Source organism: Primulina tabacum, chromosome 14 (assembly GCF_025594145.1).
Source record: "Primulina tabacum isolate GXHZ01 chromosome 14, ASM2559414v2, whole genome shotgun sequence".
Taxonomy (NCBI): domain Eukaryota; kingdom Viridiplantae; phylum Streptophyta; class Magnoliopsida; order Lamiales; family Gesneriaceae; genus Primulina; species Primulina tabacum.
This window is the reverse complement of record NC_134563.1, coordinates 30772658-30844746: the sequence shown is the minus strand read 5'-3', so window position 1 is coordinate 30844746 and position 72089 is coordinate 30772658. Positions and strand designations below refer to the sequence as shown.

The 72089-nt window shown below is 36.1% G+C and overlaps 4 protein-coding genes and 1 pseudogene across 6 annotated transcripts; 3 read left to right on the top strand and 2 right to left on the bottom strand.

Annotated features, from left to right (window-relative positions):
- Positions 1-24370: 24370 nt before the first annotated feature.
- On the top strand, positions 24371-27772 carry LOC142525112 (syntaxin-32-like). Its single transcript, XM_075629282.1, has 5 exons — positions 24371-24809; positions 25688-25938; positions 26042-26217; positions 26449-26649; positions 27376-27772. Exons 1-5 carry the CDS (start codon positions 24578-24580, stop codon positions 27533-27535), a joined length of 1020 nt encoding a protein of 339 aa, XP_075485397.1. The 5' UTR covers positions 24371-24577; the 3' UTR covers positions 27536-27772.
- Positions 27773-33038: 5266 nt separating this feature from the next.
- On the top strand, positions 33039-38406 carry LOC142525307 (uncharacterized). 3 transcript variants are annotated; one of them, XM_075629564.1, is made up of 7 exons: positions 33039-33416; positions 34316-34587; positions 35087-35746; positions 36037-36236; positions 36325-36569; positions 36808-37672; positions 38269-38406. In XM_075629564.1, the coding sequence occupies exons 1-3, from the start codon at positions 33396-33398 to the stop codon at positions 35634-35636; spliced, it is 843 nt and encodes a 280-aa protein (XP_075485679.1). In that variant the 5' UTR covers positions 33039-33395; the 3' UTR covers positions 35637-35746; positions 36037-36236; positions 36325-36569; positions 36808-37672; positions 38269-38406. The 3 variants fall into 3 exon arrangements, with proteins under 3 accessions (XP_075485679.1, XP_075485678.1, XP_075485677.1); XM_075629563.1 differs by having other exon boundaries at positions 33040-33416; positions 34316-34601; positions 36808-37569; XM_075629562.1 differs by having other exon boundaries at positions 33040-33416; positions 34316-34601.
- On the bottom strand, positions 38268-40209 carry LOC142525309 (leucine-rich repeat extensin-like protein 7; annotated as a pseudogene).
- A 20286-nt stretch (positions 40210-60495) lies between these two features.
- LOC142524987 (group 2 truncated hemoglobin 3-2) lies at positions 60496-64372 on the top strand. Its single transcript, XM_075629151.1, has 4 exons — positions 60496-60727; positions 62855-62985; positions 63469-63613; positions 64167-64372. Exons 1-4 carry the CDS (start codon positions 60591-60593, stop codon positions 64228-64230), a joined length of 477 nt encoding a protein of 158 aa, XP_075485266.1. The 5' UTR covers positions 60496-60590; the 3' UTR covers positions 64231-64372.
- Positions 64373-66505: 2133 nt separating this feature from the next.
- On the bottom strand, positions 66506-69338 carry LOC142525152 (uncharacterized). The gene is made up of 6 exons (XM_075629326.1): positions 69135-69338; positions 68259-68386; positions 67960-68063; positions 67755-67842; positions 67538-67599; positions 66506-67042 (listed from the first exon to the last, which is right to left on the bottom strand). Exons 1-6 carry the CDS (start codon positions 69245-69247, stop codon positions 66890-66892), a joined length of 648 nt encoding a protein of 215 aa, XP_075485441.1. The 5' UTR covers positions 69248-69338; the 3' UTR covers positions 66506-66889.
- Positions 69339-72089: the final 2751 nt, after the last annotated feature.

The window sequence follows — 72089 nt, the reverse complement described above, 5'->3', positions numbered from 1 at the left end:
CTTGTATTGGTATACATATAAAACATAATGTCATAATTGGATAAAACCGTAAAATATTATTAAAATAAAGATCGTTTTACATTAGAGTCAATAAAGCCTAAGTCACAAGTTGGTTCGCTGAGCACCTACTCTAGCACGGCTCACTCAAGAACATCATCTCCTTCTGGGTATTTGTAATCAGCCAGTATTTCAACAGCCCCATAATCACGCTACAGGCCAACTCTGGCTATTTTTCAATATATTGTATCACACAAAAAGACAGTTGATTGAAGTAAATTGCCAACGATTTTGACTTGTGCAGGGGAATCAATGCTCTTAAGAGAAATATCATGTGCTCTTCGTTTAAAGGCAAAGCAAATCCTGTTATCACACTCCCGAAAATCTCCAACGATTCGGCTATCCCGTTATGCTTCTCGGTCTCAAATACTGATCAGGTAAAACTCATTGCTTACACATTTCCTGATAAATGGACGGTGTGCCATAAACTTAACATAAATTCTATACAGAATCGCTTTCAAACAATCCCGTTCGCTTGGATCCTCAGAATCAAACAAGTCGATGATTCGCAAAATAAAGGACAATCTATATATTTCTTCGCAACCTTAGCTTCCAAAGAAGCAGAAGCCAGAAACTTGAGCAGGAAATCATAGACTAATTGCAAGTGTGACTGAGAGGGATCAAATTTTGGTTCTGTTGGGAAAAACCCATAAACCGCAGAATTCATCATGATAAATCATCAAGAATTTGACTGAAAACTTAAGCGAAAGCGTACCTGAAGCCATAATCCTGAATTGTTTAGAACGTGTCTTGATCTTCCAGATCTACGCGCTCTTTCCTTGAGAGAATCCTTTAGTTTCTCTTCAGAACTAATTTCTTAATGGGGGAGAGAATAGTGAAAGTGATAACGCGAGATCTGGGGACCACGACCCATATTTATAGATAATGTTTATCTATATCTTCTGATATTTCTGTTTTAGCCCATCATAAAAACAGAAATTACACTTATGTCTCTACTCATTAAAGGCCCACAGCCCATTAGATACATTAAAGCCCAATAATCCGAAACATTAATTGATCACTTTATTTTGGGCTTAACTTAATAGACAACCCACAATACATAATTATTCACATATAAGCCCATATAAATAAATTGATCCAACAATCTCCCACTTGGGCTATATGTGCAACTTTATAATTATGTTTGTGAAGATAACCTTATGAGCTCAAAATTATTGTCATTCCGAAATGTATCTTTAACCAATCCGGTCCATCAATCACATCAACATAGGATCAAAGCAGTCTTCGCTACACTCAAGGTAACTAGACCCATTAATGGTCACATATGCCAACACAACTGAATGACATGGATCATGAAGTGGATGTGTAGCATGAAAATTTCATGCAATGTGACCATAACATGCCTATTTCCAACTGGTCCTCGCTTTAACCTTATTGAGATCAAATTTTAAATAATAATCAGAGTGCGACTTAACTTGAAATTTATTTCTGCAGAAAATAAATTTACATAATTGTAACTGAAAATGTCTACAACTGAAAAGCATTTAAAACATCAAACTCCCATTAAAACTGAATTCCCCAATTGACATTACACTCATACTAGCAGTGTGCTCATGAAACTATTTGGGTGGTAGTCCCTTAGTAAGAGGATCTGCAACCATGGATTTTGTACTGATATGCTCAATAGACAACTTTCCACTCTGAATTCTTTCTTTAACAACCAGAAACTTGATGTCAATGTGTTTTGACTTCATCGAGCTCCTGTTGTTATTGGAATACATAACTGCTGATTTATTGTCACAATGTAATCTTAGTGGCCTTTCAATGCCATCAAAAATGCGCAGTCCTGTGACAAAATTTTGCAGCCATATTCCATGATTGGATGCCTCATAACATGCTACAAACTCAGCTGCCATGGTGGAAGAGGCTATAAATGACTGTTTAGCACTCTTCCAGGAAATGGCACCTCCAGCAAGGAGATAGATGTAGCCCGACGTAGATTTCATACTATCTTGGTATCCAGCAAAATTGGAGTCAGTATACACAATGAGCTCATGCTGATCCAACCTCCGATATATGAGCATGTAATCTTTTGTTCTCTGTAGGTACCGTAAAACCCGTTTCACTGCTTTCCAATGTTCCACTCCTGGATTACTTAAATATCGTCCCAACATTCCTGTCATGTACGCAATATCTGGACGTGTACAAACCTGAGCATACATTAGACTCCCCACTACAGATGCATAGGGAACCTTCTGCATTTCTTTTTCCTCAAAATCATTCTTTGGGCATTGTTTGAGACTAAATTTGTCTCCCTTAGCCACAGAGGTATCTGTTGGTTTACAATCTTGCATCCCGTATCGCTTGAGAACTTTCTCGATATAGTCTTTCTGAGATAATCCAAGAATACCCCGAGAACGATCCCGATGTATCTGAATTCCCAGTACAAAAGATGAATCACCAAGATCTTTCATCTCAAAATTCTTAGCTAGAAATCTCTTGGTTTCATGCAACAACTCTATATCGTTGCTAGCGAGCAGAATGTCATCAACATATAAAACCAAAAAAATATGCTTACTCCCACTGAACTTATGGTACACACAATCATCGACCAAATTCATCTCAAAACCAAACGAGATGATCACTTGATGAAATTTGAAATACCATTGTCGAGATGCTTTCTTGAGCTCATAGATGGATTTCTTTAATTTGCAAACCATATTATTTGTGTCTTTGGACACAAAATTCTCTGGCTGCACCATATAAATCGTTTCATCAATGTCACCATTTAGAAACGCAGTCTTTACATCCATATGATGAAGCTCAAGATCGAAATGCACCACCAAAGCCATTATAATCCTTAAATAGTCTTTCGAAGAAACTGGAGAGAAAGTCTCTTTATAATCAATGCCTTCTTTCTGTGTAAAGCCTTTAGCGACAAGACGAGCCTTATATCTTTCCACATTGCCTTTCGAATCTCTCTTGGTTTTAAATATCCATTTGCAACCAATGGACTTCGTACCTTTAGGCAATGGGACAAGATCCCATACGTCATTGTCCTTCATGGACTTGATCTCTTCATTCATGGCATCATTCCACTTTTGAGAGTTAGAAATTTCCATAGCTTGACGGAAGCTAATAGGATCATCCTCCATCAATCCAATGTCTGCCTCATGTTCTTGAAGAAATACAATGTAATCATCTGGCACTGCATTTCTCCGCTCTCTAGTGGATCTCTTTAATGGCATAGGTTCTGGAGGTGCTTGAGTTTGTTCATCTCGAATGAGAGGATCTCTAATATTGTCTTCCTGTATTGTGTCTTGGTCAAAGTGAAGAATATGATCATGATCAATGTCCAAGACACCTGTGGGAATATTTACATATTCCTCTTCAAAGACAATATCTCTTACTTTATCTCCCCCCGCAAACTCAACATCCTCAAAGAACCTGGCATTTCCTGACTCAAAAATCGACTTACTCGTGGGATCATAAAACTTGTACCCCCTGGATCTTTCAGAGTATCCAATAAAATAACAACTAACCGTCCTTGAGTCCAGTTTCTTTTCATTAGGCTTGTAAGGCCTTGCCTCAGCTGGACATCTCCAAACGTGCAGATGCTTAAGACTGGGCTTTTTACCCGTCCAAAGTTCGTAAGGGGTTTTGGTCACTGTCTTAGTTGGAACCCTGTTAAGGATATATGTTGCGGTCTTTAGTGCTTCTCCCCAGGGTAATTCTGGTAAGGTAGAATGATTGATCATACTTCTCACCATGTCCTTAAGCGTTCTGTTTCGTCTTTCAGCAACACCATTCATAGTGGTCGAACCCGGCATAGTGTACTGTGGGACGATACCGCATTCATCAAGGAATCTAGCAAAAGGTCCTGGACGTTGTTCACCTGAACCGTCATATCTACCATAATATTCACCACCACGGTCAGATCTAACGCTTTTAATCTTTAAGCCAAGTTGATTTTCAACTTCAGCTTTATAGTTTTTGAACACATCCAATGTGGGGTCCTTAGCTCCTAATCGTTATTACAACACAATCTGATTAGGGTTAATTAATTACAGCGGAAAAACGAGTTTAAATTTTCTTTACAATGAGCCCAAAATATTTCTTCTATAGTTTGAATACTAAAAATAGTATTTTATCTCATATCATAAAACTCGCCCACACATAATCAAAACCAATCATATACAAACATCTCAAATCCTCGGGACATGCCCCGGTATATATATACATATATATATACTGGGAACAAAACATAAAACCTCATCCCAAACTATGACTCCCTCCAGAAATATCCTCTCCGGCCTCCTGATATCCTGGAGTACCTGCCATTGTCCACACACAAGGACAAAAACAGCCCCCCTTGGGGGTGAGCAAAGCTCCGTATGGAACAACCATCATATATACCACAGATATCTAAACAATGATATATGGTATGCAATGCATGTATGTCGTGGAGGTATCAGGTCAAATGCCCATCCACTGAGCACATGTCAGAATCAAACGAATCGCTATCAAATCAATGCTCGAGCTGGCACACCGGCCTCAATAAGGGATACTCGTGTGATAGCGTCGACGAAGCACCATCAAATCCCAAATCTCATATCAATCGTCGGGGCCACAAATGTCTATGTTTTAAGGGTCATGTAATACCAAACATAGCATTGTGTTCACAAACCCCAGATCCAATCAAATCATATCAGGGTATCCAAGGATCATAGCTCAATGTGCATGTCATGTATCGATGTATGCATCAAACTATGTGTGTTAACAAAACATTTATTTTATACATCGATATTCCAATCACAATGTCATGTATGCCACATAAACTCCACAATTAAGGCATATAGACATGTATTCTCATTCCAATCAATCAAACCAATCCAACATATATCATATAATACAGATACCTGTCGTATGTTACCCGGTCGCAACATACCTTATTTCTTCGTTTCCAGTTGATGTAGCCTGAAGATATCGGTATAATACTTTATCTACATCAATAACATACTCATTCCAATCAATAACATAATCCAAAATCATTAATATGAGTTTCAAATATCATTTGAAACTTCAAAAATTCATATCAAATCCAAATCATATCATAATTCAATTCCGACTTAGAATATAAGTTTATTGTCGGTTATTCTACTACATACAAGAATTTCAACTTCAAATACATGCTATTCCAGCACTTTGATATTTAGAGTTGCTGGAACCAGAATAAATTTATCTCAGTCAGAAGCCCTCGACGCGACGATTCCGAATATATAATTTGTTCCAAGTTTGGACAACGTTTTGAGGTGATTTCGTACGAAAGAAATCAATTCCTCTTGTTTCCCTTCGAAGCTTCAGAGGAAATGAAAGGATACATCTGGAAAAATTCATCCTTATCACTCCTTAAATCGTGCTTCAGAGGTGTCGGCGCATATGCGCGCCAAAACTCGCGCATATGCACGCATGGTTCTATCCGCGAGTGCAGTTCTGCGCGGGTGCGCGCCTTGCTCTGTCCGAAACGCTATTTTAGGTTTCGAATTAGCAAAAATGGTAAACAGGAAAGTTGTAGATCTATGTCTTGGCTTTCATTTTCCACTGACCTCACTCAATTTGGATATCGGATGAGAGAGTTATGCTCATTCTCCCAAACTATGTCATTGTAGGAACTACAACGCACACGATACACTTCGGGATGATTTTGCCCATATTTCCAAATGGACTTGGACAAAACTCAAAACATGAAAGTTTTAGTATTATGTATTATATTTCCAATGAAATTGGCCACATGTCATTTGGACCAATACTCTGTTAATTATGCTAAAAACCGTAACATGTGTCACTTTTCTGTTGCGGTTCATCACATGTTTCAAATACAAATCAATTTCTAATACAATCTTTCATCCTCACCACCTATTTTCTCACTTTCATTGTCATGATATACATCATATACATAATCACATGACAATTTCATGAATTATCGATAATCAACATAGGATTTACGATAATACGATACGCGGTCCTTACATTTTTCCCCCACTTAAAAGATTTCGTCCTCGAAATCTCAAGTGTCCATAAATACATAACATTTGCAAACATATAGTACATCACCAATTATAGTACATATCAAAACTAAAATCAGTAAACGAATCAGTATATATTGAATACAATGGAACAGATGACATAGAATCAAATAAATGCGGATATGAATCTCGCATCTTGCTCTCCAATTCCCACGTCGACTCTTCCACACCATGCCGTAGTCCATTGCACTCGAACTAAAGGAATCGATTTATTTCGCAATATCTTTTCCTTCCGATCCATAATGCGAACAGGTTGTTCAAGATAGAAAAGAGAAGGATCCAGTTCAACCTCATCAGGTGCAAGCACATGCGATGGATCTGGTTCATATTTCCTCAACATAGAAACATGAAACACATCGTGAATAGCAGATAGAGCTGGTGGCAATGCCAATCGATACGCAAGATCACCAACTCGATCAAGAATATCGTATGGACCAACATATCGAGGAGATAATTTCCCTCGCATGCCAAATCGAACAGTGCCTCTAAAGGGAGATATTTTCAAAAACACTCTCACCTTTTTGGAATTCCAAGGGTCGTCTTCGTTTGTTCGCATAACTCGTTTGACGATCCTGAGCAGCTTTCATCCGCTGCCGAATCAACTGAACCTTATCGTTCATTTCCTGTATCATTTCAGGTCCAGTCAATTGTCTCTCATCCAATTTCATCCCAGAATAACGATGATCAACATCATCTCCCATATAGAGCTTCAAATGGTGCCATACCGATACTCGTCTGAAAGCTATTATTATAAAAAAATTCAACCAATGGTAAGGCATCTTGCCATCCCATTCTGAAATCCATCACAATCGCCCGTAACATATCCTCTAACGTTTGAATCGTACGCTCAGTCTGGCCATCAGTTTGAGGATGATAAGCAGTACTCATAGCCAAACGCGTACCCATCGCTTCCTGAAAACTACCCCAGAATTTAGAAGCAAACCTAGGATTACGATCAGATACAATTGAGACTGGCACACCATGCAGTCTCACAACATTCTCAATGTATAAATGGGCCATTTTCTTGTAAGGATAAGTCCGTTCATACGGAATAAAATGTGCAGATTTTGAAAGCCAATTAATAATGACCCAAATAGCATCACAGCCCTTGGGCGAACGAGGTAAATGAGTCACAAAATCTATATCAATATGTTCCCAATTCCATTTCGGGATTTCAAGACTATGGAGTAATCCTCCAGGTTTCATTCTCTCGGCTTTCACTTGCTGGCAGACAAGACATTTAGAAATAAACTCAGCAATGTCCTTCTTCATACGTTTCCACCAGAATTGAGGTCTCAATGTCAAATACATCTTTCGGCCTCCAAGGTGAATACTGTATTTGCTACAATGTGTTTCTCGAAGAAGGGCAGATTTCAAATCAAAATCATTAGGAACTACCAGCCGACCATTAAGTCGTAAAGAACCATCAGAAGAAATCTGAAATCCAGACTGATGTCCAGCATATACAAGTTCTTTCGACTTTTGGATCTGAGCATCGCTTCGTTGGGCCTTTCGTATTTTCGATATCAAGTTCGGCTCAATTTGCAATGCTGAGACAGTGACAGAATTCCAATTCGAGTGAAAAGTCCAACCAAAAGTACATATATCCTCGTGTACTTTGGCGACATTGACAGAAGCTAACACAAAATCATGAACTTTACGACTAAGGACATCCGCAGTACATTCACCGATCCAGTGTGATATTGAATCTCACAATCAAAATCCTTCAGGAGATCCATCCACCTGCGTTGCCTCATATTCAAATCAGATTGAGAAAAGAGATATTTCAGACTTTTATGGTCTGAATAGATAACAAACTTTTCTCCGTACAAGTAATGGCACCAAATCTTCAAAGCAAACACAATGGCAGCCAATTCGAGATCATGAACAGGATAACGTGTTTCATGAGATTTCAATTGACGAGACTCATAAGCAACCACTTTGTCATGTTGCATCAGAACACAACCCAAACCTTTACCAGACGCATCTGTACACACCACAAATCCTCCGGTACCTGAGGAAATAGTAAGCACAGGTGCTGTGGTCAATCTCGTCTTCAATTCAAGAAAACTAGCTTCACATTCATCTGACCAAATGAATCGCTGATTCTTCTGTGTCAGTTGAGTAATAGGTTTAGCTATTTTCGAAAATCCTTCAATAAAACAACGATAATATCCAGCCAAACCCATGAAGTTACGGATCTCAGGAACATTCGTAGGTCTCGGCCAATTCAATACAGCTTCGACCTTCGCATGATCAACATATATGCCATGTCTCGAAATGACGTGGCCCAAAAATACCACCTTGTCCATCCAAAATTCACATTTGGACAATTTTGCATATAAATAGCTATTGCGAAGAGTTTGAAACACTAGTCTCAGATGTTCAGTATGCTCCTTTTTCGATTTTGAATATACAAGAATATCATCAATAAATACAATAACAAATCGGTCAAGATAATCTCGAAAGAGACGATTTATTAGATCCATAAAGATAGCAGGAGCATTCGTGAGACCAAAAGGCATAACCAAAAATTCATAATGGTCATACCTCGTACGAAAAGCAGTTTTGGGCACATCTTCGTCTCGAACTCGTACTTGATGATACCCAGAACGAAGATCAATCTTCGAGTAAACAGAAGTACCCTGAAGCTGATCAAATAAATCATCAATACGAGGAAGTGGGTAATTGTTTTTCACAGTAGCCCGATTCAGTTGCCTATAATCGATACACATTCGCATAGTACCATCTTTCTTTCGAACAAATAAAATTGGAGCTCCCCAAGATGATACACTCTGTCGAATATATCCCTTATCGAGAAGATCCTGTAATTGTTCTTTCAATTCTTTCAATTCCAATGGTGCCATGTGATAAGGAGCTTTAGAAATAGGGGCAGTCCCCGGCATAAGATCAATACTAAATTCAACTTCTCGATGAAGAGGAAAATCAGGAATCTCATCGGGAAATACATCCGGGAATTCTTTCGCAACAGGAATCTCAGATAAAAAAGCTCCTTCTTAGAGACGTCAATAGCGTAGATAAGATAACCATCATCTCCGCTAGTTAAAAGTCGAGACATTTCCAAGGAAGATACCAATGGCATTTTGGCTTGGGAACCATTGCCATAAAAATTCCACTTGGGTCCATCAATCGGTCGAAATCGAACCACTCCATGACAACAATCAACAGTAGCTCGATTTGTCGTCAAGATATCCATGCCAACAATACAATCAAAGTCGTGCATTGGAAGGACAATCAAATTCAGGAATATTATCCTCGTATATCAATACACAATTATGCACAACTTTCTCAGACAGAATAATCTTCCCTGCTGGCGTGGCTATCGACAATGTATCATACAACGGGGTACACATAATATCATGCGATGCAACAAATGCATGAGATATGAATGAGTGGGATGCTCCTGTATCAAATAAAACACGTGTAGGATAATCAGGAAAGCATGCAAATACCTGCAATCACACCACCAGGAGCTTCTTTCGCCTGATCCTCAGTCATAGCATACACTCGAATTTGAGGAGGGACTTGAGCAGTCTGACCATCTGGTCCTCGATATCGTGGAACACTCGACTGCTGGAAAGAGGGAGCAGGAACAGCAGGTCTCATCATACTGAGGCCACCTCTAAATCCTGGGTGGGGTTGAGAAGAAGTCGTACCCCTGTTCGGACATACTCGAGATGAAATGACCTTCCTGTCCACATTGATAACAAGTACCAAACATACCTCGACACTGCTCGATAGTATGTTTTCCTCCACAATGGCTACAGTAAGGAGCAATCACAGGACTCCCTCTTTGGGATCCACTAGAACTCGACGAAGACGAAGAAGCAAAACCAGTCTTCTTGAACTTGTTACTTCTCGGACGCAATGTAGGCTCCTGAGCTGACATTGGGGGTGGAGGAGTATACTGTGGACCTCCTCGCCTGAGTCCAGCCTCGGCTGCCTTGGCTCGTTCAACTGCCTCTACGTAACTGGTAGGCAATCCAGAAACAACATAAGTATATATAGCAGGATGCAATCCATTCACAAACCTGTTATATTTTGCCTTCGCATTCCCAGCTACGTGAGGTGCATACTTCAACAGAGTAGAAAATTTCAAAGCATATTCTGCAACAGTCATCGTTCCCTGCTGCAGATTATTAAATTCATTCTCCTGAGCAGTATAATAGGATGGAGGGGAATACTGCTCCAAAAAACTGGGCCTTGAAGACATCCCATGTGACTTCAATCCCGGCCTCTTTCAATCCAATCTCAGCGGCTTCCCACCAAGATTTAGCTCAGTCTTTCAACTGATAGAGAGCAAGTTTCAGTCTCCGAGCCTTGGAATATTCAACAATATTAAACAAATGCTCAATATCCTTCAACCAGGCCTCTGCTCTTTCAACACTCTCAGTGCCAAAGAACCTCGATGGGTTCAAATCCTGGAATCGAGCCATCACTACATCCATGGACAATCCTTCGAATTGTCCAACTATCCTCTCAGTATTGCTACTCGCAGTTTCATTTGTGGGATCCATCTACAATCAAAAGATGAATATCACAAATCCATCTCAATTTCACATCATCATCATCTCATATCATCAATCTCATCAATAACTCACTCAAACTAAATCAAATACGAGCAAGTAATACAAATAGATCAAACACAAGCGCACAATTCATTTGTGCCTATTCACGTGTACACAAGACTCAATCGAGCATTCCCAGCTATGCTCTGATACCATTCTGTGTGGGGCCCTTAGCTCCTAATCGTTATTACAACACAATCTGATTAGGGTTAATTAATTACAGCGGAAAACGAGTTTAAATTTTCTTTACAATGAGCCCAAAATATTTCTTCTATAGTTTGATTACTAAAAATAGTATTTTATCTCATATCATAAAAGTCGCCCACATATAATCAAAACCAATCATATACAAACATCTCAAATCCTCGGGACATGCCCCGGTATATAGATACATATATATATACTGGGAACCAAACATAAAACCTCATCCCAAACTGTGACTCCCTCCAGAAATACCCTCTCCGGCCTCCTGATATCCTGGAGTACCTGCCATTATCCACACACAAAGACAACAACAGCCCCCGTTGGGGGTGAGCAAAGCTCCGTATGGAACAACCATCATATATACCACAGATATCTAAACAATTATATATGGTATGCAATGCATGTATGTCGTGGAGGTATCAGGTCAAATGCCCATCCACTGAGCACATGTCAGAATCAAACGAATCGCTATCAAATCAATGCTCGAGCTGGCACACCGGCCTCAATAAGGGATACTCGTATGATAACGTAGACGAAGCGCCATCAAATCCCAAATCTCATATCAATCGTCGGGGCCACAAATGTCTATGTTTTAAGGGTCATGTAATACCAAACATAGCATTGTGTTCACAAACCCCAGAATCCAATCAAATCATATCAGGGTATCCAAGGATCATAGCTCAATGTGCATGTCATGTATCGATGTATGCATCAAACTATGTGTGTTAACAAAACATTTATTTTATACATCGATATTCCAATCACAATGTCATGTATGCCACATAAACTCCACAATTAAGGCATATAGACATGTATTCTCATTCCAATCAATCAAACCAATCCAACATATATCATATAATACAGATACCTGTCGTATGTTACCCGGTCGCAACATACCTTAATTCTTCGTTTCCAGTTGATGTAGCCTGAAGATATCGGTATAATACTTTATCTACATCAATAACATACTCATTCCAATCAATAACATAATCCAAAATCATTAATATGAGTTTCAAATATCATTTGAAATTTCAAAAATTCATATCAAATCCAAATCATATCATAATTCAATTCCGACTTAGAATATGAGTTTATTGTCGGTTATTCTACTACATACAAGAATTTCAACTTCAAATACATGTTATTCCGGCACTTTGATATTTAGGGCTGCTGGAACCAGAATAAATTTACCTCAGTCAGAAGCCCTCGACGCGATGATTCCGAATATATAATTTGTTCCAAGTTTGGACAACGTTTCGAGGTGATTTCGTACGAAAGAAATCAATTCCTCTTGTTTCCCTTCGAAGCTTCAGAGGAAATGAAAGGATACATCTGGAAAAATTCATCCTTATCACTCCTTAAATCGTGCTTCAGAGGTGTCGGCGCATATGCGCGCCAAAACTCGCGCATATGCGCGCGCATGGTTCTGTCTGCACGTGCAGTTCTGCGCGGGTGCGCGCCTTGCTCTGTCCGAAACGCTATTTTAGGTTTCGAATTAACAAAAATGGTAAACAGGAAAGTTGTAGATCTATGTCTTGGCTTTCATTTGCCACTGACCTCACTCAATTTGGATATCGGATGAGAGAGTTATGCTCATTCTCCCAAACTATGTCATTGTAGGAACTACAACGCACACGATACACTTCGGGATGATTTTGCCCATATTTCCAAATGGACTTGGACAAAACTCAAAACATGAAAGTTTTAGTATTATGTATTATATTTCCAATGAAATTGGCCACATGTCATTTGGACCAATACTCTGTTAATTATGCTAAAAACCGTAACATGTGTCACTTTTCTGTTGCGGTTCATCACATGTTTCAAATACAAATCAATTTCTAATACAATCTTTCATCCTCACCACCTATTTTCTCACTTTCATTGTCATGATATACATCATATACATAATCACATGAAAATTTCATGAATTATCGATAATCAACATAGGATTTACGATAATACGATACACGGTCCTTACATCCAATGACTGTGCCTTTTAATGAATGAGATAAATGAAGCCATATCTTGAAAAATCATCTGTGAACGTTATAAAATACTGTTGACCATTCTAAGAAGCCGAAGGGAATGGTCCACAAGTATCAGTATGTATAAGTTCTAAGACGCCTGAACACCTGTTGGCTTCAAATCTCCTTTTGTTGGTTTGTTTTTCCTTTATACAATTAACACAATTATTAAAATCTGTGTAATCTAAAGGTTCGAGAATTTCGTCTGACACGAGTCTCCTTATTCTCTTTTCAGAGATATGACCCAATCTTTTGTGTCATAATGTAGCTGAATTCTCACTGGTTAATTTTCTTTTAGTGCCTCTACTTGTTTGCAGGGATTCATTAAATGAAGCAATAACATCCAAAGAATAGAAATTATCGTATCCTGATAAAAAACCAGAACCAACCAATTTTGAATCGAGAAACAAACTGAATATTCCATTTCCAAAAGAACAAGAATAACAAAATTTGTCCAATGCAGAAATGGAAATCAAATTCCGTCTAAAAGACGGCACAACAAATGTTTCATAAAGATACAAATATATTCCAGTCTTTAACAATAATCTAAATTTTCCTATTGCCTCAACTTCAACTTTGTTGCCATCACCAACATAGATGAATCTTTCAGTATCACTTGGTTTTCGGCAATCCAGGCAACCCTGCATAGACACACAGATATCCTCTAACTTTTGGGCATGAACAAGAGTTTCAAAAAGGAAAATGATATCTGGTGTGTGAGTTCTTATTAACTCACGTAGCATAGGAACTGCCCTAGGATTGCCCAATCCTCGGCAGTTCCAACTTAACACGATCATGGTTTGTGGCAGGCCTGGGATCCAGAGCCTGCCAATAATACGTTTTTTGGATTACTAACATCGGTTTCCATACTTTGTTGGGCCTCACTTCTTTGCATATCAATACCCATGTCCATATTGTTTTGTGACTCAATGATATGGTTTGCGGGTACCACTGACCCGATGGCAGCTGAGGGATGGATCAAGTCCATCGAGGTAATTTTCGACTATATGGAGCTGACAGATGCTGACAGGGTCCGTTTTGCCACTTTCTTATTGACTGGAGACGCTAGACTATGGTGGGAGAGTGCGTCAGTGGCAGTCAATTTGCAGGTGCTGCCTTGGAATGGTTTCAAGGAGGTCTTCTACTCCAAGTACTTCACTGAAGAAGTACGCTCTCGTTTGACCAGGGAATTTATGACATTGAGACAGGGGGGCAGTAGTGTGGCAGAGTTTGTCAGGAAGTTTGAGAGGGGATGTCACTTCGTACCCCTCATTGCGAATGATGCCCAGGCAAAGCTGAGGCATTTCATGGATGGTCTGCGGCCGATCTTGCGCCGTGATATGAGGGTAGCTGGCCCTACTTCGTATGCCGTCGCAGTATCTAGAGCTTTAGCGGCAGAGCAGGACCAGAGAGATATTGAGGCTGACAGGCAGGGCAAGAGGCCCTATCAAGCGCCGCAGCACCAGCAGCAGCAGCATCAGAGGCCCCCGTTCAAGAAACCGTATCAGGGGCCGCCAGGGAAGAAGCCGTATCATGGACCACCAAAGGGCAAGGGTCCAATTCAGCAGCATGGGGCGCCTCAGAAGCCCGTTGCTTATCCAGTGTGTCCTAAATGCAACCGCCAGCACCCGGGGCAGTGCTTGTATGGGTCAGGCAAATGTTTTAAATGTGGAGCTACGGATCACATGCTGAAAGAGTGCCCGCAGTGGAAGCAGCCAACCCAGGGCAGAGTATTCGCCATGCATGCACAGGAGGTGGACCCAGACACCACTTTACTGACTGGAAACATTTTCATAAAGAGATTAGCAACAACGGCACTGATAGATTCAGGAGCCACTCACTAATTTATATCGGAGACGTTTGCTAATCATTTGGACCTCAAGTCCATTGGCCTAGACGTGAACTTTTCAGTGACAGTCCCATCAGGGGAAGAGCTGTTAGCTACCAGTGTGGTCAGAGATATCGATCTAGAACTGCATGGCCACCTAGTATATGCAGATTTAATCCTATTGCCGATGCCAGAATTCGACATCATATTGGGAATGGACTGGCTGACTAAGAACAGAGTTCTGATCGATTTTCAGAAGAGATCAGTGTTGGTCAGACCGCTGGGCATGGAGCAGTTCCTATTTGAGCCAGCTAGATGGAGGAGTTTCCCTCGCATGATTTCATGCATGCAGGCGAGGAGACTAATTTCTAAGGGGTGTCAGGCTTTCTTGGCCAGCATCATCGCAGCACCTGACATGCCCACTCCATCGCTATCAGATGTGCCAGTAGTCAGAGACTTCCCAGACGTCTTTCCTGACGACGTCACAGGCCTTCCACCAGAGAGAGAGGTGGAGTTTGCAATCGATCTCATGCCAGGCACAGTGCCAATCTCTAAGGCACCGTACAGATTAGCTCCAGCTGAAATGTTAGAACTCAAGCAGCAGATCCAGGAGCTTCTCGACAAAGAATTCATCCGCCCCAGTTTCTCACCGTGGGGCGCACCAGTACTTTTTGTGAAAAAGAAAGACGGGAGCATGAGACTGTGCATCGATTACCGTGAGCTGAACAATGTAACGATCAAGAATAAGTACCCGTTGCCTAGAATCGAAGACTTGTTCGATCAATTGCAGGGAGCTACCGTGTTCTCTAAGATAGATCTTCGATCAGGGTACCATCAGCTGAAAGTGAAGGATGCAGATGTCCACAAGACAGCTTTCAGGACCAGATACGGGCATTACGAGTTCTTGGTGATGCCGTTCGGACTGACAAATGCTCCAGCTATTTTCATGGACCTCATGAACCGCGTATTTCAGCCCTACCTGGATCAGTTCGTCATCGTGTTTATTGACGACATTCTCATATACTCGAAGAGCCATGAGGAGCACAACCAACACTTAAGGACAGTTTTACAGGTTCTGCAGAGTCGCAAGTTGTTTGCGAAGTTTAGTAAGTGCGAGTTTTGGCTGCAGAAAGTTGCATTTTTGGGGCATATAGTATCTAGCAGTGGAATCGAGGTGGATCCAACGAAAGTAACAGCTGTCAAGGAATGGGTTGAGCTAAAGAATGCATCAGAAATCCGCAGCTTTTTGGGTTTAGCTGGTTACTACCGTAAGTTTATTAAGGGATTTTCATCCATAGCAGTGCCACTCACTTCCCTGACCAAGAAGAATGCTAAGTTTGTGTGGAGTGAAGAATGTCAGAAGAGCTTTAATACTTTGAAGCAAGCTCTTATTTCGGCGCCAGTGCTAGCCATGCCGACAGGGCAGGGTGAATTTGTGCTTTACACCGATGCATCTAAGCTCGGGTTAGGCGCAGTATTGATGCAGCAGGGTCGGGTCATAGCTTATGCTTCCAGGCATTTGAAGGTGCACGAGAAGAACTACCTGACTCACGATCTGGAGTTAGCCGCCGTGGTGTTTGCGTTGAAGATTTGGAGACACTATCTATACGGCGAGAAATGTCAGATTTTCACCGACCACAAGAGTCTCAAATATTTCTTCACGCAGAAAGAGTTGAATATGAGACAGAGACGGTGGTTGGAACTGGTGAAAGATTACGACTGCGAAATTAGCTACCATCCGGGAAAGGCTAATGTTGTCGCAGACGCTCTGAGCAGAAAAGTGGCAGTTGTCGCTCAGTTGTCAGCTCAGAGACCGCTTCAGTCGGAGATTCAGAGATTTGGTCTAGAGATTTATCGTGAGGGCAGAGCCCCTAGACTGTCTAATCTGATAGTCAAATCTGATTTGCTAGACCATATCCGAGCAGGACAGTCTTCAGATGCGCAGCTACAGAAATGGAGACTGAAAGATGAAGCCAATGGCAATGTTCTTTACACAGTGACAGACGGCATTGTGAGATACAGAGGTAGAATGTGGGTGCCTAGTGGTGAGTCGATCAGACAGGATATTTTGACAGAGGCACACGCATCTCCGTATTCTATCCATCCGGGAGGTACCAAGATGTATAAGGACCTCCAGATTTTGTATTGGTGGCCATGGATGAAGAGAAACATCCGCCGATTTGTGTCAGAATGCCTCACTTGTCAGCAGGTGAAGGCAGAACATCACTTGTCAGAATGCCTCACTTGTGATACTTCTTCAATACAATCGAACGATCTCCCTGATATAAAGATCCGCATACTGCGTCATGGAGAAAGTCGTCTTCACTGGCAAGAAGTGCGCTGACTTAGTGAGTCGGTCCACTATAACCCAAATGGCATTAAAACCTCTGACTGATCTAGGCAATCCAACGACGAAGTCCATTGTAATGTTCTCCCATTTCCACTCTGGGATGGGGAGTGGCTTAACCAACCCCTCTGGCCTCTGATGTTCTGCCTTCACCTGCTAACAAGTGAGGCATTCTGACACAAATCGGCGGATGTCTCTCTTCATCCCTGGCCACCAATACAAAATCTGGAGGTCCTTATACATCTTGGTACCTCCCGGATGGATAGAATACGGAGATGTGTGTGCCTCTGTCAAAATATCATGTCTGATCGACTCACCACTAGGCACCCACATTCTACCTCTGTATCTCACAATGCCGTCTGTCACTGTGTAAAGAACATTGCCATTGGCTTCATCTTTCAGTCTCCATTTCTGTAGCTGCGCATCTGAAGACTGTCCTGCTCGGATATGGTCTAGCAAATCAGATTTGACTATCAGATTAGACAGTCTAGGGGCTCTGCCCTCACGATAAATCTCTAGACCAAATCTCTGAATCTCCGACTGAAGCGGTCTCTGAGCTGACAACTGAGCGACAACTGCCACTTTTCTGCTCAAAGCGTCTGCGACAACATTAGCCTTTCCCGGATGGTAGCTAATTTTGCAGTCGTAATCTTTCACCAGTTCCAACCACCGTCTATGTCTCATATTCAACTCTTTCTGCGTGAAGAAATATTTGAGACTCTTGTGGTCGGTGAAAATCTGACATTTCTCGCCGTATAGATAGTGTCTCCAAATCTTCAACGCAAACACCACGGCGGCTAACTCCAGATCGTGAGTCGGGTAGTTCTTCTCGTGCACCTTCAATTGCCTGGAAGCATAAGCTATGATCCGACCCTGCTGCATCAATACTGCGCCTAACCCGAGCTTAGATGCATCGGTGTAAAGCACAAATTCACCCTGCCCTGTCGGCATGGCTAGCACTGGCGCCGAAATAAGAGCTTGCTTCAAAGTATTAAAGCTCTTCTGACATTCTTCACTCCACACAAACTTAGCATTCTTCTTGGTTAGGGAAGTGAGTGGCACTGCTATGGATGAAAATCCCTTAATAAACTTACGGTAGTAACCTGCTAAACCCAAAAAGCTGCGGATTTCTGATGCATTATTCGGCTCAACCCATTCCTTGACAGCTGCTACTTTCGTTGGATCCACCTCGATTCCATTGCTAGATACTATATGCCCCAAAAATGCAACTTTCTGCAGCCAAAACTCGCACTTACTAAACTTCGCAAACAACTTGCGACTCTGCAGAACCTGTAAAATTGTCCTTAAGTGTTGGTTGTGCTCCTCATGGCTCTTCGAGTATATGAGAATGTCGTCAATAAACACGATGACGAACTGATCCAGGTAGGGCTGAAATACGCGGTTCATGAGGTCCATGAAAATAGCTGGAGCATTTGTCAGTCCGAACGGCATCACCAAGAACTTGTAATGCCCGTATCTGGTCCTGAAAGCTGTCTTGTGGACATCTGCATCCTTCACTTTCAGCTGATGGTACCCTGATCGAAGATCTATCTTAGAGAACACGGTAGCTCCCTGCAATTGATCGAACAAGTCTTCGATTCTAGGCAACGGGTACTTATTCTTGATCGTTACCTTGTTCAGCTCACGGTAATCGATGCACAGTCTCATGCTCCCGTCTTTATTTTTCACAAAAAGTACTGGTGCGCCCCACGGTGAGAAACTGGGGCGGATGAATTCCTTGTCGAGAAGCTCCTGGATCTGCTGCTTGAGTTCTAACATTTCAGCTGGAGCTAATCTGTACGGTGCCTTAGAGATTGGCACTGTGCCTGGCATGAGATCGATTGCAAACTCCACCTCTCTCTCTGGTGGAAGGCCTGTGACGTCGTCAGGAAAGACGTCTGGGAAGTCTCTGACTACTGGCACATCTGATAGCGATGGAGTGGGCATGTCAGGTGCTGCGATGATGCTGGCCAAGAAAGCCTGACACCCCTTAGAAATTAGTCTCCTCGCCTGCATGCATGAAATCATGCGAGGGAAACTCCTCCATCTAGCTGGCTCAAATAGGAACTGCTCCATGCCCAGCGGTCTGACCAACACTGATCTCTTCTGAAAATCGATCAGAACTCTGTTCTTAGTCAGCCAGTCCATTCCCAATATGATGTCGAATTCTGGCATCGGCAATAGGATTAAATCTGCATATACTAGGTGGCCATGCAGTTCTAGATCGATATCTCTGACCACACTGGTAGCTAACAGCTCTTCCCCTGATGGGACTGTCACTGAAAAGTTCACGTCTAGGCCAATGGACTTGAGGTCCAAATGATTAGCAAACGTCTCCGATATAAATTAGTGAGTGGCTCCTGAATCTATCAGTGCCGTTGTTGCTAATCTCTTTATGAAAATGTTTCCAGTCAGTAAAGTGGTGTCTAGGTCCACCTCCTATGCATGCATGGCGAATACTCTGCCCTGGGTTGGCTGCTTCCACTGCGGGCACTCTTTCAGCATGTGATCCGTAGCTCCACATTTAAAACATTTGCCTGACCCATACAAGCACTGCCCCGGGTGCTGGCGGTTGCATTTAGGACACACTGGATAAGCAACGGGCTTCTGAGGCGCCCCATGCTGCTGAATTGGACCCTTGCCCTTTGGTGGTCCATGATACGGCTTCTTCCCTGGCGGCCCCTGATACGGTTTCTTGAACGGGGGCCTCTGATGCTGCTGCTGCTGGTGCTGCGGCGCTTGATAGGGCCTCTTGCCCTGCCTGTCAGCCTCAATATCTCTCTGGTCCTGCTCTGCCGCTAAAGCTCTAGATACTGCGACGGCATACGAAGTAGGGCCAGCTACCCTCATATCACGGCGCAAGATCGGCCGCAGACCATCCATGAAATGCCTCAGCTTTGCCTGGGCATCATTCGCAATGAGGGGTACGAAGTGACATCCCCTCTCAAACTTCCTGACAAACTCTGCCACACTACTGCCCCCCTGTCTCAATGTCATAAATTCCCTGGTCAAACGAGAGCGTACTTCTTCAGTGAAGTACTTGGAGTAGAAGACCTCCTTGAAACCATTCCAAGGCAGCACCTGCAAATTGACTGCCACTGACGCACTCTCCCACCATAGTCTAGCGTCTCCAGTCAATAAGAAAGTGGCACAACGGACCCTGTCAGCATCTGTCAGCTCCATATAGTCGAAAATTACCTCGATGGACTTGATCCATCCCTCAGCTGCCATCGGGTCAGTGGTACCCGCAAACCATATCATTGAGTCACAAAACAATATGGACATGGGTATTGATATGCAAAGAAGTGAGGCCCAACAAAGTATGGAAACCGATATTAGTAATCCAAAAAACGTATTATTGGCAGGCTCTGGATCCCAGGCCTGCCACAAACCATGATCGTGTTAAGTTGAAACTGCCGAGGATTGGGCAATCCTAGGGCAGTTCCTATGCTACGTGAGTTAATAAGAACTCACACACCAGATATCATTTTCCTTTTTGAAACTCTTGTTCATGCCCAAAAGTTAGAGGATATCCGTATAAAGATTGGTTATGAGGGATGTTTTGCAGTAAATAGAGATGGAAGAAGTGGGGGAATTGGTGTGCTTTGGCGATGCTCTTCTACCTGTTCACTGATGTCTTTCTCAAATAATCACGTGGATATGGAAATAGTGAATACAGCTACAGGGGGATGGCGTTTGACTGGATTTTATGGGTTTCCAGAAAGACATCGAAGAAGAGACTCTTGGAACCTTCTCAGGACTATAGCTGATGCATCCACGTTGCCATGGTGTATAATTGGTGACTTCAATGACCTACTACATATTGAGGACAAACGAGGAAGGGTAGAGCACCCCGAATGGTTATTCAATGGTTTTCGGACAGCTATAAATGACTGTGCACTCCAGGAGATCTCAATGCAAGGATATCAATTCACATGGTCACGGAGTAGAGGCAAACCAAATGCAGTTGAGGAAAGGCTTGATCGAGCTTTGGAAATTCTGAGTGGATGGCTCTATTCCCAAATGCCCAAGTAAATAATCTGGTTGCTCCTATCTCTGACCATTCACCACTACTGCTTAGGACCATTCAACCTGAAATCTTTTTCCAAAAGCGCAAATTTCGATTTGAGAACAAATGGTTAAGAGAACCCGATTTTACAGAAGTGGTACACAACAGTTGGGATGCTGGGTCAGGTCAGGATCTACTTCACAGACTCGAGATATGCTCTGAATTATTATCAAACTGGGGGAAACAACGCTTTGCATGCTTCAAAAAAAAAATATGGGGGTTGTGATTTGAAATTGGTAACATTAAATAGATCATTCAGTGGAATAAATCTTATTGGTGTGCTTTTGAAATATTGTATTAAATTTGGGTATTTCTTATAATGACCCATTTTTTTTGTTTTTCCTATTTCTTCTCTTTGAAAATTAAATCACAATTTTGTTAAAATAAATTAAATTACAATTTTAGAGTAAGAATTTCAATGCATTTCCAAAAAAAATAATAATAATTTACTTGCCAAAACGAAACTGATTCTCAATGGTTTTGTAAATCCTATTTTCTATTAATTATTTTCATATATCTTTCTTTTATCTCATCCTCTCTCGTGCCAAACTTGGAAAAAAAATTGACAAAATATTTTATCACAGAAACATTCAACTGTCCTTGATGAAAAGAGATCCGAAATCAAAGTAGAATGCAATACATTTTTTTTTAGTTTTCTACTTATTTGTGAAAAAGATATATGTAAGGACTTCACATCGTATTTTGAGTATTGATAATTTATGATATTTGACATATTATTGAGAATATAAAGTATGTAATTGATAAAGTGAGAAAATATGTTGTGATAATGAAATATTGCATTAGTAATTGATTTATGTTTGAAAAGTATGTTGAACCGCAATAAAAAAGTAACACGTGTTACGGCTTCTAGCATAATAATCCGAGTATTATTTCAAATGAGATGAAATCAATTTTATTAAGAAGATAATACATAGCACTAAAGCTTTTGTATTTTGAGTTTTATCTAAACCCATTTGGAAATACGAGTAATTTGAAATGTCGTGTGTATTGACGTTCCTGCATTGACACGTTTTATTAGAATGAGCATAACTTTCATGTCCGGTGTTCAAATTGAGTGAGGTCAATATAAAATAAAATCCAAGACATAGATCTACAATTTTAATTTTGACGAATTTGAAGTGTAAAATAGAGTTTCGAACAGAATAAGGCGCGCACCCGCGCACCAAACTCTGCCAAACTCCTTCCGGACAGCATTATGCACGCAGCCATGTGGGATTTCGCGCACTTGAATTTACCTCGAAACATTGTCAGAACTCAAAACAAAATATATATTCAAAATCATCGTGTTGATACCATTCTTTTGATGTAATTTTTTGTTAGATTCAGCACATTTATTTATTGAATTGTTGGAATAACATGTATTTGAATTCGAAATCAACATATACGATATAATAGTCGACAAGAAACTAATTTTCAAATTCAGAATTGAATTATATTATGATTTCAATTTCATAAGAATTTTCAAAGTTTCAAAACAATTTTGGAAATTGAAATTTTCATTGTAAATGAATATATGTATATTAATTATTGTAAAACAATGATTTATTATGATTTATAATACGATATAATTATCATAATAATGCAAATATTAAATTGAATAGTGTAGAACGAATTGATACATTCAAATACACTATTAGAGTTGCATTTGAATGAATTCATTGATGGAAATAAATATTTTGATTTTGTAGATTGATTTTCTACATTGAAATCATAAATATCGGATAAATCTACATTAAATTGGGGACAAAGAATTGATGTATGTTGTAACCGAGTAACATACAACATGTGTTTGCCATATGATATATGATTGATTGGTTTGACTGAAATTATATGTGTCTATATGCTTTATTTATTGAGTTGATATCATACATGAAATTCATGATTGGTATATCGATATATAAAATAAATATTTTGTTAACACACATCATTTTATACATATATTGATACATGACATGCACATTGAGTTATTATCATTGGACATCTTTATATAATTGGATTTTGATTCTGGGGTTTTGAGCACGATACAATGTTTGACATTATGTGGCCCGTAAAAACATAGTCACTCATGGCCTCTATGATTGATTGGTTGAGTTTGAGATTTGATGACGCATTGCCGATGCTATCATATGTATATTCCCTTATACTTGACTGAGCCGGTGTGCCTGCTCGAGCATTGATTTGATATCGATTCGATTGATTCTGATACATGCTCAGTATATGAACATTTGACTTGATATCTTCACATTTATTATGGTTGTTCTATATAGAACATTTGCTCAACCCCAAGTGAGGATGTTGTTGTCTTTGTGTGTGGATAATGACAAGTACTCAAGGTAATCAGGAGACTAGAGATGATACTTATGGAGGGAGTCACATCTGAGTTAAGGTTGAGTAGTTCATTCCAGTGTATATATATGTATCTATATACTGAGGCATGTCACTGTGATATGAGTTGCTTGTATGTAGTTGATTTCAGTCACGTGCGGGCTTATCTTACGACGTTATGTATTTAGACAATACTTTATTATATACTATTTTAGTATTATAATCATAGTTGTCACATTTTTGACTCATTGTAAAGAAAATTTTACTTGTTTTCTACTGTAATTAAATAACTCTAATCAAATTGCATTGTAAAAATAATTAGGAGTTAAAGATCCCATACCTTATATAAGTAATTTTACGAATTTACCAGCAATGTTGTTCAATTTATGATAAAAAAAAATCATCTCTTTGTTTTTTGAAAAAGAACAAGAAGTCAAGAGTGTTTATAAATTGCATGAATAGTGCGAATTTTTAATTCGGGCTTGTCAAATTATCCTAGAAGTAAAAAATCAATCGAACAAATGATGTCTATTTATTATATATCTATATTTTCATATATCACTCGAACTAAACACAATCTTAAAAACTCGCACATGAGTAACATGATAATTAATTAGACGTCACCCTTGTTTAAGCAACAATGACTTGATTAATGTTCCACCCCAATTTTTTTGCTCCATAAAAAACAATAAGCCTCGTAAGAATGAAGCCTATATATTTCGTAAATTTGATAAATGATTTATCAAATTTAATTTATTGTACATAATACGTGTCGGTGGAGGGTATAATTGGCATATAACAAAAAATTGTGTGGCATTTTATCAACGATTAAATTTAATTAATTAAGAAGGAAAAATGTAATCTGTGGCAAAATCTCAATTGACGTCTGATATTTTCCTAGATTCTTTCCATTTCCGAGTAGCGGAGGGTTTAAGATCCTGTAAATTTACCTGAACTACACCCTACGATCCCTGATTTTCTTGAAATTCGAGGGCGATTGTTTGTTTGTTAAGACGTTTATGCTATCACGATATTGAATTTTTGATCTGTTTTTGTCGTGGAAATGCCGTTGAAGAGCGGGAATGCGTCGATTAGGGATCGGACGCAGGAGTTTTTGGGGATAGCGGAGAGGGTAAAGAAGTCGCTTGCGTCACCGAATGGGCCGAGCAGCAGTGGGTCGAAGGCCGAGGAACAGCGGTCTTCCGTGGCTACGCAATCGGAATTCAATCGCAGAGCGTCGAAAATCGGGTTTGGAATCCACCAGACCTCGCAGAAGCTATCAAAGCTGGCAAAATGTGAATGATTGAATCGTTTTTCTGAATTATTATTTTTTAATGTTGATTGATATGCTTCTTTAAACATCTGTGTCTATGATTTGTAGACAGATTTATTAAAGTTCAACTCATGCTTGTTTTTTTTTGCTCTTGTCTGCACACTACGCTCTTCAAGCTCCAGGGGATTGAATCAATTCAACGGCAGAGCAGCAAATTAGTAGGGAACTACTCTCTGTATTTAGGGTGTCAAAGCTTACATTTTTTCATAATTATGCGAGGCAGCAAGGAATTTGAATTATTTTTCCATTTTAGGCCAACTATGCTGCTTGCGCTGTACATATTTTACTATAATCGACTGTTGAATTGAATGTCGCCTGTTTAAATGTTAAGCCGCAGTTTAATTCCGGTTGAAATTTTTGATAGAAGAAATGCATAGACATACATAATCTGTAGATGGTCATGTGTTGTATGCTTTAGCTGTGGTCGTCCATATCTTAAATCGGGGAATTGAGACTGAATTTTTGTGGTTCTTTATCTATACATTATTTTCCAAGTGATGCTTCTTATAAAAATAATGCAAATTCGTACATTTTGTCAAGGCTAGATGATCCTTGTTTAACGAATAATTTGGTTCTGGTTCTATGTGGTCAGAGAGTAGTATGTTCTTGCCTTGATCCGATTGCAATGACCAAATGATCCGGCTGTTGCATTTTCAAAAATTAATCGATCTGGAAAAAATGATGCAGAACACCATTAAATATATATATATATTTTCCAAAACTTGATTAATCTTTATTTGTTCTTATGCTTGAAGCTTGATATTCTGATTGTGATTTAATTTACATTGCATGTATAGACCCGCTTGAGTGGATTGGTAATCTTATACTTGCTTACTGTAGTGGCAAAGAGAACCTCGGTTTTTGACGACCCCTCGATGGAGATCCAGGAGACAACTGCTGTTATTAAGCAAGACATTACAGCACTTAATTCTGCTGTAGTGGACCTCCAGCTTCTTAGTAATTCACACAATGCTAGTGGGAATATATCCAGTGACACCACAACCCATTCTACCACAGTCGTTGATGATTTGAAAAACCGTTTAATGAGCACCACAAAGGAGTTCAAGGATGTTTTGACCATGCGTACAGAGGTGATTTGAGAATTGCTTTTTATTTGTTTTGTTTACTAATCTAGTAGTCTGTTTTCTTTCTTGGTGCATATCGATTGTATTTCCTCTTCTGGTTTATTTACAGAATCTGAAGGTTCATGAAAACAGAAGACAGTTGTTCTCTTCTTCTGCTTCCAAGAACCCCACGAGCCCTTTTGTTCGCCAACGTCCTTTAGTCGCGAAGCCTGCTGCCAGTACCTCAGCTAACCCTCCTCTTCCATGGGCTAATGGAGAACAATCTTCATCTCAATTGTTCCACAAGTATGATTCCCAATTTATCCAACGGTTGTGCTTTATCCTTTTGCTTTTAAAACTAGGTTATGTTTACTTGACAATCATGTGACTTGCATTTCTTGAAGGCCTTAAATGCAGATTGCCGTTAAATATGTTTGTAACATACTTATTAGATGAAGAAGCATTATTTGAATTTCTCAGATGTAAACGGAAACCATGGAGTGTCTGAGCTATTTACCGTGATTCTGTTTTCAACAGAAATCAAGTGGATGGGGACGCTCGGCCACTACTGCAGCAGCAACAAAATCAACAGCAACAGCAGATGGTTCCATTACAAGACAGCTACATGCAAAGTAGAGCTGAGGCTCTTCAAAATGTGGAATCTACTATTCATGAGCTTGGCAATATCTTCAATCAGCTGGCTACTTTGGTTTCTCAGCAAGGGGAGATTGCTATCAGGTCTATATTTGCCCTTTTGATTGTCACATACTCCCAACTTCCTACTGACACTCTGTCAAGACCTCGGTGATCTTAAATGTCTGTTCATAACAATCATCTGAGGCGCTTCATACATGATTATTGCTCAACTACAAACCTCGTGCTACTAGTGTAATGATGTTTCTCTTCAGAACATTAACTATCAATTCAATCTTTCGAGATTTTGAGCAGTGTAAATTATTGCTCAAAATTTTGTTCCGAGTATAGACATTCAGTTTGGTAGTGCTGAAAATGGGAGATGGTTAATTAATATGTAGCAAAATGAAAAGCTTTGCTGGTAATACTGAAAAATGGGGAAACTGGTTAATTAAGATGAAGCAAGTTAAAAGATAATTCTGGGATGCATTTAACTTCTCATATGTTAAATTGACCATAAACAGAAATTTGATATTTAACTAGTTTGTACCTTTCTTCCAATGAGATTATGATTATTAATGCATGTACTTCTCAAATATCATTATGGTAGGAGATGTTCAAATCATTATGGTAGGAGATGTTCAAATCACGTAAAGATGTTCAATATCATCTACCTAAATAATTATGGTAGGAGATGTTCAAATCACTAAATCACAACAAAATTATAAATGTATGTTAAAATTGAATACCTTGAAGTTTGATCCTAATTATATTCTTGATCTTTCTTCTAACCATATCTTTGAATTCTGAAAAAAATGTTGTTTTTTGTAGGATTGACGAAAACATGGATGATACCGTGGCCAACGTGGAGGGAGCTCAAGGAGCTCTGCTGAAGTATCTCAACAGCATCTCATCAAATAGGTGGCTGATGATCAAGATATTCTTTGTATTGATTTTCTTTCTCATGATATTCCTATTTTTTGTCGCGTGATACTCACTGTCAGGACATGGGTTGACATTACATCGATAGATCTATTTTTGTATCCAGACATGTTTTATAAGAAGATAAACATGTGTTCTAGACTTGATAAATCTGTTTTTAATTTTTTCCTATTGTTTTCATAGTTTGTATATGATTACTGTAATTATTTATGAGATTCGAGTGTATTTTCATGTAATATGTTGCTTTTGTAGAGAAAATTCACAACGGTAATGTCTTTAATTCTCTTGTATGGCTACTATGTGGTGAGTAATTCTTTTGTGTATGCACCATAGTATGAGGTAAATCTGAAACTCAGTGGGAAGTTATATCCACAAAAGGAAATATTTTATTGATCTTTATGTTTACTATGTTCTAAATTGTTCTTTTTTTCCTCTATTGTTTTCTGATATTGTTAAATCAACCAAGTGCAAGAGAAAGATAATGTGTCTTCTGGTATATTGTTGGATGTTGTAATATATTGTTTTGTTGAATGTATGTAATATATGTGGTCATATAAATCATTTGCGGAACGTGATAACTATAGTTGATTTGTCTCAAATATGAATTTGTTTTATCAAAAGTTATAACTAATTGTAATAGTGTAATTCAAATATTTTAAAACATATAACAGCTCAAGCATTACGGTTCGTTCGCTCATCAGACAATTATTGCACATAACAATCTTCCTTCCAATAATTGTATTCATTGTAATCATTGAAAATCGAATTCGTGACCTTGGCTCAGATACCAATTGTTAGGATCAAATGTTTACCACTAGACCAAAAACTATAGCCGATGGTAATGGTGTAACTCGAATATTTTAAAATGTATAGCAGTTCAAAAACCACGTTTTGATTGTTCTACCCAGTAAGGACAATGCACCCAACAATTAATATCACGGCCAAGGTCACTATGTTTTTATCATTGATTGCAAAAAGTGAAATTATTGGGAGGAAGATATTTTAAACCGTATAACAGCTCAAGCATCACGGTCGATCGATCTTCTAGTATGGACAATTATTGCGCCTAACAATAGCTATTAGAGTCAATGTCACTGGTTCGATTCCAATTGATTGCAAAGAGTGCAATTATTAAGAGAGAGTTTGATAGTTACAATAATTGTCCTTACTATGTAGAACAATCGAAACGTGGTGTTTGAGCTGCTATACTGTTTAAAAGATTTAAGTTGCACCATTACCATCAGCTATAGTTTTTGGCATAATGGTAAACACTTGATCCTAACATCAAGTAATATGAAACCTCAATTCAAATAGCTTTCATATGTATATTAGTTGTTTTAGAGCAATAGGCAATATGATATCCACTAATTATGATCAACTCAATGCAAACCACTCCATTCATATGTTGAAGGAACGTCTGCTTAGCACCTTGTGGTGTTTCAAACAAAATATTCTCCAAGAGCTGCAATAGCTCGTGTTCTAAGAATGTATTCACCGATGAATTAAATCGAGTTTGATATGAAATCAAGCGGAAAACGCTCGAAATAATCATTCGTTAAGAAGCACTGATAAATTTTAAAGCTTTTAATCTCGTGTAACTGATTAACTGAAGATAAAGGGGATCAGTTTACGCATGTATCATTCAGTTATGGTGAGAAATTAACTGATAAATACTCGAATTGATCAAGTCAGTTTAAAGCAATGAGTTAGCAATTAAAGTATACAAGATATGTTTATGGATGTTCAGAGACTTCAACTGCTCCTACGTCACCCCTTCTACCACCTCCGGTAGGATTCACTAGAAGACTTTGATCTATACAACACTTTGTACAAACCCACCCAGCTAGGACTTACACCACTGTCTAAACTGAACTCCTAGACTAGACTGAAGGCAGCACCTTTCAGTCAACACTTCTTTAATGTCTATGTGAGAAAGACTACATACACAAGTTTAACGTCTTTGTGTAAGACTGTATTTGAGTGGTGGTGTGTGTATGTGTGTGAGAACTGATCTCTGAACACTACCCGAAAGTGTTATCACACACTGAGGGAAATATACTTCTAATCTAAGCTGATAGCACGTTGAAGTATTCCCTTGACTGGGCTGAATGCTTCTCTTTTAAGTTGATATGACTTTTAAGCGAGCCATTCTCTTTTATCTCTTGTATTGTATATATCTTCTTATTATTGTTTCTTCACTGATCTTCACCTTCTATTTAAAGGCGCGAAGCTTGATCGTACAGTGAAACTCAATTATTGTATCCGTTGCATTTTGAATCTGTTCCTTGAAATTTGTCTTGTTCTTTCTGGAACACTTTTGTCTTTTAGGCTCTAATGCAATGTCCATTATTGTCCTTTGACTGGACAAAAGTTATTGTATCTTTGCACACAGCTGTATTCCACTTAGTTCAGCTTGTCTTGATCTGCAACTGATTGCTCCTAACTGATGTTCTGAATTTATCAGTTGAACTGGTATTCAGTTGGGCTGGTGAAATCAGTTGACTCGTCAGTTGAACTGATTTCACTCTTGTTCAATTGAACTAATCTCAGTTGAGCTCTTAATCAGTTGAACACTCTTTCGACTGGCCGGACTTCTGAGGTTCTCCTGCTGAACCACCTATCAACTGAGCAATCAGTTGAACTGATTTAGTTTGGTTGATCAGTTGATGCTTTCATTTGGTGTTTTTGACATTTTTAGTTTTGGCTCGTAACTGATTATTTCAGTTTCAGCTATCTGTGCACTAAGGTAGATTATTAAAAACAAACAAGCAAATTTTGTTAACATCAAAATTAAGATTGCGAACATGAAATGTTCCAACATATGTCAATGTAAGCCATTTGATACTATTATGCTATAATTATGTATATTAAATAATAATTGGGCACTTAATTTCATGTAGGCCAATAATGTGGTACCATGTATCAGACATTGGGTACGATTAAAATTTAATCAAGTACTCTTAAATTGTATTTAAGTATCATATAACTGAAATCGAGCACTATATAATAATTCTAAAATTAATTTGACATGTTAATTGTCTAATTCATCTTTGATTGGTTTTGATGATAAACTTTTATATAAAAATCAATGAAATTGGAACAAAGCAACAATTATATAAAGATAGGCTCTTAGGACACGGCTTGAAGGGCTGGGGCAGGATTGGGGTGCTAGACCTGGTCCAGTAGGTTGTCAAGGGCTTTAGTAGTGTCCTAGGGTCGATGGTTAGGGGCTGGGCAGGATGGTTAGGGCTTAGACTTGAAGAAACTCATGGTATGTAAACTAGGGTTTTCGAAAAGATAGGAACAAAAGTTCAGTAGGTGTCCTAGGCTAGTACAAGGGTTTGATGGGCTTGAATTGGATTGTATATGGTATGGTTAGGTGTTAATAAGCTTTGGTTCAAATTTGGTAAGGTTTGGTTAAGTTTCGAGTCAATACGAGTCAAAACCGATACGTACGTCTAAGTTTAAAAAACAAATTAGGAAATTCGTCGAGAAGCCTAAGTTTACGTCTAAAAAATATTTATGGGTGTATTTTAAGGTGATATGTTAAGTTTGGATAGATTTGGGTCGTCGTTTTGAGGCTAATGATAAATTGAGAAAGTTAAGGTTTCAGGGGCAAAAATGTCATTTTACATCTGAAAAATTGTTAGACGTCTTGGCAGTGCCCTGAATGTTATAATAAATGTTAGCATGTTTATTTTAAACGTTTATGGAATTTTATGATAAAATGTTAATGCTAAAAGACATGTTGCATGCTTGGTTTAAAAGAAATATGATTTATACGTGCATGAATTATTATTAGTGGTTGAAATATGATAAGTTGAAGGAGGTGAATTGATTGTGACTAATACGATGATACGATGATATGTAAGAACAATGCTCAGTTGACGGGTGAGAGTCTCGCTGATGTTCCCGCTGCTCGGTACCGTGGTAATACATAGATGGATCCATCGACTTACAGCTAATACGAAAGTCACAATTGAGGATCTGAATTCAATAAAAAAGAAAACATATATGTATATGATGAAAAGAAATATGATATGATATGTTGAAAAGAAAATGTTAAAGTTTATATTCATGAAAATCTATTTTATTAAAAGTATTTTCATTGTTGCTTATGAATATATATGTGTTACTTGCTATCATGGTTAAGATTTACCGAGTCAATAGATTCACTAGGTGTGATTGATGCATGTGAGGATGAGATTGATGTTAATGGATGTCTTGATGGTTGATCTTGCTGGATTGAAGGTGCATATAACCCGAGGACTGTCGCTAGATTTCCGTAAATAAAATAAGTTTATGATTTATGATTACTTAAAATTTTTTATAACTTATGATGCTTTTGAGAGGTTGTTGAGAGGATGTTAGAGTTAAGTTTATTTTTGAAATAATGTTAGTTTAGATTGGTTGACGTTTTACGACTTTATGTTTTGAATTACTTTCTTTTGAATTTTCAAATAATAGTTGGTTGATTTATTTTTAGATGGTGCAAAATATTCAAATTTTAAATGTTTAGTGTTTTGGCCGAATGAATTAGGAAGAAAAAAAAATTCTAATGCTTTTTATAAAAAACTAGTAGTGAACATTCAGATTCTAGCCCAATTATCCCTTAATTTATGCCCTTGTTTAGTATTTCTAAAATTAATATATACTTTTGATAAAGTTTCGTTATTATTTTGATTTAAAAATAAAGGAATAAATTTATTAAACAAAATAATCACTATTATTTTTTGAAAATTTAATATAGCCATAATAAAATTTTTGAATTTTTTTAGAAAGTAATGTTTGATAAAAAAAATTTGTTGAACAAACATATGTAAAAAATATTAGAATATTGCACAAACACATATTCTTAATTAAATTAATAAGTAATATAATATTATAAAATATATAATATTGCTCAATATATAAATTAAATAATTTTTTATTTTTTTAGTCAAGTGTTTTTATTATTTATTAGATATAAAAAGACAGAAAATGTATTAAATAAAAGAGTAGGTATCTTGTAAAACGATCTCACGAATCTTTAACTGTGAGACTGGTCAATCCAATCGATATTCACAATAAAAAGTAATACTTTTAGCATAAAAATAATATTTTTTTATGGATAACCCAAATTAGATATCCGTCTCACAAAATACGATCCGTGAGACCGTCTCACACAAGTTTTTACCTAAATAAAATAATAGAAGGGATTTTTTCTTATTAATATCTTTTTAAAAAATTAATATATTCATCCTAATTTTTAATTTTCTAAAAAAGTGACTTTTGATTTTTTTTGAATAAATACATTATAAAATATTAAAATTTTTAGGGACTATTTTCACATTATTAAGTAAATAGTTAATTTTAACACTAACTCGTTATGTATATATATAAATAAATAAAAATTGTTTTCTTGATAAAGTTTCATTTATATTTTGATTCCAAAGACAATATAAAAGTTATTTAAACAAAATAATGAAAGTATTTATTACTTTGAAAATGAAAATAGTATATAATTTCAAAATGCAGCAATTATGAAATAATAGAGCAAAACGAAGAACTTACATAACCATTGGAAAATAAAGAAAAAAGTATTGAAAAAAGGAGTAGTTTTGTCAATTTTTACGCAACGGGAGTTGAATAAAAGAATCTGTATTACTAAGGTGTGCAGATAAAAAGAGATTGAAATGAAAACTGATTCAAATTTTTTAGTTATTTAATCCCAATTGACCCTTACTATATTCTCTATTTCCCTTGTCGATTCGAGAGTTTTTCTTTGTGGGTTTGTTCTATTTCTCAAGATTGTTAAGAAAAAATCTTATCTTTGCTGAAGTTTCATGCTTCATAGTTCAAGAAAAAATCTTGAATTTTATTGGAAATAAATTATAGAGGTTCAGTCTTTTCAAGATTCGAGGGGATTAATGAAGGGTCATGAAGCGAAGGTACTACTTTTTTACAAAATGTAATTGACTCAGTTCTTTTTGTTGGTTAATGTTGTTTTGTTTTTTCTTAAATATTATCAGCTCTCCACTTAGCTCGTTACATGGAAGTTTCGTTAGAAAGCCGATGCTTAACCAGTAATTTAGTTCGATTTGGGATGGAATTTAAAAGTTTAGAAAATCACTGGAAATAGAATTTGAATCTTTTTTTTTTAAATTTTTTAGGGATGGCCCGGGAATTTGGCTACCCGAGGTTCAATTTGAGCTGTTGAATTGAAATAGAATGATTTTTATGTTATCGGTATAATGTTTCTAGAATTGGCAGTCAATCCATCAAAATAAAATAATTAGCCCAAGCTGGGAAAACGAACAATGTTATGGAGCTTTATATTTGATTGTATGCCGATGTGAGTGTAAGTGTGCAAGTACAACACACTTTGAGAAGCCGACACCTAGCAATATTCTACAAGCAACTGGCCTCCACTCACCTGGTAATATTTGATGCATACACCTTAATCCATCGACTCAGTGGTCGTCCTATCGAGGTTTCCCCTTTCATCACACCTGCTGTCAACGAGAGCTTCAATATTAGGTCATAAGTCTAAGAAGAGCTCGGGCTCAAATAGATTGTCTTTTAGGTGGGAGTGCCACTGCCACATAAGGTTTTAATCACTCCGCGGGAATCATGAGAAGAGCAATGCCTGATACTATTTGGATAATGATGCACGACACAGTTTATGCTACATACGGAATTAGAACTGGCTTGGCCTTTGGCTGCTTATCGATGGAACTGTTTTTACAACTTCATATGCGCAATAATAAAACGTAGTAGTATTAATTTCTTGTTGATGCTTTTTAGCATCTCGAATTTGTTGTTTAATGTTTGGTTTCTATCATCGCAGATGGCTAGGATGGAAGACATACTAAGTCTTCCAGTGCAGGATCCTCCGTATCCAGAGTTTTCCGCAGCTCATATAAATTGGGTGAAAGTGGAAGGTGGCCGTCAAGGTGGTGATGATATAGCACTTATTCCTTTTTCAAGAGTTGATGATTTTGTAAAAGGTGAATCAAGTGATGCAGAATGCCCAGCTAATTTTCGTGTGGAATCAAGAAGGAAGAGAAGCGAAGGGAGTCTCCACAAACCTAGGGTCGATGGATATCTCGAATATACGCTGTATGTTGCTCCTTGTAAGTCCTATTTATCAATAGGCTCTCTTGGAAATCATGCTTGAACTAGAATTGCATGTTGATTAGGATGCCAACAAAATGTACCATTCTTTTTTTCATTGTTATCATTACTACTATTATTAATTTTTTAATAAGCGTAATAGACAAAAAATGTATCAATGAATATGAAATAATAAAATCAAAATTTATGTAGTCACAAGATTATCAAATCACTCAATTATTAATCAAGGCCAATATATGTAGCTAACCAATTGATAAGTCGAATGGGTTTTCTTTGAGTTTTTGTCTGGATTCCCTAAGTGCAACCTAATATCTTATTTTTTTGGACAATGGGATGTGTCTCCACGTATTTACACTTTACTAGCTCAATATATACTAAAGTTCTTTGTTACTGTAAATTTGTGGCAAATTCGTTAACACCGATTTGAAAAGAACTTAGCTAGAATCGGTAACGATCCTTCATTTTTTGTTTCGCGGATATATAGGTATTGGTGCTCTTATGGTCCTGAAGATTACCGAGATGTTGACTCTAATATCGGGGAAAACTCAGTCATCAAACCTTCTTCTGGTAAGGGAAGTAGACCTGGGAGACGACACATGATGAGGGGTTGTCTTTGTCATTTTACAGTCAAACGCTTATACACACGGCCTCTTCTTGCTCTTGTCATCTACAACCAGAGATATCACATCGATAAAACTGGAGCTCCATGCCACGGAATTCTTGATCAGGAAGCTGTAGGAACAAGAGCAATGTACGCTCCACGAATATCTGAGGAACTACGACAAAAGGTGATGTCCTTGCTCCATGTTGGAATATCGCTAGATGCAATAGTCCAGAATCACATGGAAGAAGTGCAGAGGCATGGAGGGCCCCTCAATCGAGATGATTTCCTCACACGTAATGATGTACGTAACATGGAAAGACTTATCCGCTCCACATCCCACGAATTTCATGCCAATGATCAATCCAGTGTAAGAATATGGGTGAACCGCCACCAGAAACATGTTTTCTACTACCACGAGAACTCAGGTTAGAGCCTTTCATATTAGGAATACAAACAGATTGGCAGCTGCAGCAGATGCTTCGCTGTGGACATAATGGATCTATAGCTTTTCATTCGATGTTTGGTTCAAAGAAACTTAAGGTTGTCTCTTAGCTGTCCTCTCAGCAATTACCTTTTAATGTTGGTGATTTACTTTTCCTTTTTAAAAACTCAACCTTCAAACTTGCATGTTGGACTGCTGCGTTTTCTTGATGGACAAGATAATAATCACAAAATTAATCAAGACTATTGACTAAAAGAAGTAGAGTCGGTGCACTTGCATTTCTCATATACTTAGTCGTTAGTTTAACATCTTGATCTAAAAGAATTACACTATTAAGGTTTGATAGCTCGGTAATTTTAAATTTTGTTCTCCTTTTTTATTTCTACAGTTTTCCCTATGCTCTCTTCTTGCATTTGACTCAAGTCAGAACGCGATCCCTGTTGCATGGGTGATTACCTCCTGTTCTATTGGTCAAGATATTCACAAGTGGGTATTGGCTCTAGTTGAAAGAATACGGGGTAAGGACCCCAGGTGGAGACCTAATGCAATTCTTGTGGACGATCCCTCTGTAGAGGCTTCTCTCATTCGGTAAACCAAACAACTTGGCCAGGTTATCTTTTGAATATTTTGTATATTGTTTAAAAAATTCTTCTGATATCACGCATCTTCTTCTTAGAGAGGCCTTCCAATGCCGATTTCTATTATGCCTTTGGCATGTTCGCCGTGGTTGGCTTAAAAGTTTATTGAAATATTGTAACAATTTCAATCTGCAAAAAGAGATGTTCAAGCACCTAGGCAGGATTTTGTATGGCACAAAAAGTGGGCTGAGCACTGTCGATACTCTTGAAGAGTTCATGCAAATATATGTGGATCAGTCTGCCTTTATACACCATTTCAAAACCAAATGGTTACCCAAAATAGGTTTGCATCCTCCTTATTCGTTATGTTGGTGGAGATGTGTTTTGCATTTATTTCTTGTCTGAAGGTCCCGGTCCCCCCGCCCCCCCCCCCCCCCCCCCCCCCTCTTCAATATTTGTAGGAACCATGTTACTCTATATTTCATCTAACTCGAAACTGTATTGTATTATATCGATTTATTTATGTTTTTAACATGTAATGCGTGGAAATATCTTTAATTCATGATAGTCTTGGCTGGCAGAATTGTGGATCAACTGTGTTAGAACTCTCCCGGTGGCCATCCAAGAGCCTTGTGCGCCAATAGAATCATATCATCTAAGATTAAAATCCAAACTTCTGACTTCGCTACCGGCAAATTCTTTTCAGAGGGTCGATTTCTTGTTACATGAGTTAACAACTCAATTTCAATCTTGCTATTGGTTTGACCAATATACAGCTGAAACTGGGCTTTTTAAAAACTTGAGGGATAGTTTCAGCTTAATGAACTCATGGAATCTAGCTATGCAAATTCCTGACGTTGATGTGTTATTGGATGAGGAAAATCTTGAGGTTGCCAAAGTTGTTTCTCAGGCAGATAGAAGTATGGTATACACAATTTGGAATCCTGGTTTTGAATTCGGAATCTGTGATTGTTCTTGGTCTATGAGCGGTAATATGTGTAAGCACGTGATCAAGGTTGCAATCTTCTGTCGAAATCGCCAGGTAGCAAGGCCATTGTTGTCTGCTCAAGTTTATAGGCAAGCATTGCTTAATATGCTACAGAATCTGCCAGACGATCCTCTGGTTCTTGAACATTCCATTGCGCATTTAAAACGGTTACAACAAGATATCAAAAGCTTGGAGGATTTTTCAAACAATGGATTGCTTCAGCAATTACCTTCGAGTACAAACTCAACACTAGCTGATAATCTCCAGCATTTTCCACGGATTTGATGGTCGATCACTCTATTCTGTAATTGCTTTAAAAGGGTCTCCTATGTGGCTTTGGTATCTAATTGAAAAGGTGTTCTTCCTTAACGATTTCTTGTATCCTTTAAGAGGATGTGTGGGCTCTTTTCGAGTAAAGTTTGCTTCGGATCTTGCCAATTAGATGGATTACTTTTTTGGTGAGTATTGTCATATTAGAAATGATACTTCACAACTTTGTCTTGCTTCAGATCTTGCCAAATAGATGAATTACTTTTGTGGCGAGTATTGTCATATCAAAATGATACTAAGCAACTTCGTCTGAAGTTCGAGCTTTTCCAACGAATAAAACATGGGCAGTTTTTGGTTTTATTTTGGGGTGTTGCTAGAAAATATTTTCTGATTATGTGGTTCAAGAAAATGAATTGTGGAAAATGAAAAAGTATTTGATTTTATTTTCTGAAGAAGAAATTTTCTATTGCATATAGAGTGTTTAGTTTATTTAAATTTTTAATAGTTATTTTAAAATTGAAAAGTTTTTTATTGGGTTAGAATACCATATAACTGAGGCGAAGAGTCCAGATTTTCGAGTCATTAAAATTTTGGATTAGATTATTTGAAAGAATATATGAATCCAAATCTGATCCTTTTTTTCCGTAAACAATAAAATCACTGTCAGTGCCGTGCATTCTCCTACACGAGTCGGTGTAGTTTCATCACAAACCAGAATAGTTTTCTGAGATCAAGCAATTCAATCTTCTAAAACTTATCCTTACATGATTGGCTTGATATGCAGTTAAGAGTGAAAAACAAGTGAGTATTTCATGGTTGGTGGGACAACAATTACTGACTTGATGGTGGAGCAATCTCTTCAGCGTGGGGAAGTTGTGGTGAGGTTGAGAATGGAGGTGAACTAAAGAATGATTTTGGAAGAGATGACTGAGGAGGAGGTGTTAAACATGGACACGTCAGTGGAGGCTGGCTAGGTGAGATCTTAATCGTGGTCGGTGGTGGCGGAGATGATGTTACACAACCTGGGGGTGGCGATGATGGTGGCAGTGGTGGATGGTTAGGGGGTGGGTGACGGGGGTGGAGGAAATGAGAGCTGAGGTGGAGAAAATAAGGGTGGAGGCGGTGGGCTTTTCAGGCAAGGAATTGCAGGCGGTGGTGGTGGTGGAGAATAAATTGGTTGTGGAGATGGAGGAGCTGGTGGCGGAGAGGTAGCACAATTGAAACTGCTACAATTGACTCTGTGCGACAGGAACTTCTTACACTGGACCTCTGATCTTTGTATTGGCCTTCCTCTTAAACAGTTCTTTCTGTCATCGAATTTAGTTGATTTCAAGCAAGCCGGTGCCTCAGCCCAGAAAAAGTTGTGATTGAATGAAAAGGTTACCAAATTTGGGAGCGAACATATTCTGGTAGAAATTGTCCCCAACATCATGTTATGCGCCACATTCAGTTGCTCCAAGCTCGGCATATCTCCTATGCTTTCAGGTAACGGCCCCATTATTTGGTTTCGGCTCAAATCTAGCACGGTCAAGTTCTTCAGCTTCCCAATCTCGCATGGAAAACATGATGAAAGGCCGTTGTTTCTAAGAATAAGTTCTTGAAGATTTCTTGCCATCCTGCCTAAACTCACCGGCACACATCCCTCAAGCTTATTATTGGCCATGACAAGGACAGAGACGGGGGAGTCGCCAATATTATCAGGTAGCGATGAAGAAAATTTATTGTTGTTTAGAAGAATAGCATCAAATTCTTTCTCGAATAGTTTATTTGGGAGCTCGCCTTCAAATTCATTGTACCGAATGTCAAGATACTTCAGTGTCGGCAACTGGAGAAGAAGGTCAGGAAATTTACCCGAGAAGTGGTTGTTACTGAGATCAATCTCAAAAAGTAACTTCAAATTCAAGAAACTCTGTGGAATTGTACCACAAAAACGGTTCGAGTTGACATGAAACAAGGCAATATCATAAAGCAATCCTAGTTCATGGGGGAGGTGCCCTGCAATGTCACTGTGGGTAATATCGATACCAGAAACTGTGCGTTGAAAAGGGTCATCAGGTGCTGGCCAACAGAACACACCGGTGTAGTTACACACATCAGATCCAACCCAATTAGCAGTTACGTTCTTTGGATCAGATATCATGGATTCTTTCCAAGATTGCAGTGCTATATAAGCATTCTTCATTCTCGAGTTCTCGAACTGTAGCCATGGCTGGATAGCTAGAGGGTCCCCATGGTAGGACAAGAGCCGTCTATGGTTGTGAAAACGATCGTGGTCATCAAAACTCACATGATAATCAGGTGAGAGATTTATGTGATGTGTTGTGGAGACATTGAACAGAAGGCAAAAGACGACGTATAAGGAAGCACGTAAAGGAGGAATTTTGTTCTTCATGACCAGATTTCTTTCTTTCTTTTTTTAATTCAAATCGGCCTATGTGATTTTGAGCTAAGAATTTCGAGGTGGAGTAGCCGAGTGTTCGATGCAAGATTTTCAGTGAGGAAGTGACACAGTCATGCAGTTATTAGATAGCACAAATGTAGCATGAAATTTGCCTGTGGATAGTTATCATGTGCGGTAGGCAGTTAGTTTAGATGAGCTATTTTCGCTTTTTCTTAGTTAAATATGCCTAAATTAAGGGGTTAAGGTGTAGAATTGAACTTTTCTAATGTTGGGATGGGATATGTATTTATTTGATTTATTCTCCGGTAAAAATAATCTTGTGCGGTGAAACGACATAATTCCCATTTCTGTTAACAAATAATCTAATGGGATTTATATTCATAATAATAATAATAATAATAATAAGAGTAGATATCTTATGAGACGGTCTCACGAATATTTTATCTGTGAGACTGATCAACTCTACCGATATTCAGAATAAAAAGTAATACTCGTAATATTTTTTCATGGATGCCGTAAATAAGAGATTCGTTTCACACAATACGACCTATGAGATCGTTTCACACAACTTTTTGTCTATTAATAATAATTATCGGATGAGATTTTAAAGTGTTACAAAAATATTTTTCTGTTACTTTTATCTGCCTGAGTTATTTTCATTTCATTGCATCACCTAATGACATTTTGGTCTATAATATTTTTGTTTACAGATAATAAAAAAATTTGATGAGTACATTATTATCTATAATCCTATATTTATTACCAAAAAATAAAAAAATTGAATAAGTGGCATCCTGTAATAATAATTGATTAATATTGTTATCTTGACTCAGAATTTACAAATCGAACAAGTGCAAAAACTTTCTTTGAACATGGTTGAGTTAATGAAGAATATCGTTTTCCAGAATCAGTCGAACACATCATATCTGGGATAAGGTATTAATTAATGTTCGTTCTGTCTCTGTTTATGATTTGTCGACGCATCAATTTCAATACGTTAAATCCAGTTTTTGAATTAAGCTCTGTGTCAAGTCTCACTGAACATTTAAAAAACCGAAGAAAACCATTTCCTTCTGGTTTATTATTCTTGATTTATCCTCTTCCTTCTGCTCATCCCAAACAAATGGGACATACAGAAATGGGAAAGAAACCAACTATAATAATCATTGAGAAATCAGAAACCCACGTTTAGGTTTTTGTCATTGCTCGAAAATCTTGTGTAAAATGCCTTGAAGTGTCTGTGAGCAATGTCCACATCTTCTTTTCCACAGATTTCCCTCCTGGAGATAAAGATAGGAAAGCAAGTGCTAGAATTTTAAACTCTAAAATCTTTTAATATTTTAAATTGATCTATCAATGCTGATATTGTATTATTCCAAAATTAAAAAAAATTTACGTATAAATTTTTTTTAAAAAAATTGGGCCACCCGGGCTACTTGCAGGTGGCTCCGCCAATGAATATGATCAATATGAAGAGCAATACAAGATAAATATACAAAATGTAAATGTAGCAGAATAATTAAATTTAAAAATTATAATCGAAACATAATGGTCAGGTTGTCTCAACTTTACAAGGGTTTTTTTGGTTTACATAAAGATTCGGAGAAGTCGACCACCTTATTTTTTATTTAATTTAAATTCCAAGAAAACGACAAAATGGACATTTGATTATTTTTGTACTATGTCTTAACTATATAATATTGTTGTTCATTATTCTCGAATAATATTGTAAATAGACATAACGATATTCAAATTGACCATATGCGTACCAATGTCGAGGCTAGTGTGTGAACGTTTTTCCAAAGATCTCCTAATTTGGTACTACTTCGAGTACAATCCTATATCATCCAAAATTATGTAAATACCTACAATCAAACTTTTTGAATGTGTGTTTTGTTTACTTCATAGTAGGATAATCGCGTGCTTCATCACTATCAACTAATACGTTAAATAGAGAATATCGAGACTTGAATTGACAAAAAAAAATTATTTTTTCGTGTTAGTTCATATTTGTGTACAATAATTTTCTCAAATATAGTGACTATTTACAATCATATATCTGATTATTCCATATACGGACAATCTGATCCCGATTACAGTAAATTAATATGTTAAATAGGACAATCGATATCGGAATTAACTATACTCATAACCACATTTAAGGTTAAAGGTACAAAATAAAATACAAATGCTTAATGAATGTCTACACACACATCAAAATGTATTTCAAATGTTTGATTCACAATCATTTTGTTTGAAAAAAAATTACCTAGTATGGGTTGGTTCATACTAAATGTTGGATTAAAGGTATGTGCTTTTAGGTTTGTGGGCTTTCCATGTGAGTGAATGGAAATTTGAAAGGTGAGTTTGTCCCATATTGAAATAATAAAGTGATATAGATAAGTTTATATTATGTTACACTTTATGGAGGTGTAACAAAGATTGGTCAAGAGGCCTTCTCTCGCTCACGCTGGCGAAGGGGGGGTGCAAATCATGAGCTCAATTTTCATTGGAGAAAGGCTTGACTTGTGTGCAAGCGTACGAGCGCGACCTGGGTGCGTCGAATGTCGGACCGATCAAGGCAAAAATTGCCTAGCAGTCTATGCCATCTTTTATTATTTTTTTTTTCGGTTGAGACCTTTCACACGCCCTTGAGACCTTTCGCATGGCTTGACTGTTGGTGCTTCATCTCCTCAACTATTGGTGGTTCATCTACCATCATTAAGGCAACATTTGGCCTTTCATATGGATTGTATTGACATGTATAAATAGATGATGTGCCTAGCCTAAAAAGACACATCGAAAATCCACTTTCTCCTTGTTACGCTTCTGGTTCTGCCGAACTACTGCTTCTGGTTCAGCTCAGCTACTGCTTCTTGTTCTGCTGCAGTTCAGCTTCTGCTTGTTTTGCTACAATTCTGCTTCTGCTCCGTCCACTGATAAAGTTCAGGTACTGTTTTGTTCGCTAGCATAGTGCTTTGTGCTGCAACTCTGCTTGTCTGCCCGTTGTATCCTAGGAAACAGACGTCCGCTGAAATCTCGGAGCACATACCGGAGGGGGCGAATCTGTTTTAAGAAAATTGTACAAGCTACATGCCTCGGTTTGATTTATTTAAGCATTGTAATCTTTTTCTGATTCACTACACTGATTTGCTGGTTTTATAGCTATCTGTCCTGTTCTATTCGATATATTTTGAACAACACTAAATGGATATCATTTAGCCCAATACTCAAGTAACGCAATTGTAAGATACATGAGGTTAGATGTGTAAATATTTTACTAGAGATTTTCTAAATTTGTTTGATTAATCTATAAACCATTAATTTGTGTACAATAAATTTTAGTCTCAAACATAATGACCACTTACAATCATGCATTTGATATTAGTGGCTGTTTGTTCCATATAAGAACAATATGGTGCCTGTATACAATCGATTAATACGTTAAATATAAACCCCTCAATATTTAAAATAAATCTCCATCTATAATTTTGGAAGTTGAAATTAATAAAAGTATAGGGATGACTAATCAAATTTCTTCATATTCATAGCCTATTTTCTGCAGCGTCGCATATGGTCTGAATTTAATGAATAAATCGCTTTCCTCGAGCATCATCAGGCTGCAAATTTTGTATGCTGTGACCTTCTATGAATCTAGTTTGCAATGCGAAAAGCGGTTTGTCATTTTGGACACTCGAGCAAGAAGCTATATCATTTTTCCAAGGTCGCTGCAAGTTGTCAAAATTACTCTCGTTGAATTACAATAGTTTGATTCTTGAAATATTGAACAACGATGAATTAAATCGAGTTTAGTTTTCAAACAAAACAAAATATATTCAAAATAATCTTTCGTGTAAACCGATTAAACATTTTGGCAAGGCATTTAAAAAGTATGCAAATTGAATGAGTAAAAACATTTTGGTTGAAACATTTTATCAAACAATTGGTATATGATATTTTGGTATTTGAAGAATATACAAAATGCTTGAACAACACTATACAACTCTTTTACAAATTCATTTCGACTTAGATATTATCTTTTATCTAATTGAAACTCTTAGCAACACTTTGGGACAACAAGACTCAACCAATTACAATGATAACACATTTTTTAATGTCTTTTGCAAATATTCACTCAACCATTCTATCAAAGCTCATCTCTATTTTATGTGAGTGATTGTGTGTGAAGATTTAATCATTTACAGTGTATACATATCTCAAATTTATTCTCACAATTGGGTTTACTCTCATTTTAGCTAATTTATTCATGTAGGCTGCTCACGCTTTGAATTCCCTTCCAAAGTTTGTTTCTGATCTTCAAGTTGTTGTATTTATAGCCTCTAACAATGATATGAACATTAGAAACAAAAATATGATAGTTGAGAAAGTTTATGTACTGTTTTTTATATTGAAATGGTCATATTTGCGTCGCTGGCTATTTCCTGAATTTGACCAGTGCTGAATTCTGACCGCTGCTCAATTACTGATTTTGAGGTTCTAAATTTAGTCGGCTGAATCTTTCTATTCAAGTCAGAATGCTAAATTGTCTGATGAATTCAGTCTGCTGATTTCTGTTGTGCTAGATCCGTCTGCTGAATTTCCAGTGTTGAATTTGATGCTGCTGAATTATGAATTGTTGATTCAGGTGGCATTACTGATTTCATCCTATTCAAAACCTGAAACTTCATTACAATTTACCACCATTTAAACTCTGATTCTGACTTTGAATTGTGAAAATGATTTGTAGATAATTGTCTTAGCTTTGTAACACATTCAGAATCATTTCATTCTAATAAACGAGCTGATATGGCTGATCAAAATACTGCAACAGCTCATGTCAAGTGCCGTTTTCATTACATTTTTTTTGTTCTTGCAACCATCATCTTGCCTAAATAACATCCGATTTAGCCCAATTGACCAGAAGTATGACTTTTAGAAAATTGAGTTTAGTGATCATTAATTTTGGCGGCTGGTAACTTGAATCATCCAGCTATGATAAATCAATAAATCACTTTAGCTCATCAGAAACTAAGTTGTGCTTATTTCGGATTTCAACATCCAAAACTTTCAACTTGAACAAGCAAACTACACACTTAATTAAATAAGTTAAAAGTATTATAATAAGTTTTGTTATCATTAAAATCAAGATTGTTAACTTTCCGAAACCCAGCAATGGTGTTGAGTTTCTCAAGAACCCGAAGCTATAAGTAGTTAAATAAATAATTATTTAATACGAATTTCAATTGAACTAACAAACATGTATATATTTAAAAGCCAATTGCAGTAAACTCCTGCACAAATGGAGGCATGCAGAATACGTCATGACCATATATTTTCTTTTGCATCCTTAACTTAATATATTGAAGTCGGAGGAAACCAGATCTTCTCGTAATTCTTTGTCATTCAAACACTCAAATAAAAAAGGTAATAATTTTACCTTATGCTCTCGCCAGTCAGAAAAGTCTATCAAATTTTTCTCCTCGACTGAAATCTCGTCATGCCCAGAGTAATCAATTCGAACACGCGGATTGCAATTGTTGAACTCCAACGATCCGGACACCCCATTAGAATCATCAATATAACTTCCATTTTTCTTGCCATCTACTTCTTCTACCACGTCTAAATTCTTCACATTGTCCAAAATATAATCTCCATCGTTCTTCCCCTCTACATTCAACTCTTCTGATCCGGCAATGCCACTGGAACCATCGTCCTGACTCATCTTTCTTGCCTTCCACTTGTTTTTGCACCCCTAACTTTGTCATACTGTCTAATATTGGATCTCCTTCGTTCTTCATCTCCACGTTCAACCACTCAACATTGAGATCTCCATCTCCATCCCCGCCTCCATACCCGATTGTAAATGAATGTCCACCATGGTCTTCATTCCCATCACTATTCTTGCTCATCTTGTTACAATAGTTATGCAACCATCCATGTATGCTTTCTTTCGTGGCCCCGTTTTCTAATAGTCAAGACGCTGCAAAATTTCTTCATGCAAGAATCGAAAAGTGGAATCTCCCCCCAAGCATAGTCAAAGAAAGTATAATTTCTTAATTGTGCCAATCTTGGATGCAAAATGTCGGGCAATGAAAAAATATCTCATATTACATATTGACTTACACACTAGACAACCATATCACGATAAAAAAAAAAATTCATCTGAAGCAAATATAACCATCGCATTAGACCCAAAACAGAATTAAGAAGTTTCTGTGTTGAATCTTTTAAGAATTGCATCAGGTCTACAAGTTTCGATACATAACTTGGGCAGCTTCAACCAAGGTTCGAGTGGTGTCGCCTTTATCTTATCCAATTTCCTTTTACCTAGTTTTGGAACTAATTTTGAAATCTTTTTTTTTCTTTTTTAAATTCGCTGGAGAAGTACGTACACATGAATATTTCCACTGGCCACACTATCATGATCACGATCATCAGTATTTTATTTCCTATGAGTCATTTCTGTTTCGCAAATTATACAAGAGCATAAACACAAATTTACACGAAAGAAAAATAAGTGATGAAAATGAAATGCGATCTTACAAAGCAAATCAATACTACTAATTTTTTCCAAATAATACAAAATTGCAAATCAGAAAATAAAAAATAATTTCATGCACGAAAAAAAATCGGGGACAAAAATCTGTGAAAATTTCAAACTTCCACAAACTCCAAAAATTATTGTCATAAAACGAAACAGAAATAAGATAAATACAGTAAACATTACGTTCATTAAAAAATTTAAATCAGAATATAAACCCTAATTTCCTGCACAAAAAGTTGAAGTGGAGAAAAAAATTGGGTATGATACATGATTCCACTGTTAGGATCGGGAAAAAGTTTACAGGGGAGTGAATAAACTCTTTAAAAACAGTTGTTTCTAAAATTTGTTTTCAATCGTTTTTAGGCGGTTGGAATTTTTTCTCGAACGGTTAGAGATATGAACTACTTGAAAAAAGTGCGGAGAACAGTTCAAAATTTCTAATGATATCTGCAACCGGTTGGCTGACTTGTTAACAAGAAACAATTTAAAATATAAGTGCTTGCAGAAAGTAAAGACACGAGATTTTTATGGATGTTCGAAGATAAAACTCCTATGTCACCCATTCTTCCTCTTTAGCAAGGATTCCACTAAAAAAACTTTAGATTTACAAACTGTTGCAACAACTTACTCCAATCAAGACTTATCACATTGCCTGTTTTGGAACTCTTAGTGATCACTTTACACTTCTGGATGTTTAAGAACCGTCGGTTCACTAGATAACTTAGTAAATCAAATAAACAAAGGTTACTAATGTGAAGAAAGAATATATTTTGAGTAGCACGAAGTTGATCCTTGAACTGATCAAATATCTTTCTGCTGAGTGTGTGCTTGATGAGCAATGAAATATATGAACTTTAGGTGCACACAAAATCTTTAAGTATGAAAGCTTAGTGATCTGTCAATCGCGCAGTTGAAAAGCTTGTATTATCTTAATTGATCGATCTTCTTTCTGTATTCTACAACTCTTCTTTTATAGGCTATCATTTCAATGGTCGAAAAATATGTGTAACGTAAACCTGTAGCGATGGAATGATGTGTCACTATCAGCTGCAACAATATTAAATGTTCTCAGCAAATATCCTTTTGTAGTAACTATTAGCTCCATCAGAACTTGTAAGATATTTAAGCAATCTTTCCGTTTTGGGATAGTGACATAAAAGAATATCTTTATTTGGACTGGTGCAGGACATGATTGACTTGTAGCGGTGCAAAACCATTGAATGTCCTAAGCCGGTCAGAGAATGTCTTTCATTGAGTGAACAATGAATAGCTATTTGATGAAGCGGTTGAAGTCTTTGAACAGCCGATTGGAAAGTTTCCAACGGTTTAAAATCTTCTGTTGAAGCGGTTCAAATCCAAACGGTTGAATTGTTTTTGTTATACAAGATAGATAGCAGCTGTATCCTGAAACAGTTAGATGCTGTTTTGATTTTGTCAATCACCAAAACTTTAGGGTAATAATAATTTCTTAACAATTTCTCCTTTTTTGGTGACGAAAAACCCAGCTGCAGACTATACAATAATTTACAGATACTTAAGAAAGCGTAATAAGAGAAAAGATTGTATTTCATTGAGTGAATGGAATTACAAGCTTCATAAAGTTCAAGCAATTTCATTAACTTCTTAACCCAGTGTTTTAACCTTTTTTTTTTCTGTTTAACTCTTCTTTTGTTCTTCTAATTGTTTTTGTATTAAGACTTTATCTGCTTTGGCACGCTCTGCAACCCTTTTTCTTATAGCTTCTTCATCTTTCTGAGCTTCCTTATGCTTCTTTCTTTCCCCTTTTTTTGACATTACTACTGGTATGAGAAATTGCATGATTTCTGTTAGTTGAGCTCATTGGGCATCCATGCACTGATCAACATGTGCTTGAAGTCTAGATATTTGCCCTGAAAGCTCGGTGCACATGTTGATATGTGAGGAATTGTGCCATTCTTGTCGGAGAGAAATACTTGTATTCACGACGAGAAATTCTTTGGAGATGTCAGATTTCATAGAATGAAAAGCTTCTTTGAGATCAAATTGCTTTCTGTTGAGAGCAAAAATTGAGTTATTCATGATCTTAAGACGTTCCAAAATCTCATTTTGGTCTTCTTCCACAAATTCTTCCTCGGGTTTGAAGAGGTCTGATGAAGAAAGTATTATAGCCTTGATGGAGGCTAGTTGAGAAGAAGCTGTCTTTCCGGTTTACTTGGAAGTTTGTGCTGCATCTATTTTGGAAGCTATAACATCAACCGCCTTGTCATAAGCAACAGAAGAAATATGAATTGCTTCGTGGAGGTCTTTTTGCGCTGCAAGACTGGTCGATGGATCCTCAGAAATAATAGAGATTATTGGCACAGAAGTTACCATTGCAGAGTCATATTTAGGTGCAACAGGTGAAGATGCTGACGATTTTTAAAAAATCGTTGTCTATAAGCGGGTTTTTTTAGTTTATGACAACGGTTTTTGTTGAAACCATTGTGTTTTTTTGTTAAAAGAAAAAACACAATTGTTTTAATAAAAACCGTTGTACTAGGAGTGTTGTTGATGATATATTTTCTTGCAGTGCAATCACAAAAATCTCATAGTTCCACAAAGTCAAAAGACCATAATAAAAAAAAAAAAAAAAAAACCAAACAAAACTAATGTCGTTGATCTTTCAATAAAATTATGTGTCGTTTATTATCCGGCCAAATTTTGTCCATGTTTTTGTCACTGTACCGCCGGAGAAGTTAGATTTGCTTCCGAAACTTGTGTCACTGTGCTCTGGAGTTTCAAATCCCGATTGTCGTTCAGTGGAGTGAAGAGATGGAAATATAGGGTTTTTTTTTTTAAAAAAAAACTATTAAAGGATAAAATAGATAAATATCAAGATGTAGGGAGTTGAAACAAATAAAAACTTTGTATCAGCAGACCAAAAGTAATCTTATAGGGAATGATCCATAACATAAGGCATGGCAAATGGATTTTTCAATAACCCGTATACTTAACTAATTTTTATATAATATTTTTCAAATTTTCTCCAATATCATTTTTATGTTATATGTAAATTTTATTTTATGTATTTATTACTAAATATCTCGACAATTTTTTCCATCTTGTTTTCTCAACTATCTCACACGAGTAAGATAAAATAAAATACTCGAGAAATATTTATTTTATAAATAATCGCAAATAAAATAATTACTTAGAAAATAAAAATATACTATTCATAAACAACAAATAAAAATAATGTATTATCTTTTTGTAAACACTTGTTGCCAGTTAATTAATTAACTTTGAAACAACTAAACATAAAGTTTCTACACTAATTTTTATTTTTAAAGAAGTTTTTGACTTAATAACAAAAATAAATTCACACAAAACATTGAACATTCGAAATTACGGGTATCGCCATTTTTTAAATGTTTTTTTAAGTTACAATTTATATGTCTAAACTCGCGATGAATTGTTCAAAATCGAAAATAAAGAGAGAATACAAATTCAATTCAAACTGTTGGATTTACAGCCTTTTGTGAGCATCTCGTCCAAGAAATCATGGCCACATTATGTGCTCACAAAACTTTTTAAAGAAGTTTCGAAAAGAGAATTTGGGAGCAACTTTTAAATAATCCAAGGGGAATAATCGATCTTGTTTTAGCTTTTTTCTGAAGTTCGACTTTTTCATTCTATTTTTTTTTTTTTATAATCTAGCAGAATCTCGAAATCTCATTGTGTCTATTTCTTTTCAAAGTAACTATTATTTTTAAATTTTGTTATAATCTCATTTTGTCTACTTCTATTTCAAGATAACCAATAATTTTTAAATTTTATTATAATTATGATATTATGATTTCTTATTTATTTTTCGCATTTTCTTCATAATTTTAAGTAAGAATTATTCTCTTAATTTTTATTATATTATCATTATTTGTCATTATGCTATTTATGTGAACATATATACATTTTTCAAGCTGTTTATATATATATATATATATATATATATATATATATATATTGTTAAATTTATAATGTTTTGTAATAAAATTGAAGTGATTTTATTTATTATGTTTAAAATTGTAGTTTATATTTATTTTATATGTTGTTGTAATTTATTTGTTATAAATTAATATGTTAAATTGATAAAGATATTATTGTTAATATTATTGTTGTATTTATCTTTTACGTACATAATATTATTAAAATTTATAATTTTATCAATAATATAAAGATTTATTTGTTATAGTTTGTATTATTATTATTTTCCATTTTACTAAGATAAAGAAATTGACAAGATTGATTAGGAGGACTATCGTTGAGCTACAATTGCTCTGTTCTTGAAATTTTGAACACTGATAAATTAAATTGAGTTTGATTTTCAAACCAAGCGGAAGATACTCAAAATAATCCTTCGTAGAAACCGATTAAACTTTTTGTAAAGTATTTAAAAATATATGCAAGTTGAATAAGTAAAAATATTTTTGGTTGAATCATTTTATCAAATACTTAATATGCAATATTTGGTATTTGAAGAACACATAAAATACTTCAACAATGCATATTTAAAAACAGTGAAAATGATAATTAAATGCAATAAATAAATAGACACAAATTTGTTTATGGATGTTTGGAGATTGACAACTCCTACGTCACCCCCTTTTCCCCTTAAGAATGATCCACTAGAAGATTTTGATTTATACAACACCAAGTACAAACTCATTTCAACTTAGGAATTACTCTTGCCTAATTGAAACTCCTAGCACACTCTCGATTGTAGGCCGCAACCTCACAATCCGCATAATGTTTAACATCTCTTATGCCAAGACTACAAACACAATCTTTAATGTCTTTGTGAGAAGGCTCGCTCAATTAAACTTTGAAGTTCAACTCTCTTGTATATTTGTAAGTGATTGTGTGTGAGTAATTTATCCTTTACAGTGTACATCTCAAATGTATCCTCACACAAGGGTTTGTGCTCTCAAATAGCAGATTTCTTCATGCTAGCTGCCCATGCTTTGAATTCCCTTCGAAAGCTCTTGTTTGATCTTCAAGTTGTTGTATTTATAGACCCTAACAATGATATATACGTTAGACACTAGAATATGACCGTTTGGAAAGTTTCTATACTGTTTCTGAAATTGCTACAGTCAAATTCGTCTTGCTGAACATTTTCCCGACTTAAACTGGTCATTTAGCAAATGGTCAATGGTTGAAACTGGTAAGCGGTTGAAACTGGTCAACGGTTCAAACTGGTCAGCAGTTCAATCTGGTCAGCATCTCAACTGCAGCTCAACTGGTGTGTTGTGCAAAATCACTAGTTTCATCGCCATTTATCAACATCTTACGCTTCAATTCAGATTTTGACTTCTAAAAATGATTTGTAGATCGTCGTCTTATCTTTCCAACGCATACTGAATCGATTCATTCATATAAGCGAGCCAAGAGATATGACTAAAATAATGCAACTGCTTAAACCCAATTGATGGTTGTTTTCGTGCAATCATTTTGGTCATTTAGCAACCAGTTTGACCTAGATTCCATTCCATTTTGTCAAACTGACGTGATACGACTTGTTTCTAATGGGGTTTTCTGATCAGCCAAGTTGGCGGATTGTCATTTGAATCATCCAGTTGAGAGATATCATTAAAACAACCGAAGCTCGCAAGAAATTCAATTTGGCTAAATTCATTTTTAGTTTCTATCTTGTGTTTGCAATTTCACACGTGAGTAAATATGTTAGAAATACAATAATAAGTTTTGTTAACATCAAAACCAAGATTGCGAATATGAAATATTCCAACATAAATATCAATTTAGATATTAATTTTATTATTCTTAAAATTAAAATGTACATGTAGTAAATTTTGAAAAATAAATTATTAAGTGTTTTTATTAATGTTGTTATTATTATTATTATTAATTTATTTTTTAATGTTATCGTAAAATTATTTTATTTTTTCAAAAAATTTATATATGAAATACATGATGAAATTTAATGCTAGACCAATAAATGATAGTGTTTTACATAGACATGAAACTCATATATCGTGTGATCACAACAAATAATTTGGATTAAACTTTCAGGGTGCGCAGATCTGACAATATTATATAAAAATTGTTTGAAGACAAAGTAATACATTATTGTGTTCTTGCGCATTAAATGATATGAGATTCTATGACATTTTTCGTTGTGGATTTTTCAAATATGATAATCATTTGATTACGACTCTCATTGAAAGATAACATTGGGAGACCCATACATTTTATCTTTGCATTGGTGAGACAACAGTAACGTTGCAAGATGTTGAGCTGATATGGAATCTAAATATTAATGACCGTCGACACCGGTGTTAATGAGTCTTTTAAGCCACATGTGTGGCAAACTTATTGTGCTGAATGGTTGTGTTTTCTACCACATATAAATAATTTTAGAGGTAACAAATTGGTAATGTCAGCACTAGATCAATATCGTAGATCAAATTTGATTAACAATAATAGCTCAAATTTAGAAGTGGGGCGTTATAAGTGTGTGACATTGATGATTATCGGATGATGTATGTTACCTGACTCGGATGGTTGTTCAGTAAATTTGATGTACTTGCATCTTCTCCAAGACACTAATCAGGTTTCTAAATACAGTTGGGGAAGTGTTGTACTAGCATTTCTCTATCCTGAACTGTATACTGCATCAACTATAGACAAAAGTGAAATAGTAGGACCGATTTTCATTTTACAAGTATATATTAATTAATAATTATTTATTATTTTGGAATTTTTTTCCATTACAGACTCATTATTAAGTTTACTTTATGTATTATTGTTCCAGGTTAGGGCATTGTCTAGAATTACATTTCTGTGTCCATATCTATTTGGTGACATTCCTGATGATGATGAGCACGATGACCAAATACTTCCATTCCGTCCATTTGGCAAAAGATATATTTATAAATTTTTGTGTAAACACGTTTTTGTTATATGCATTGTAAATATTTTGTAGAATTTATTTTCATGTAGGTCTAAACGTTATTTTACGTGGACCCATACTAATACCCATTCAGTGTGAGTGATTCGTGACTTGTTGAATAAGATTGGAACCTAACCAGGTATTTATTAAAAAAATTAAATATAATTGCAAGTTACATATGTTTAGAATTTTGAATCTTAGTTGATTTTTTTCATTCATTGTAGTTTAAATGGGTGTTGTATTCTAATGAATTTGACCAAGAATATTGGCGTTTGTTGTTTCAGCTTATATGTTTCAACATTGTCGAGATGTATCACCCAGACCGAGTTTTATGACAATTTGTTCGGTTTCAACACGTTCCAAAGCCAACATTTGATGAGGATGAATTTCCTAAATGCACCGACAAGGGAGACAAAACTATAATTGGGCTGAACATCATAAAAAAAACATCGACGTATGGGATGATCATGTCAATTTGATTGTTGTGGGTGAGCCTACAATCGAAAATATGGGCATGACACATGAGTACGTGATTTGGTATGATAAAATAACTCGTCATTTTATAACCCCCATCGATCCACAAGCTGAATATGGACATAGGCTGACGATGCAGACTTTAGATTTGTTATGTTAAGTTTTTTTATAATATACTTTTTTTTCCTTTCAAATTTACATTATAATATTTTAAATGTTTACTCATTTAATCATTGATTATTTTAACTAATTTTCATATGAACGATGCTGAAGTTTTGAGGAGTTGGTTTCATGGACTTTCGTTACAAGATCAACATCGTGAAACATTGGAGTCTATTATTACAGAAATTAAACGAAGTGGCAAGAGGCTCCGTGTAATTATTGATAGAATATTCGAGCCGCATCGATTTCAAGACATCATTTTGAAGAGTCGCCCCAGCCACACTGGGAGTTTGGTAACGAGGCTGGAACTTCTCACACTATAGATTACCATGTGTCATCACAACTAGTATACAAGGAAGATGATCATGGTTTCCAAACTCCAAATGAGCCATATATCCCTTCTTTCACATATATGCTTATAGGTGGACATGAATGAAATGCGGATAGGTTCCCAGATATTCAGAGATGTGGGGTATGAAAACCTCAAACAAACAACTTAGAGGCAATGTGAATTATGAAGATTCAGACATGAGTGCCATCAATTCTAATAATTTTATACCTCGTGTATGAATGAGTGTCATCTATGCTTTTGCGGCAATATCAGAACTCATCTACACATGGTCGGAAGACCCAAAAACATAGTTTAAAAATTTGATTGATGGGTTTCATTTTGGAAAATGCCTCAACTCAATGATTGTGTACCAGGATTGTATTTCATAAGAGCGCCCATATATGTTGGAAAATACGAAAATAGCTCTCTCAAATCATGTCATACACGTTTTCAACAACACGCCTCAAACTGTATCATGCCTTGGCATGTGAACTCTCATAACCATATTTATCTTTGATAATTTGCTTTACATATTTAATCTCACGAGCTAGATTGCAGTGAACAATACCAATAAGATGAGAGTCAATCATATTTTTTTCAAAGTTTTTGTGGTCAATCTCAATCTGGCTAGAGATATATTTGTGTAGATCACCATATTTAATGATTTTAAAATAACCCAGATTTGCTTTCAAACAAGCCTAGAGGCCCCATCCACAATTAATGCTTGATGACCTATTTTTTTGACATACTTTCCATATAGTCGGTGTGCTCTCAACAACACGATACTCATGTCTTATACATCTAATAGAAAAATCTTTAACAGTTGCAATCGATTTTTTTTTTTTTGTTTCCAAAAACCATGTTTTATTTGTAATTCTCCTTTCTCGGGATTGTAGAAGCTAGACTGTGACCCAGATGACATACATATATATCAGGACATTGTTATTCATACACGGCACAGAAGAATTGTGCCATCTCATACAGATTAGAAACATCAAATGAAACTATGTTTGAAGTTGTGTCATGCACTAGCTCGGTAACATTTTCGAATGTGTCCTCATTATCCTCATTGTCTGAAACGTTCAATACTCGTTTTTCTTAGAAATATACTAGAAATTTTTTTCTTACCCTCCTAGTCTCTGCCGAACACATGCATACATGTATAAAATATTTTGACACAATTTTTACAATAAAACATACTAACTATATTTGTAAATTCAAAAGAAAGTAATTTGAAACATAAAATCATCAAACGTTTTACCCATCCTAAACTTAGCAATATTTCGAAATATAAACTAACTATAACAACCTCTAAAAAACAACTCATAAAGCATCATAAAATTCGTAGAAATCTTTAATGTAAACTTAAACATAAATCATAATCATAAAAATGCGGAAAATCTAGCGCTGGCCCTCGGGTTGTGTGCACCTTCAGTCCAGCAAGATCAACCATCAAAACCTCCATCATCATTGATATCATGCTCACATGCATCCATTACACCTAGTGAGTCTAATGACTCAACAAACCATAATCTTTATAACAAGTAATACATATACAATCGCATGCAACAGTGAAATACTTATACTTAAAATAATATTTCATGAACATACATAAACATAAACATTTTAAATTTTCATCATTTTCATATCATACATTGTTTCATCATAAACATTTCCTTTTCATCATAAGCATTTACGTTTCTTTTATTGAATTCAGATCGTTAAATGTGACTTTCGTTTCATCATAAGGTCGATGGATCCATCTACATGTAACCACAGTACTGGGCGGCGGGGACATCAACGATAATCTCACCCGTCAACTGAGCCTTGGCCTATCATCATCATATGGAAATAAGATCATCGGGCCCATTTGGGATCTTCTCCTATAAATGGGCTCACTCTGGGGCCTTTTTCCTCACGATATATCCCATCATATCATCACAATAGTCACAATTACTTCACCTCCTTCAACGTTTCATATTTTTATCACTTTAAAAAACATGCATATAAATATCATTTTTCATTTTAAAAAATCAAGCATGCAACGCATCTTTTAGCTTTAACATTTTATCATAAAATTCCATAAACATTTAAAATAACCATTTTATCGTATATTATAGCATTCGGCGCACTGCCATGCCACCTACCCATTTTTAATGTAAAATGACTGTCTTATCCCTAGACGTAAAATTTCTCGGTTTCGAATTTTTCTTACTTTCATTGACTCTAGACCATCCTAAACAATTATTTATTAGTTTAAAATAATTTTCTGATATTTTTATTTAGCTTAAAATCGAGGCTTTTATTTTATTTCGTAATTATTAATTCGCGAAGCGTTTAATTCCTGAATAAATTCAAATTTTAATATTTTCTTTTCAAATTTTAAATTAGACTTTTTATTGCCAAAATACTCTTGTGAACTATGATTCGACCCCCGTGAACCACGTTCGAACCTTTTAGCCATTTAAAACCCTAACTCGAGCCCTAACAAGGTACCCTCGATCCATCATGCAATTTCTTCGAGCCATGCTCGAGCCACCTCGAGCCAAGCTCTTCCCAGACCATCTACAGACCCTATTGACCAGCCATGACCCCTCGAACCAGCCCCTAACCCGCTGCAATCCTCCTGCCCGTAACAGAAGCTGTGCGATGTCCTTCACCCTAGCGCCCATGACTCCTAACTCCATAAGGACTCCTCGCTCAGGCCACCACCCTCACCCTCACCCTCTGGACCAACCCTGGACCTCTCTGTGACCTAGCCTAGACCAGTCCTGATCACCATGGCCGAGCCATAACCCATCGCACCAGCTGTTGCTCTCGGGTAGCTTGGGAAGAGTCCCATCGTGCATGGGCTCTTCCCTAGCAAACGAGCTTGAGTCCTAGCGTGGCTTCTACTAAACACGATATATCCATATACGAATATTTGATTGAAAGGTTCAACCTATATTTCATGCCATCGATATCTAACTTCCGATGAACTGTTTCAAACAATACATATAATGTCGTAGATCTAGATATACGAATTATTTTAACCACTTTAGTACTATAATTGATTGTTCCAGGTCTTACAATAACATTGCCCCTAATTTCTAAAATTATCGAAACAATGTTCATGCATGCATTTAAATATATCAACAAATAAAATAACAATTTAAATAAAAACATGTTAAGTATTACCATTAGAAAGAAAATACATATATTTAAAAAAGGCAAAAATTTGTGTGGATGGTCTCACGGGTCGTATTTTGTGAGACAGATCTCTTATTTGGGTCATTAATGATAAAATATTATTTTTTATGTTAAGAGTATTTGTGGGACCCGGACGCTAATCATTCTCTTAATCATCATTTGGGACAATTTAATTAATTATAATAAACAAGGTCTAAATTTTTTTTAAATATATTATTAAATGCGGAACGTAATGGAATACATTATAATATACATGTCAATATTAAAGTACAAGTCTTGTACTATATACAATCATTCAAACTAAGGTTTAACAACTAAATATCACGTGTCCAAACCCTATCTCTAATCATGGTCAGTGGTCTCTACTCTAATCACGATCTCTTTTCATCTTCTCGACCCTGAACCTGTCCCACCTGTTGTCATGCACACATACAAACACGACAACAGCCGGATAACACCGGTGAGATATATATCCCAGTATAAATCAACGAAACATGCAATCATATAATCAATATAAAAGCATAAACAGATATCAGGAATATGTATCAAAATCTGAAAACATAATCAATATAAGACTGTCAATCAGACTCGTGACTCCACGGCTCAGACTAGACTCAATCCTAGTCTAGGGATCCCGGTTTTTAGACGTTGGCATTCCTATATCGAATTCAGTAATAGAAGAAACTCCAATTCTATTCAATCGATATAACCAAACATCCGGTATCTTGACCTATCCGTCACAGACTGTGGCACTATCGCCAATTCACTATCTTGTGACAACGTGCAATGTGCCAGTGACGATTCCATCACTATCGGCACCTATGTCACAAGATCACTCGTATAATACTCGTCTAATACATGCTTCTATAAATCAATAGAACAAGCATATCAATCAAATCAATGAACACAATAACAATAAGTATGTGATTTAGGGAAACTCCAGTATATCATACTCGAGTCGATCTCCCGGTACCACATTAACTTATACCTTTATTTTATTGCAATTCTGATGTCGTTCCTGTCTGGAATTCAAAGTCTGTCAACCCTCAATCTGGCAATAACAATATCAATAGTACCATATCAATATACTGCTCAAATCAATACCAATCTGATCAATCTGGATTTAATTCAAAATCAACGGCATAACGGAACAATCTGAATATCCCCGTTAATATCATATCAACAGATATCAATTACCCCAACTCATAATCAATAATAACACCAATCTGATATCAATCTCAATCAAATCAACTCATAAAATCATAACAATTTCATAATCAATCTGTTTCTCAATCTGACTTCGATTCTACGATGTCTAACATGTCAAGAACATCATATATGAATCATATCCGATTCTGACAATATCATAATTTCAAAACATACCAAAACTTAGTAAAACTTACGTCCAGTTGAAGCCTGCGTCGATAGGACACAGTACTGAAGTCGGATTACAATTCAGACGGTTGAATTTTCCGTAAATCACAAATCTCACTTTCAAATGGCTTGAAGCTTTCTCGGGAGGATGCTCGTTCTTCCTTCTTGCAATTTCAATGACTGAATACAAATATATATATATATATCCTACATGCATGTCAAGCAACGTGTCGCATTCTTCTCTCATTTCGGTTGGCGCTCGGGCGGACAAGAGTCTCCGGCCAGGCGCGGCGTGCTCGGCTTTCATCCATTAAGCAAGGGCGCTCGGGCGGACAAACACTTCCGCCCGGGTGCCAAACTCTCGGCCCCCAAATTATTTTTGTTGAACACGGACGCTCGGGCGGCTCTTTTTCCTCCGCTCGGGCGCCAACAGCATTTTACAAAAATTGCATAATTCCTATGCATTGCCCAATCTGGTCTCGAATGGCCCGGCTATAATCATCTCAATTCAAAATCAATAATTTCAGATTAACAGAATCAAAATCTCGGGCATTACAGTATTACTTTTTTACTATGAATATCGATAGGGTTGATCCATCTCACAGATAAAGATTCGTGAGACCGTTTAACAAGAGACATACTTTTAAAAAATGATACTATCAACATATAATATATAATATTAAAAATGATCTTTTAAAAATCATAAACAAACAGCAAACTAATACTCATTGATTTAACAGAAAGCAGAAGACCTAAAACTCGATAATTCATTCCTTTGGCTATAACAAAAAACCCAGACCTATAAGCTCATAATATTTATGTATAGATAATTATATATACACAATATTATATATATAATTTATATATATGAATCACACACACATATATATAATAATAGTAATAATAATAATAATTTAATGTACGTATATTAAAAAATATCATTAAAATATTTATCTAATAATGAATTACACACACATATATATAATAACTATATAATAACAATAATAATTTAATGTACGTATATTATTAAAAAATATCATTAAATATTTATCTAATAATACTTAAATAAAAATTATGGTATATAAATCAATAATTAGAAAGTTATTGATAACATGCTTTATCGGTGACCAATTTTTAAATTTCCCATCAAATCTATTTATGACCGGAAAAAAATTACAAATTAGTTATATGAAAAATCTTTTCGAGTTGCATGTAATTTAAAAGAAATAATTCATACTATTAAATTTCAAAAATTATGATATATACCACGAGAACTAGAAATCGTGAATGATTTCTTTGCAGATGAAGAATTTCTCCTCGAATCTAACGAAGAAAAACAATTCGTAGATTTTGTATCATAGTTAAGAGATATCTTCATATGGATAGCCAAGAAGAACGAACGTCAAAAAATTTTTAAATTAATTAAAAAAAAAAAAAAATCATCCGTCTCGTGGAGAGATCAAATTAAAAATTTACTTCCCTATCCTTTGCACGGACGGGAGAGTGGATTTTTATTTTATAAACATTTTGATATAAAAAAAAGGAAAAAAGAAAAAAGAAAAAAGAAAAAAGAAAAAGTACTAATGATGATTAAAAAAAAAAAAAAACGGACTCCACCAAGCAAAACGTGAAGTACACGCGACCACCATACGCAGCTATAAATATCCTAATCCCAGTGGTCGCAGTGGAGTAAAGAAGGGGAAAAAATGCAGTCTTTACAGGAGAAGGCATCGGAGTGGAGTGGGGTTGACCCAAACGATGCCTTCGCCATTGATGAGACCAATCTTTACGAGAAGCTTGGCCTCCAGACCTTCATCAATCTCTCCACCAATTTCTACAACAGGTTTCGCTCTCCCCTTCCATTCAACATTTGCTTTCCGGGGTTGGTAGAATTTACAAATTGTTGGGTTTTGAGTCTTTGGCTTACAAGATCCTTTGAGTCTTTGGCTTACAAGATCCGAGTATCGGTTAAAAACCGATGCACTGGTGGTCAAATTTGCGGACTCTTGTTTAGAAGAGTTACATAGATTTCTTTTGAGATTTATTTTTAGGACTATGTCTTAGGTTATAAATCCAAGTGACTTGTTTATTGGATGATTAAACTTTTTTTGGGTTACAAGCTACTTTTTATTAGTTTTAATATTTGAATATTTTTGTAACATTGTCCGCGCCTTGAGAAGTCGATGTCTCAGGACGGCAAACTTTTGAAAGGTTTCATATACCTTTCAATACTCCGTGTATGAATTATCTACCTTAATTCAGGCTATAATTTCACGACATTGATACAATGATAACCCTTTTCGCTACGCCAACTTTAGAACAACAATGTTAGGTTATAAACTCAAAGGATATATCATTCCAAAAGCTTGTATGTGTTATAACATCGTGAATTTATAAGTTACTATTTATCAGTTTTAACGTTCGACGTGTATTTTTAACACTACGGTCTGCCTAATGGCAAAGGGGTGATGCCCAGAATGATTTTGTTATGAATAATTGTTCTAAATATATAAGAATCTTTCGAACAGATTAAATTGACCATTTCGATCCGCGTCACCGCCTTACCTCATTTTTGGTGGTGGCTTTCAGCAACCCATCATGGGATTTAGTTGACCCCAAATTCCATGTCTTTTAGATTTTTTTCGTCACACGTAAATATGATGAACATTTACTAGGTCTCACAAAAGTGTTCCCAATTAATGTGGCTCTTTTGTTTTCTCTCGAACCTGCTCTCATTGAATCTTTTTTATATTTGGTGTGCCTACCTTTTGATCAAGAGATGTAGCATCTATTTGAGATTTTGAGTTTGAGTATTGAGAGATAGTAGTTAAGATTTTTATGATCTCTTTTGGTTTATAGCTCATTTTCTTGGCCGTCTGTGCCTATGGATCTCGCTAAACACCGAATCATCTCGGTACATGTGTCATTGATTGTTCTGTTATATCTTACCATAAGTCTACTTTATTCGACTTTTGAAACTAGTGGTGTCAAAGATATGTTATTTTTTTCTATTTTCTGTCTTCTGCATTGGTGGCAAGATTTGAAATTATAAAATCCTATGAGAAGAATAATTATTGTCTATCATGTGTCAAGATGTGAGCTCATTTAGTTCAGAAAATGTTGCTTAAAGTGCTTGAAGGATAAGAAAGCTTAAGCAAGTCAGCAAGATTGTCGTATGATAAAAAAAATTTCCTTGTAAGTTGTATTTAGCAAATGTGATGCTACGCTGGGCCACTGAGGAAACTGTTATTGCTAGGTTATGGCTTAAGCTCAAATGTTTGTATACAACTAAATCTTTCAGAAAGAGTCTTCATCCGAAATGATGTTTATACACCAATTGTTTTATAGGAGTTACACCAGTGCAAAGTCATCTCGATAACTTAAATAAAATCATTTTGAATTTGAAGAATATTGATGTGGAAATTTGCAAGGATCAGTTACTTCTTAGCTTTGTTATGTTTTGTATGAGCATTTTGTTAATACAATGTTGTATGGTAGAGACACTATTGTTAGAACTGAAGAAACAGTGTCTGAAAATTGGAATGAAAATCATTCAAGTCAATTATGTTGTTATAGGTTGAGGAATTGGAAAAGGAGCAACACTAATTCGGAGACGAAAGTAAGAAAGAAATAGGGAACTATGTCATCGGAAATTTGATTACAGGAATTTTCTTGCCTTGAGAAAAGAAGAGTGAACTATATATAGTTATGGTAATTGGTGATTATTGTGGCTTTATCTCATTCAGATTCAGATTTTGATATTGCTTGTTCATGATAATGTGAACGGATGAGAACTTATTTTTTTTTAATTGAAACATTTTGAATGTATTTGGGATTTAGAATTTGATTGGCGAGAAATATTTGTTTAAGCTTTTGTAATTTCCTTTAGTTTACGTTTTTCCCATCACACGTGCCCTAAACCATGAATTGGTTATCAAAATTTAAAAATCTAATAGATTATATGTTGTAGAGTTTATGATGATGAGGAAGAATGGTTTAAGTCAATTTTTGCAAACTCCAAAAAGGAAGATGCTATACAAAATCAATATGAGTTCTTCGTGCAAAGAATGGGAGGACCTCCTCTGTTTTCCCAAAGAAGAGGTAATCAATTAGACCTTGATTGTTTTATCTATAGCATCTTATATTATCGACACAATTGAAGCCACCAAACTCCAGGCAGGACTCCGAAGTTCTATTTTTTGCATGTGCTGTACCTATTGTTGATGATTAAGAGTTAAGTAAATGGTTCCTATCTAAAAGGAACAAGATGAGGTATTGGATCATCATTATGTTGTTGAGCAATGAATGGATAAAGCACAAATAACTACTGTTTTGGTGATATGCTGCACTGTGACATCTCACTTTTGCCTAGCAGCCTTCGTGTTTCAAGTTATTAGATTGACTTCCTGCTGCATATCTCAGTCCATTCAACAAAGGCCATTGCGATTGTAGTTTTATCAACCAAAAAAGTTGTGTTTGTTCTGGTATCTCCGACATATACACATATGAGTGTGCTTTTTTTCTCGATAGTTGCAAAATTTGCAATTTACTTGGCTTGAAACTTTGCTGCTTGGCTTTTGGAAGGACATCCCGCATTGATTGCCCGTCACCGACCATTTCCTGTCACCCACCAAGCTGCTGAGAGGTGGCTGGATCACATGAAACAAGCATTGGATTGCACCACAGAAATTGATGAGAGCTCCAGAATTAAAATGATGAATTTCTTCAGGTACAAGTCTATCATCCAGAATTTTTATTTTTATAATGGCTCCATGCAGACCGGAGAATGGGCGATGATTCTTTTCTGGTATTTCAGGTGTTATATTTGTTCTCAAAAAATAAATTTGAAAAGTTAACTTTAGAAAATTCAGAAGAGAGTGAGCATCATTTATTTTCTTTAGACAAGTCTATGAAGTTGAAATTTAATAAAAAAAATATACGGTATCTTGAAATTTAAAATATGTTATGATAGTGGACTGGATATAATATATAATAATAAAATTGATAGTGGAATGATCGGAAATTTAAATTGGAAAATAATTGTTTTATGGAATGTATAATTTTACTATTGGAAAATAAGTCGAAGATCAGGTGAAAACAGTTTGTTTTAATTTCCGTGAAATGGAAATGAAATCAAATACAGCCTTTGTTCGTTTGTTTCCAGTGAAAAAGATTATGTTTTTGGCAGAATCGTAAAGCAGCGGGTTGTGGGTGCAACTTCCTGTTAGTCCGGTTCCTTTTCTTTTCTGATAAATTCTAACCAACAGTTTTCTTCTGCTCAGGCACACTGCATTCTTTCTAGTGGCTGGGAATGAGTTAAAGAATCAAAAACAAGGATTTGCATGAAAACCTGCTGCGGCGTAAAATTCTTACCTATTCGGAGTAAACCCAATTGGTAACTAATTTCATGAATACATCAATGATGTTTGAGTAGAACATGTCATAAAAATTTAAATAATTTTGGCAATAAAAATTTACGTTATTATTATCTCTTCATTATGTTTGTATTCAGCGTGAAAAACATGTGTTTAGATGAAGTGTATGCTAGCATCTTCGCAGGTAGAGAAGATAAACCCAAATTGAAAGGTTAATTTTATATATGTATTAGGAAAATTAAGCACTAAAGTGAAGTTTGTTTCTTCATCGATACTGCCATGCTTTTCACCTATTGTGATTGCCTTATAATTTTATTGTCGGGGTGCACCATCTTGCCTTCCTCATTTGGTTCCTTTCGTCCTGCTATGACATATCGGTGTCTGCATATACCTCCAAACTTGATCAACCTATGACCGAGTCAAACTGCTGGCTGTCCTCTGGTTTGCATTTCTTGAAAATTAGTAGTGGGTTGCAAGTACAGAACTCTGTTTGGATGTCTGGTTCAACAGAGGATGACCTACCATCTCTTATTGGTTTGGTTGGCCCTGCAGTTGCACTTTAAAGGCTTTTCTTTTTACACCCCAACACATTTTATCAAGAAAACTAAGCATAAATACTGATATCAAAATATTGCATGTGGACGATACAGTACACTTGTAGTTGGACAACAGAGCAAGCTACTGTGAGACTGCTCAGACTGAACGGAAATGCTCAAGGGATTGATTTAATGTATTTGGAGTATATTATTAGTCAAAAAATTACACAAAACTTAAAAAAAAAATTCATTAAAACGCGTGGGACTGGCCCAACTCCCTTCCTGTTTTATCTGCTCATGCACATATGTCTAACAATGTAAGTAGCCAAAGGAATCATCCCGATTGTTAGGAAAGAGCTGGGAAAGTAGTTGTGTGTACATGAATGAAAAGCAGGCAAGTTTATCAACCGAAAGAAGTGAAAGTCCTGCCAAATTTCCATCTTCACAAACAAAAGCTTCTTCTACCCCGGTCGTCTCGTAGGATCAGCATATCTGGCAGAGAAAGACCGATACAGATTGTCTGGCTCAGCCCTATCGAGCCCTTCATCGAAGTTCTGCATATAACTTTGGTGATCATATGTTTTTTGCACAGTACAGGAGTCTGAAGTTGGATTCTTTAGTTTTGTGATTCTTCGCCAGAATATTAGCCATTTGGGATGTGAATCGTACTCTCTTTGCATGCCGTTTCGTCCCAAACGCATGCTTTTGCTGCGTGTAGTTTTCCAGTTGTTTAAGGACATAGTTGCTGTTGAAGAGAAGAAGGATGGAGGTGGCTGTGCATGAAAAGGAGATTCATATTTGCTAGGAGGGTTGATTTTGCTTTTATCGAGAGGAAAAGGGCTATCACATGGGCAAGTCATGATTGGCAATAATGGTTCACTTATATATGAGTTTCTGGCTAGCTAACTAGCTTATCTTGCACTTGACAAATACTAATATCCCGATACACGCATCGCATGTTTTTACGATATTTTTTATAATTCATTTGATTTATATTTAAATGATAATCAAAATGTAATCATAAAAAATAACAAAATTACACATCAATTTTAATAGAAAACAATTTTAGTGAATTTGTCTACGGTGGAAGACAAATTGGATATTAATATTTTGATGTCTTTATTTGAGAGTTTTAATCAAATTTTCGACTTTTATAAAATCGAATATATATATACACACACGTTGCTTTGGAATCATAAGAGCACCACCTATATCTATACCATGATTGAACACATACTTTCTGACACTTTCTTGCAGCCAAATTTATCCATTATTTTTTTCCGGAAAGTTGGGTGCAACATGTGCAATTCCATCATTAAACTGCCCTTCATCTATAACAACCCTTCATCTATAACAAAGATACGTTCGCTAGGTTCAATTAATACTAGAAAATGGACATATATATGTACATGGAGAAGAAATTATAGAGAAAAATACAAATAAAAATACATGGAGAAGAAATTATAGAGAAAAATACAATTAAAAATTAAATTAAGAATCAACAACTCACACATATAAATCAGGCTTATTTTGTTTTTAAATCTTAGTCAATTATTTATTTAAGAAAATGACCTCCTCAAATGTAATAAAAATATACTTGAAGATGTCATTTTTTAAATAAATAATTGACCAAAATTATTTTGCAAATTTCCCCTGTATATCAGCTTGGCCAATTCTAGTAAGTTCTACCAAACATGAACACTCGACATCAAGACCAAGTGGGGTGTAACACAAGTTGCAATAAAAGTTCCTGAAAACCGAATTATCTGAAACAAAGTGACATAAAAACTTGAAACAATGCCTATAATCACAACCAACTTACGTACAACAGAACAGATATACCTTTTTCTTTAACTGCAATTACTTGCTATTTTATTAAATACAGTTCAACAGTTGAGAACTCAAATTTCTGAGTTGACTAAAATTAAAATTTTTGTTTCGACACGACATAAAATTACTAAAAAAAAATCACCCACCAACCTCTTCCGATTGTTCTTCCTTTCAATTTTCTTGTCAACCTCCATTACCTCGGCACATTTTTCTCATTCTGGACAAGGAGATGAATTTGAAATAACTTAGAAGCTTTTTTAGCAGTCACATGAAGTCTTCTTCCAGTTCTTGCAAGGATTTGTTGGTTGAAGCTATTTCCTTGTTAGACGTCATCTTCTCGGCTACCATCAAATTTTTGTAGCTCCTTAAATCAGCCTGCCTGTCTTTTTCAAGCTTTTCCAACTCTTCCTTCCGTTTCTGCGAAAAGAAAAGGATCGACAAGAAGTAAATGCACAAAATGAATTTTGTTGTTCTATTATTTCACAGATAAAGTAATGTCTGGCTAATAAATACAACTCATACATCAATTTGAACCAGCTCCATAACCATTTACTAAAGCCAAACCACAACAATTTGGGGAAATGGACCCATAAAAAGTATACAAATGTTCACACATACAATGAGCGTGATTAGGACCTTGCAATCTTTTAGCCTCAGCCTTCCCATAAATCAAGTGCTAACATCATAAAAGGTTTTGCAGCATATTTCTTTATCAACACCTCAATATGAATTTTAGCATACCATTACAACTTACATGGAATCTCAGGAGGATACCTATTTTTTTTGATAGATGTAAAATGAAGTGGAATTACTAAAAATCATTTTTTTCACTTTAACATGCATGATGAACCGAAATCAAACAATGATTCAATTAAATTAGGCTTACGAAAGAATATAAATAACACAACTCACTTTCTCTCTGAGCTGATGTTTCCTTTCTGCTCTTTCAGCCGCATTAACTGCTTCTCTTTCAGCTAAACATGAATAAAAGCATGAGTTAAAATCGCTGAAGCTCAAGTGTGAAATAGAAAAGCCATATACTCAAGAGGCATGGCTAAAAGAACCGATAAGAAAACATACGAGGGTAATAACACTTGCAAACAGAAAATACGAAAAGGCGCATACACACCTTTTAAATCAGGTTTTCTTTCAACCTTTGTTTTGTTTAACCTGTTCACGATTTCATTTATTCGCTTTTCCACTCTCACGGTACGAACCTGAGCAAGAAAAATATGAACTTACACCTCAAAGCTCAATCAGAAAATGATGGAACGCTGCAAAAGCTAGAACCTTTTCAGTGATTATAAGAACACAAAATGCATAATGGAGCTCACCATTTTTGGGTTGTAGAATCCAACTTGCCCAACGTCCATGGATGCAGTTTTCTTAAGATTTTGCCAAGGAGTATAAACAACATCAACATTGTTCACTTTGTTTCCTGAAAGTAAATAAAGTTTAAATTTTAAGGGCTTGTTAATGCCACCAACTAGAACTATGCAAGGTCCATCGATCAGACAAGATAAACCTCAAGCATGTGATTAAGTAAAAAAAATTCAACAGTTCAAAAAGAAACCATGAAAATTTTAGAAATGAAATGTTATGCTACAGAATAATCCAAAAAAGAAGAACATGCCCTGGATAGAATTTGCCTTCACCAGTTGGGCACAATCTTCCAATACACCTTCGGAAATGTCATCAATAGTCTGACCCTTGTGCAATCTCAAATAAACGTGAGCTGAAGACATTTTATCCACATGGAACCTACAGAATATAATCCCCGTCAAGAATGAAAAAATAGATAATTCACAAATAGGTGTTAAATGTTTATCAGTGATGTCTCAGGCAATCACTTTATAAATCAGCAAGGGCATAGTAATTGATGACCCCCACACCCATCATAATTTTGTCATTCGACTGTGTCATCAGCAGGTGTTCAATCTATATTTTCGAAAGATCCGTCTAAAGGATGCCTTATCCTTTAAATATACATTTTATATTTACTCAAAATTCCTTGCGTTATAAAATGATATATGAGCTAAGCCCAAAGAAAATTGATATTTATAAATATATTGCTGGCCTATCAGTAAGTAAACACAAAACATGGTCCGATCACAAAACCAGCTATTCCAAAAATCTTTCACAGAAAAAGGAACTACACCTGTTAACAATTATAATCACCCAACCTCCTCTGAAGTGGAATGGCATGAGCCTCTCCTTTAGTAGGGAGAGGAGGCAGGATCAAGACCCCTACCTCCAATGTTGCATCAAATAATAACAATAATAAAGAAATACAATACGATTTTACTGACATCACTGGTTCAATTAACCTATCAGTGGGATTTCTTCATCAAAATCAAATTGATGATCCTATAATGACCCATACTCTCAAGATTGTCTAACGCCATAAACTCATTACATCATATCATAAAAAACATCCGAAATCAGCTAAATTCAACGATCGAGAAAAAAACTATAATTTAAAAAAAAAAAAAAAGCAGACAGAAATTACCATATATCTTCGACGAAACCGTATTTGATGAGCTCCTCGTTCTCGTGCTTGTCGAGACCCATGAAAATGGTGTAATCCCCCGACTCCGGGCGGGCCTTGAAGTAGAACACCATCTTCTTCTCTCCCTCGATTAGGGTTTCAGTTCTCCCTAAGCAATTTCCTTCTGCTTGCTTCTCATATCCTCCTGTAATTCGATGGCTCCGGGCAGTTTTATTTGACCAGCGGTTAATCGGGCTTTCGGGCGCCTTCACCCGACCCGTTTTTGCGAAATGTAACAATTTTTTTAAATATAAATTTGTTTTAGTCTTTGTTGATTAATTTCATCCATCCGTAATTCCTGTTAGTGAACGAGCACAAATATACATTACATATAAATATTATTTAAAATTAAAAGTTATTTTCTAAATTTTGGTTTTAATTATAATTTTTGATTATATGTTAAGATAATAGATATGATAATGAGAAGAGAATATGAGAAATTTTTTAGTAAACTATTTAATTTTTTTATCTCAATTAAATATCTTGAAAGAATAGTAATGGTAAATTTGAGCATCTATTAAAATGACCAAATATAATTTATCTAAGATATTTACATATTCTAATATAGTAACATTTATTTTTTAGAGGGATGTTTTTCTATTATAAAAAATTAAATAAACTAAATATGTGTTGTAGGACCGAGCGTTTAACGCTTTACTAAAAGTTATAACTAGTAGTAATGGTGCAACTCAAATCTTTTAAACTGCACAGCAGCTCAAGCACCACGGTTCGATCGCTCTACCAAGCAGGTACAATTATTGCACTCAACAATCTCCCTCCTAATAATTGCACTCCTTGTAATCAAGGAGAATCGAACCCGTGACCTTGGCTCTGATACTAATTGTAGGACCGAGTGTTTGCCGCTTTACCAAAAGCTATAGCTAGTAGTAATGGTGCAACTCAAATCTTTTAAACCACACAGCAGCTCAAACACCACGGTTCGATCGCTCTAACAAATAGGGACAATTATTGCACCCAACATATATTGTTAGAAATAATGTATTGGAAAGTTTTAAGCTTAATAAATGTAAATTAAGTAAAAGAAAAGACGAAAAATTTTTTTTTAAAAAAGGAATAGAACATGCGCCAAAGGAGGCCAGTGCCCCATGTGCGGCCTAGAAATTTCAAGGCCGCAGAGGAGGCACCTCTACGCATCCGATCATGCAGAAGAGGTGCCTCAACACTTATTTATGCACTCCAAGGCCGAGAGGGAGGCACCTAGGTGTTCGAAAAGTGGCTCATAAGCGGTTGATGTGTTGTTTGGTAGTAGGTGTGAGTTTTTCATAAAACAATATTGTTTAAAGGTTTTTTTGGGTCATAATAGGTGCCCGAAAAGTGGCACATAAGCGGCTGATGTGTTGTTTGGTAACATGTGCGAGTTTTCATGGAACAATATTGTTAAAAGGTGTTTTTTGGTCATAATTTCGAGATTTGTTGCTTAAATACTAATCCATCTTAATGAATTAAGATGTACTTTTCGGAAATAGCATCACATTTGAAGAATCAAACAATAAGAATGTAACTTGCATTCATATCAAACTTCTTCTTCTTTTTCTTCTCAAAGAGAGCATGCTACATTTCTAGCTATTAAATTTTTTTATTTGTAGTACTACTATCACAAGCTGGAAGAATCTTGCGAGACGATTATCATATCCGGTGAGCACCATGTGTAGGGAAAATTCGTCTTAAGGAAACAGAGTCCTCTCTTGCCTTGACTTCATATTTGCTAACATAATTTTCTGAGTTTTGTTATCTTCATGTTGTAGATCTATTGAATATGTTATGGAGAAACCCCTATCAACAATTTTAAGATGGAGTTCTTTCTTTTCTTCTTTTTGATTTGCAATACGAAGATGTGTTGACTATGAACATGGGCAGAGCTTATTCAGGCCCAGTGTGGGACCCAAAAAAAAGTAGTATATATAGGTGGGACAAAAAAATAAATTTTTTAAAAATCTGCTACACAAGCCCTTACCTTAATCATTTTCTTTAACTTTGTTTGCAATTCAAATAATCACACAAATCACAAATCACAAATCATTTCTTCTTGACGCGTACGGCCGCATAAATATCACTCCAGTCACCATGCGCGTCACTTTTCTAATTTCATTATAGATTGGGCTTCTTACTTAGTTATGTAAAATAGATGTAGGCAAATAATTTTGTTTGTGATAAGATATTACGTTTCAAATTGAAATTTTGAATTAAATATTGCCATGAAATATGAAATAATTTTGTTTATATGCCCAAATTTGTTCGGTTTTCAGTTTTCTTTTTATTTTATATTTTTTTTTACTTTTTCCTTTGTCTTGAATGTAGTGGCCAGATGGTTGAAAAAAATGGATATTTTGCTTGGTTATATGCTTGATGATATTATATATTTCTTTAGAGGAAAAAATTTGTAAGTATAAATTATGTGGATTGATATTTAATATTTAAGTATTATGTAGTGTGTTCCATTTGTTCCTAATTCGCGTCTCTAATACTTTTATGTTGGTTGTTATTTAATACCGTGGTGATATATATTGATTATGATTTATATGTTGATAGCTTTGTAATTGTTTCAACCTTTGAGAGAAGTTAGTTATAAGCTTTTGACATTGGCATTAATTCTACTGGTTGCAACGACGACAGTAGAGAGGGTGTTTTCTGCCATGAGAATTGTGAAAGACAGGTTACGCGATCGAATGAGTGATGACTTGATGAATGATAGTCTCATTGTCTATGTAGAGAAAGATATATTTCTGACCGTTGATAATGAATCTATTGTACAAAGGTTTAAAAATCTGAAGACTCGAAAAGAACAATTATAAAGTAGTTATTTTGTGATACTTTATGATTAAAAGATTTTTTTTGTTTTATTAATTATAGTATACCGTAGCCTACACTGAATCAAAATTCTAGCTCCGCCCCTGA

Coding starts and splice junctions, on each gene's coding strand:
- LOC142525307 (XM_075629563.1), top strand. CDS start 35,582: ATGGGTGAACCGCCACCAGAAACATGTTTTCTACTACCACGAGAACTC. Junction 35,747..36,036: donor TTGGTTCAAAGAAACTTAAG/GTTGTCTCTTAG, acceptor TTATTTCTACAG/TTTTCCCTATGCTCTCTTCT. Junction 36,570..36,807: donor CAAATGGTTACCCAAAATAG/GTTTGCATCCTC, acceptor CTTGGCTGGCAG/AATTGTGGATCAACTGTGTT.
- LOC142524987 (XM_075629151.1), top strand. CDS start 60,591: ATGCAGTCTTTACAGGAGAAGGCATCGGAGTGGAGTGGGGTTGACCCA. Junction 60,728..62,854: donor TCCACCAATTTCTACAACAG/GTTTCGCTCTCC, acceptor TATATGTTGTAG/AGTTTATGATGATGAGGAAG. Junction 63,614..64,166: donor AAAATGATGAATTTCTTCAG/GTACAAGTCTAT, acceptor TCTTCTGCTCAG/GCACACTGCATTCTTTCTAG.
- LOC142525112 (XM_075629282.1), top strand. CDS start 24,578: ATGCCGTTGAAGAGCGGGAATGCGTCGATTAGGGATCGGACGCAGGAG. Junction 24,810..25,687: donor GCTATCAAAGCTGGCAAAAT/GTGAATGATTGA, acceptor TGCTTACTGTAG/TGGCAAAGAGAACCTCGGTT. Junction 26,650..27,375: donor CAAGGGGAGATTGCTATCAG/GTCTATATTTGC, acceptor TGTTTTTTGTAG/GATTGACGAAAACATGGATG.
- LOC142525152 (XM_075629326.1), bottom strand. CDS start 69,247: ATGGTGTTCTACTTCAAGGCCCGCCCGGAGTCGGGGGATTACACCATT. Junction 68,387..69,134: donor GGTTTCGTCGAAGATATATG/GTAATTTCTGTC, acceptor TATATTCTGTAG/GTTCCATGTGGATAAAATGT. Junction 67,843..67,959: donor GATTCTACAACCCAAAAATG/GTGAGCTCCATT, acceptor TTTCTTGCTCAG/GTTCGTACCGTGAGAGTGGA.